The 65,448-nt window shown below is 40.4% G+C and overlaps 3 protein-coding genes and 1 non-coding gene across 4 annotated transcripts in view; 2 read left to right on the forward strand and 2 right to left on the reverse strand.

Moving 5' to 3' along the window:
* The window catches only part of snrnp48 (small nuclear ribonucleoprotein 48 (U11/U12)), an 11,771-nt gene extending 7,010 nt beyond the window's left edge, over nucleotides 1–4,761 (reverse strand). The window contains exons 1-5 of the mRNA XM_034148142.1: nucleotides 4,519–4,761; nucleotides 3,749–3,862; nucleotides 2,804–2,864; nucleotides 1,800–1,880; nucleotides 939–1,112 (exon numbers count right to left, since the gene is read on the reverse strand). Of these exons, the coding sequence (XP_034004033.1) occupies nucleotides 939–1,112; nucleotides 1,800–1,880; nucleotides 2,804–2,864; nucleotides 3,749–3,862; nucleotides 4,519–4,656 (568 nt within the window). The 5' untranslated portion in view covers nucleotides 4,657–4,761. The remainder of the gene's footprint in view (nucleotides 1–938; nucleotides 1,113–1,799; nucleotides 1,881–2,803; nucleotides 2,865–3,748; nucleotides 3,863–4,518) is intronic.
* An 11,948-nt stretch (nucleotides 4,762–16,709) lies between these two features.
* On the reverse strand, nucleotides 16,710–16,781 carry trnap-cgg. Its single transcript has one exon. It is a non-coding gene; the product is annotated as a tRNA-Pro (tRNA).
* Nucleotides 16,782–25,113: 8,332 nt separating this feature from the next.
* Nucleotides 25,114–38,544, forward strand: sri (sorcin). The gene is made up of 8 exons (XM_034148138.1): nucleotides 25,114–25,426; nucleotides 28,458–28,499; nucleotides 28,617–28,686; nucleotides 30,536–30,579; nucleotides 32,244–32,391; nucleotides 35,276–35,389; nucleotides 36,351–36,409; nucleotides 38,110–38,544. The coding sequence occupies exons 1-8, from the start codon at nucleotides 25,385–25,387 to the stop codon at nucleotides 38,134–38,136; spliced, it is 546 nt and encodes a 181-aa protein (XP_034004029.1). The 5' UTR covers nucleotides 25,114–25,384; the 3' UTR covers nucleotides 38,137–38,544.
* A 19,625-nt stretch (nucleotides 38,545–58,169) lies between these two features.
* LOC117496465 (NLR family CARD domain-containing protein 3-like) lies at nucleotides 58,170–60,007 on the forward strand. Its single transcript, XM_034148141.1, has 2 exons — nucleotides 58,170–58,250; nucleotides 58,955–60,007. Exons 1-2 carry the CDS (start codon nucleotides 58,214–58,216, stop codon nucleotides 59,881–59,883), a joined length of 966 nt encoding a protein of 321 aa, XP_034004032.1. The 5' UTR covers nucleotides 58,170–58,213; the 3' UTR covers nucleotides 59,884–60,007.
* The last annotated feature ends 5,441 nt before the right edge of the window (nucleotides 60,008–65,448 follow it).

Below are 65,448 nucleotides of genomic sequence, written 5' to 3' on the forward strand. Positions count from 1 at the left end.
CCACATGTTGACTGTAGAAGAGACATGAAGAAGAGGGGGACACGATGTTTGATGAGAGAGACATGAAGAAGAGGGGGACACATGTTGATTGTGAAGAGACATGAAGAAGAGGGGACACATGTTGATGAAGAAGAGACATGAAGAAGAGGGGACACATGTTGATGTAGAAGAGACATGAAGAAGAGAGGGACACATGTTGATGTAGAAGAGACATGAAGAAGAAGGGGACACATGTTGATGGAAGAAGAGACATGAAGAAGAGGGGACACATGTTGATGTAGAAGAGACATGAAGAAGAGGGGGAGACATGAAGAAGAGGGGACACATGTTGATGAAGAAGAGACATGAAGAAGAGAGAGGACACATGTTGATGTAGAAGAGACATGAAGAAGAGGGGACACATGTTGATGAAGAAGAGACATGAAGAAGAGGGGACACATGTTGATGTAGAAGAGACATGAAGAAGAGGGGACACATGTTGATGTAGAAGAGGACATGAAGAAGAGGGGACACATGTTGATGTAGAAGAGGACATGAAGAAGAGGGGACACATGTTGATGTAGAAGAGACATGAAGAAGAGGGACACATGTTGATGTAGAAGAGACATGAAGAAGAGGGGACACATGTTGATGTAGAAGAGACATGAAGAAGAGGGGACACATGTTGATGTAGAAGAGACATGAAGAAGAGGGGACACATGTTGATGTAGAAGAGACATGAAGAAGAGGGGACACATGTTGATGTAGAAGAGACATGAAGAAGAGGGGACACATGTTGATGTAGAAGAGACATGAAGAAGAGGGGACACATGTTGATGTAGAAGAGACATGGAGAAGTGGATTTTGCATAATAGGTGACCTTTAAGATCAGCTGGAAGCAGATCCCCAATATGAATTGACCCAGTATTTTGTCCTTCTCTCCACGATATGAGTCTTACCCTTCTGGAGTTTGGACACCAGGTCTACGTAGAGGTCCTCGTTGTTCGAGGCTTCTTCCTTCCGCTGGCTGAGGACCACGTGATCGTACAGAGCCAGTCTGTCGGCCACCGTGAGGTCGCACACCGCACGCTTGTGATTCTGAGGAACGTCCACAGGCTGCCCGGAGTACTGACCTGAGGGGGGGGGGGGGGGGGGGGGGGGGAGTACTCAGATCTTATTCTCAAGTAGGAGTACTCAGATATTGTATTGTACTTGAGTAGAAGTAGAAGTACTCAGATCTTGTACTTGAGTAAAAGTAGAAGTACTCAGATCTTGTACTTGAGTAAAAGTACTCAAATCTTATACTTAAGTAGAAGTAGAAGTACCAGAGTGTAGGAATACTCTGTTACAAGTACATATTTTGTACACAAAACTTAAGTACAATAATGCTTATTGGCAAATCTAAATGTAAGAAGACTTTCCCCAACACAGGAAAGGAAAGGAAAAGTGTGTGTGTGTGTGTGTGTGTGTGTGTGTGTGTGTGTGTGTGTGTGTGTGTGTGTGTGTGTGTGTGTGTGTGTGTGAGTGTGTGTGTGAGCAGATGAAAGGACATGTTAAAGTGTACTACGTTAAATCAGGAGCTTCCTATTAAATATGAATACTATTTGGGGATGGAGGAAATTGGACATTAGGTTGTATATAATGTTTGTCTTATTTTTATAAAGGTGGTTAAAGGAACCGAACAGCTGAGCGATGAGTAACTAGTTATCAGATAATCCTCTGGCGACATCTTGTGGTTCGTCGAGTGTGTAACTACATAAAGCTTCCTGGTATTATTACTCGATGTTATCTTTGCTGACGGTTTGAAATAACTCTCACACCTTGCCAGAAGACTCCTTCCATCCTCATGAGCGGAGCAGCAGACCTGGCCTGCAGGATCACCTGCTGCTGGGACGATTTGTCTGCATGGAGGAAATGACATCATGAGAAGTGAAAAGTCTGTTTGTTGTGTTGTAGAAACCAGGAAATATTCAACCTCCATCTTTAAACACACATGATTTAACATCACATTGCTCCTTTACCCTGAACTAGATACATGTTTCTTAAAAGAGCATGGTGGAGGTAAGTGGTTCATTAAGAAATGACAATTTAAACTACAAATATCTTTACAAATCATGAAATATCGTAACGTTCAAAGGTTCTAATGTCACACACAGATACAGGGAAGTTGTGTAATGAAAAAGTGGGATCAAAGGTCCCTCAAACAATGCAATATAAAACACGTAAAACAAATAAATAAAGAGTGCAAGCTCAGGAGTTTAGCAGTCTTAAGGCCTCAGATTGCAGACTTGTTTTATTCGTAAAACACTCTTATTATTAGCAATTAAAATAATGAAAAAAAATCACATAAAATCTTAAAATAAAAGCCTAAAATATTTCAAAATAAAAGCATCAAATCTTCACCTCACACACACACACACACACACACACACACACACACACACACACACACACACACACACACACACACACACACACACACACACACACACACACACACACACACACACACACACAACACACACACACACACACACACACACACACACCACACACACACACACACACACACACACACACACACACACACACACACACACACACACACACACACACACACACACACACACACACACACACACACACACACACACACACACACACACACCACACACACACACACACACACACACACACACACACACACACACACACACACACACACACACACACACACACACACACACACACACACACAGACACAGACACAGACACAGACACAGACACACACACACACAGACACAGACACAGATAAAGGACTCACCCATCATGAAGCTTCTGACCGTAGAGTTCTCATAACACACAGAAGGGTCCAACATCTCCGCCTGCAAGAGAGAACCTGTTATTGCTCTCTTTCAGATGAACAGCTTAACGTGTGACGTCCTGTTCTTGTTTATCTCATTCTATTGACGTGTGTATCGACTCCTGCTTTCACTCGGCCACTTTCAACATTCTCTGCTACATTTAGCTTATTGTATTTATTTAGTGTATACTCATCTGCATTACTTGCACATTGGTCACGCAACATAATCTGCACCATTTGATTCTACTCTATTCTACTCGGCTTCTTCTTGCACTAGTTTTATTGGTTTATCAAAAGTCAAAGTCAACTTTATTGTCAATCTTTGAGGTTGTGTGTACGGACAGAGATCAAAATACCGTTTCCCACAATCCAAAATACAAAAACAAATATATCTAAAAATATGTATGCAAATATGTATATACCTATATATACACAATCAAAGACGCATGTATACGTATGCTCACACTAAGACCTAAATAAAAGCACAACAATCAATATATACAAAATAACAGTTACTTCAATATACTTCATGTCTTTTTATTTAACATTGTATTGCCATAATATCTTGAATACAGGTCTCTGGGACATTGCTAAGCTAGTTTCCATTTGTGTGTGTGTGTGTGTGTGTGTGTGTGTGTGTGTGTGTGTGTGTGTGTGTGTGTGTGTGTGTGTGTGTGTGTGTGTGTGTATGTGTGTATGTGTGTGTGTGTGTGTGTGTGTGTGTGTGTGTGTGTGTGTGAAGCAGATAAAGAATATGATGTTAAAGGATACTACAGGTAATCAGCCAACAGAACTTTCTAGAGCCCAGCTCGTCTCTAACACTCACTCCCAGAACACACACACACTGAACACACACACACCATTGCTATGTTAGTTTCCATTTGACTGGAGCCATGTGTGTGTTACCTCTTCCTCGGCGGAGTAGCCCATCTTCCGGAGGCTGCAGGAGGCTTTGTGTTTCTCCAGGCTCCTCGCTGGGACTCTGTGGTGGGAGTCGTACGGGCACTGCTCCATTAGCTCCTGAGAGGAAACGAAAATAAAGAAACTAAATTCAACTTAAATTTACTTTCAGAATACACACACCTCTTGCTCTGTGTTTCAGACGTTTGACCAGAGGTGGGAAAAGTACTCAGATCTTGTACTTGAGTAAAAGTAGAAGTACCAGAGTGTAGGAATACTCTGTTTCAGTAAAAGTCCTGCATTCAAAATGTTCCTCAAGTGAAAGTAGAAAAGTATTATCATCTAAATATAGTGAAAGTAGCGACAGTAAAAGTAGTCATTGTGCAGATTGGTCCATTTCAGAATAATATATATGATATGTTTTATAATGATTGATCATGAAAGTGTTCTCAAAGCTGGTAAAGGTGCAGCTAGTTTGAATGACTTTGTATACTGCAGGGTAGCTTGTGGATTTACTACAGGTGGAACTAAAGTCTGATTTAACACTTGATTATATTTCACATCATTCATCCACATCTGTGAAGTTACTAAATGTATTAAATACATGTAGTGGAGTAAAAGTACACCATGTACCTCTGAACTGTAGTGGAGTAGAAGTACAACGTAGCATCAAATGGAAATACAAGTGACTCAAAATGGTACTTAAGTACAGTTCTTGGGTAAATGTACTTAGTTACTTCCCGCATCTTCGTTACACTAGCTTTGGCATATTGTACCTGTTTGTAGTCCAGCGACCATCCCAGCCTCTCTAATATATGCTTCAGTTTCTCTTTACAGTTCTCTGTGAACTCCGTCAGCTCCCGCAGTCGCTCCTGTCGCTCCTCCATAGTTGTAGTTTCTAAAGACTCCGACATGTTGAGGTTTTTAGTCCAAATTAGATGAGAATTAGCCCCAAAATCATCGATGTTTTGTTTTTGCCTCACTCGCGGCAGCCATGTTCTGCGTGACTATATGACGAGTTCCGGCGCGTTGGCGGGAGACTAGAAGCGATGCATGCTGGTAGTTGAAGTCCTTTTCTTGTTAGTTCACGTTTCAAAGGTTCAAAGGTTTTAATGTCACATACGCAGCTACAATGTAGTTGTGCAATGAAGAACGTTGGTAACAGGTTCATCAAACAATGCAATAAAAATAAGTATAAGACGTAAAAAAAAAGAGTGCAAGCTCAGGAGTTTAGCGTTATTATGACCTTTGGGATATATATAATCATATATTTACTATATTTAAAAAAATTATATAATGATATTATGTTGTATTATATTTTTATAGCACTATTTATTTTATTACCAATCGGGTTTACACAAATGAAGAATTAGCTTTTTATGTAAATGGTGCATACAAAGACACAGAAAGAAGAATACACTTTTTCTTTTAAGAAAGGAGCAAATAATTTAACTTTTATAAACTATTTGTCAAGACTAATACCATAATATTCACACAAAACTATCAATATGTAAGAAACAGGGTACAGGAAAACAAAATAAAATATGACAAATACTATATTAAAAGTGTTTTTTGTATATATATAAAAATATATAATTTCAATTTATTATATTATTATATTATATTGTGTTATATTTTATTATTTTGATTATGATTTTATATATTATATCACATTATGTTTCATCTCATATTTTCATTTCAACAAGAAAACGGTCATACGTTTTTTTTGGCTTTTTGTTTTAACTTGAATTAATGAAAGTTCACTCAATGTTTGATCATTTTATTACATCATATTATATTACATTATATTTTTCTATATTAAAAATGAAATCATACATAAGATAACCTAATATTGACTGTTGTAAAAAAGTAAGAAAACAGTCAACAAATTTGACACATTGGGGAGAGTAAGATGAGCCAATGTCTATTTATGATGTCCTCTTTTTACTTATTGAGTTCTCTTATTATTAATAAAGTGTGCATACTGAGACATTTTTTCACATGTAAGTCTATACTCTATATACTATCTGCCAGAGGTGGGACCAAGTCATTGTTTTGCAAGTCCGAGTCAAGTCTCAAGTCTTTGCGCTCAAGTCCGAGTCAAGTCTCAAGTCTTTGCGCTCAAGTCCAAGTCAAGTCTCAAGTCAGGATGGGCAAGTTCAAGTCAAGTCCAAGTCCTAAACTTTGACAAAACGAGTCTTAAACAAGTCATTATGTGCTTTTCAACAAATGTAATGACATCGATCAGAATAATACTTAATAATCAAACTGCTCTTTATTAGTCACATTAATCATTTAATAATCTTTTTTCTCTCTGCTGGTAAAGTAACGTGTTTTCTTCTATTGTAAGAGGGATCAGTAAGGTAAGGCTACCGTGACGGTTTGATTCAGAAGGAGTTTAATGTATAAGATCCCTGATGTTAAGGTATCCAGAATGTTTATTTCCACTGTACAACATGTTATAAGGGACCCACGATCTATCTTTATGCAAGGGATAATGTGCAGCGAGGCGGTCTTTATGCGGAAAAAAACCTGAATCTACATCCCTCTGCAGGTGGTACTTTAAGTATATTTTGATGATAATACTTTTCTACTTTTACTTGAGTAACATTTTGAATGCAGGACTTTTTATTGCAACCGAGTATTCCTACACACAGGTACTTTTACTCAAGTACAAGATCTGAACTTCTCCCACCTCTGGCAATAAATCCTGAGTGGTTACCAAAACATTCATTTTACAAATCCTGCACTCAGCTTTGCTTTCTCCAATATCATTGAAATGCAGCCAGAAGCTGCTTCTTTTTTCGGTTTTCGCAAATTTCTTGACTTTTTCCGACGCGCTTGCATTTAAATCCGGCTCCCCGTCTCCCCGTGGCTCTGTAGCTGGCCTGTACCACTACACCTGCTGTCTTTGGAGCGTCTGCCCCCCACCCTTCTTTCACATAATGGTATGATCCTAGTGTGTCCTCGCATATGATTGGCCGCATGGTGGCTCAGCAAAATAAAGTCCCGCCCCTGCCTGCATGGATTCACAGCAAGAGTTGCAGCGGCTGAAGATTCTGCTCTCCCCGACGGGAGTCTGCTCTTCTAAAGGCCCCTACACACCAGGCCGATATCGGCCGTCTTGCGTTGTCTGGCGAAAACGGGTTCCTTGTCGCCCAAAGTCAATTTGGTGTGTCCCGAACCCTCGGCCGTGACACGCCTTATTTGGCCTTTCACGGTCGACACCCGGCCGATTCAACATGTTGAATCGGCCGGGTGTCGGACACAAGCTATCGGGCCAAGAAACCACTCTGATCAGCTGTTCAGCTAGCAAATGAGAAGCGAAACGGAAGTGAGGGACGTAAACAAACGATTTAAGGCACAGGACAGCAGCTAAACACCAGCAGGTGATACTTAAAGACATCAAACATAGCCCTTAAATGTCCTCTCTTACCTCCCACACATAGCAGGGACATCTCTGATATCGGCGGGAGCGTCCCCGGCTGTCCTCTGCTGAGAGCTCCGTGATTTGTTTGGTCAAGTCCGGTTTTTCATCTCATCGTAAAAGTGGCCATTATTACATTGCTGACTCAATAAACGACACACCCGCCAGAACACTGCGATCATCAGATGCAGGTCTATTAACTGTGATTTTATAGTATGTCTGCACTTTATGTGCTCATTTCATCATTCATGTATTTTTATATTCTAAAACATGTTTTCGATGGACGAGAGTGAAAATGGAACGGCACACGCTATTTGTTTGTTTATATCAGTCTGTTCTTCTTCTCTGTCTTCCGGTTGTTGCCTATTTTGAATGACGAATACACACTACCGCCGCCTGCTGGTAAGGAGAGTTATTGCCACTCACGCATGCGCAGTTCGTACGTGCTCGGCTGAAGTCTTTGCGGTGATTTCCAGTGCGACACACGGCCAAGACGCAAGAGAACCCGTCGATGGAACTGTCGGTGTCGGGTGTCGGCGAGTTCTCCGGTGACTGCCTGGTGTGTCAGGGCCTTAACGGCAGCTCGCGATCGGCGTGTTGGAGACCCCTGAATTAAATTATCAAGTCACCTCAAGTCAGAAGGCTCAAGTCCAAGTCAAGTCCCGAGTCATTGGTGTTCAAGTTCAAGTCGAGTCGCAAGTGTTTTGTGATTTTGTCAAGTCGAGTCCAAAGTCATCAAATTGGTGACTCGAGTCTGACTTGAGTCCAAGTCATGTGACTCGAGTCCACACCTCTGCTACATACTGATATACAGTACACCTGAACATCAGCAGGAGAGGACTCTTTAAAGTAGAGACACTACATACTGAAATACACCTGAACATCAGCAGGAGAGGACTCTTTAAAGTAGAGACACTACATATTGATATACACCTGAACATCAGCAGGAGAGGACTCTTTAAAGTAGAGACACTACATACTGAAATACACCTAAACATCAGCAGGAGAGGACTCTTTAAAGTAGAGACACGACATACTGATATACACCTGAACATCAGCAGGAGAGGACTCTTTAAAGTAGAGACACTACATACTGATATACACCTGAACATCAGCAGGAGAGGACTCTTTAAAGTAGAGACACTACATACTGATATACACCTGAACATCAGCAGGAGAGGACTCTTTAAAGTAGAGACACTACATACTGATATACACCTGAACATCAGCAGGAGAGGACTCTTTAAAGTAGAGACACTACATACTGATATACTATACACCTGGACATCAGCAGAAATGTAAAAAAAAAACTTTTGCTGGTGCTGTTGCATTTAAAATCAAATAGTTGACTAAAACAAACTTGAAAGAAATCAAATACATAGTGTTGTTTTTTCATTTGTTTATATTTATTATGATAATTGTTGAATGCAAACTTTGTAAACAAGGTAATAAAGTAAGTACTGAAGTAGCTTTAAGTCAGTGTATTGATCAGGGCAGAGCCAGGTGAGCTAAAGTCACTCAATACAAAGGTAACTAGACAAAAACAGGAGGAACAAACGAGAAAGAATTCTAGTGTTATTTTGAATTTGAATGTCTTTGTATTGATTGTTATTATTAGTTGAATTCTCAGACTAAATCTCTGGTGACTTGAAATTAAAAGCAAGAAGCTAAACTTAGACAGGAGAAACAAACGTGAAATAAATCAAACGTGTCAGTATTGTTATCATTATCATTATTATTTTTTTATTGATTGACAAGACTTTAACTTAACAAGAAAACAATGGACTAAACATAAATATAGAAATGTACTATTAAGTAAATATGAAAAATATAAGATACATATAAATATTGACTATTAACTAAACATGATAAATATAACATAAATATAAAAATGAACTATTAAGTAAATATGAAAAATATAACTTAAATATGAAAATGAACACTATAAACCAAACATGACGATATAACATAAACCTGATAACTTGTAATGACTAAATGTTCCTCTTATTTAGGGGTGCTAGAAGCAAAGGAATAGTTTATTTATTTTAAAATTAAGGTTGTTTTTTTGCCCCTAGTGGCTAAAACTGCACATCACTGTGAGTCTCTTCTGGAACCTTTGTTGATGTCTAACCAGATCTAATAACTGTGAAGTGTTTAAATATATATCCTGACTGGCTGTGAGTATATGTTGTTGCTCACTCACTTTGAGCTTTAGACTGTACTTGAAATGTTTTAATGTCTTACTAATTTTTGATGTTGTGAGTTTGTTTTTTAAAGTTTTTAAAGCCGATGTCAGGGCTGCCTTTGAGTCTTATGTTTTCCTTTTTAGTCATCGTTGATGTTTGGGCGGATAAAAGAAAAGGAATTGATGAATCTTCTCCACCGTGGTGTTGTCCTCCTCTGCGTTGTTGGGATCGGCTCATTGGTTTGCTCAGGTGGATCGACCCTCACTTCCTGTTCCACCTCCAACTCCACCTTTACCTCCACAAGCTCCTCCTTCACCATGCAGAGTGCCTGTGGTGGTTTTTTTCAGCTGTTTCTTCAGCAAGGCGGCTATCTCTGCATCCTTCTCCTCCACACAACGTTCCTTCTGTTGTTCCAGTTCCTGGTTTCTCTCATGCAAAGCAACTATCTCTGCATCCTTCTCCTCCACACAACGTTCCTTCTGTTGTTCCAGTTCCTGATTTCTCTCATGCAAAGCAACTATCTCTGCATCCTTTTCCTCCACACAACGTTCCTTCTGTTGTTCCAGTTCCTGATTTCTCTCATGCAAAGCAACTATCTCTGCATCCTTCTCCTCCACACAACGTTCCTTCTGTTGTTCCAGTTCCTGGTTTCTCTCATGCAAAGCAACTATCTCTGTATCCTTCTCCTCCACACAACGTTCCTTCTGTTGTTCCAGTTCCTGGTTTCTCTCATGCAAAACGACTATCTCAAAATGTTTCACCTCAAGACAACGCAACTTCTCTTGTTTGAGTTCCCGGTTTGTCTTTTGCAAGGCAGCCATCTCTGCATCCTTTTCCTCAACACAGGGTTCTTTCAGTTGTTTGAGATCCTGGTTTGCCTTTCTCAAGGTGGCCATCACTGCTTTGTCCTTCTCGTGCATCTTGAGGAGCTTTCCATATTTCATGTTCAGTTCCTCATTGTTTCCGCGCAAGACTTTCTGCTCAATTTTCAGGGCATTCATTTTCACATTGTGCCTCACTTCTGGTTCCACTTTCACCTCCACAACCTCTTTCTTGTCCACCTTCGCCTCCTCCACCACACGACGTTCCTTCTCGTGTTTCAGTGTTTGGTTTTCCTTCAGCAAAGCAGCTATCTCTGCATCCTTTTCCTCAACACAACGTTCCTTCTGTTTTTCAAGTTCCTGGTTTCTCTCATGCAAAGCAACTATCTCTGCATCCTTCTCCTCCACACAACGTTCCTTCTCTTGTTTCAGTGTTTGGTTTTCCTTCAGCAAAGCAGCTATCTCTGCATCTTTCTCCTCAACGCAACGCAACTTTTGTTGTTTGAGTTCCTGGTTTGTTGTTTGCAAGGCGGCCATCTTTGCCTCCTCCTTAACACAACGCTCCTTCAGTTTTGTGAGTTCCTGGTTTCTCTCAGGCAAATCAGCTATCTTTGCATCTTTCTCCTCAACACAACGCTCCTTCTCTTGTTTCAGTATTTTGTTTTCCTTCAGCAAGGCAGCTATCTCTTTATCCTTCTCCTCCACACAACGCTGCTTCTGTTGTTGGAGTTCCTGGTTTCTCTCACGCAAAGCAGCCATCTCTGCACCTTGCTCCCCAACACAGGGTTCTTTCAGTTGTTTGAGTTCCTGGTTCCAGGCAGCCATCTCTGCTTCGACCTTCTTGTGTGACCTCTGGAGGTTTCTGTATTTCATGTTCAGGGCCTCATTGTTGACGCGCAAGACGTTCTGCTCAATTTCCAGGGCGTTCACTTTCACATTGTGCTTAAACTGCAAAGCTGATTTCTCTGTATATGCTTTGAGCATCGCTTCCTTATTTTTAGCGCCTTCAATCTCAAGCTTATCCCTTAAAGTCCTCTCCTGCTCCAGCAACAACTTCATTTCCTGATTTTCTTTTTGCAGAATCTCGAGCTTGACTGCCAGCTCATCTCTATTGTTCATCTCCATCTCTACTGCTGTGACGAAATGACCTGTTGTTTAGCAAACTAAATGTAATTGTTCGACTGAATTAACGTCACAAAAATCCCACAAAAGTTGAGTTCACTTGTGAAGATTATCTCGCTAAAAAACACTGCAAGTATCCCTAATGTTTGCTTGCAACAAAACCTATTTCTGCAATGATCTGACACTAGCTGGACAAATTGCTTCTGCCTGCTGCTCTGCTGCTCTGGTGCTCTGGTGCTCTGATGAATTCTAGAAGATCAATGCAGAATCAGAATTCTACATGAAGGCAAAAGATGATGTCATAATTCTGAAGGTTCCATTCCAAATAAAGAGTGAAGGACATCAGCTGACAGGAAGTAAGAATGGAACCATGCTGTTGCCTAGAAACGCAATTGTGTTTAGATAATATAAAGAAATGTAAACAATCTAAATGCTTTATTAATTCCAATGGGAAGTAAGCAACATGTTCTATTATGTTTCATCTTCACGTCAAATGCATATTTTCTACTTTTTAATTTCTATTTTGATATCTTTCAAATTTTTGAAATGTTTATTTCTACTCTTTTAATTTCTAATTATGTACAATGCCTTGTTTTTTATGCTGCTGCAACGCAAACATTTCCCAATTTGGGATTAATAAAGTACATCTTATCTAATAGGAACCAAAAATACAGTTACGTTGAAGTTGCACTCAATTGCATTTTGATAAAGTGCCATTTTGAATAAAACTTTTTTTTACAGGATTCCCTTCAACACATTAACTTCAATGAAAACATTTCTCTACTAAAATAATTTGTTATGGTGATTAATTGTCTCTTTGTTGTAATTTTCTGTCTCTTTGCAGCTGTTTTCCATCTAATTGTAGGACTCTTTAAAGTAAAGACACTACATACCGATATACACCTGAACATCAGCAGGAGAGGACTCTTTAAAGTAGAGACACTACATACTGATATACACCTGAACATCAGCAGGAGAGGACTCTTTAAAGTAGAGACACTACATACTGATATACACCTGAACATCAGCAGGAGAGGACTCTTTAAAGTAGAGACACTACATACTGATATACACCTGAACATCAGCAGGAGAGGACTCTTTAAAGTAGAGACACTACATACTGATATACACCTGAACATCAGCAGGAGAGGACTCTTTAAAGTAGAGACACTACATACTGATATACACCTGAACATCAGCAGGAGAGGACTCTTTAAAGTAGAGACACTCCATACTGATATACACCTGAACATCAGCAGGAGAGGACTCTTTAAAGTAGAGACACTACATAGTATGTAGTGTCTCTACTTTAAAGAGTCCTCTCCTGCTGATGTTCAGGTGTATATCAGTATGTAGTACATACTGATATACACCTGAACATCAGCAGGAGAGGACTCTTTAAAGTAGAGACACTACATACTGATATACAGTACACCCTGAACATCAGCAGGAGATAGCTCTTTAAAGTAGAGGGACTACGTACACCTGAACATCAGCAGGAGAGAACTCTTTAAAGTAGAGACACTACATACTGATATACACCTGAACATCAACAGGAGAGGACTCTTTAAAGTAGAGACACTACATACTGATATACACCTGAACATCAACAGGAGAGGACTCTTTAAAGTAGAGACACTACATACTGATATACACCTGAACATCAACAGGAGAGGACTCTTTAAAGTAGAGACACTACATACTGATATACACCTGAACATCAACAGGAGAGGACTCTTTAAAGTAGAGACACTACATACTGATATACACCTGAACATCAGCAGGAGAGGACTCTTGAAAGTAGAGACACTACATACTGATATACACCTGAACATCAGCAGGAGAGGACTCTTTAAAGTAGAGACACTACATACTGATATACACCTGAACATCAGCAGGAGAGGACTCTTTAAAGTAGAGACACTACATAGATATACACCTGAACATCAGCAGGAGAGGACTCTTTAAAGTAGAGACACTACACAGATGACATTTTTTTATGTATTTGTTGTCAAAGCACTTCAGATATTCATTGCTATCTGGATGTTAAGAGCAGTCCATGGAATATAACAAAAAGTGTATCTCGAGCCGGTTTCTCAAACTTACCTACCCCACCTTTAAGGGTGTTGATAGGATATCTAAGGGCCCAATGATTTCCCAATAGGATGTTGGTAATTAAGATAAGATAAGATAAGATAAGATGGTACTTTATTGATCCCAATTTGGGAAATTGTTTTTGTTGCAGCAGCATAAAAGACAAGGCATTTTACAATAAAACAAAACTACAAATAAACAAGAATAGAAAGAAAAGAAAAGAAAATAGAAAATATACATGTTGAAATAGAAAACATACATGTAGATATTATGTATACAAATATATTCAAAAATATATGACATATGGAATATTAAATATTAAATATAAAATATTGAACAGATTATATATGTGTAAAATGTACAACGTGGTTTTACAATGAAGAAGGCAGGGTATAGTGTTTAATTTTTAATTAGGTTTAATATTTTGTTTTATTGAGGGTCACCAGGCTTATTCCAAGTTAAAAGCCACTCATGGCTGCAGGGGTTCAGGTAGAGGACCTCCAAAGTTACCTTCAGATACAATAAGAAGGTAAGTCTTATCAAAAGTAGAACACTGCTGACCTCTGTTGGCTAAAATTGGAACTGCAGATGAATGGAGGTGTCTGATCTGAAGGAGGCACTAAATAGACAGTGTAAAACAAGCCTGCTGACTTTCATTGCTTTCTCTTTGCCTTCTATAGATTAGCACAGTGGTGTAAAAGTACAAGACATAACTTAATTAAAGATAGCCTTCAAAATATACTCAGAGTCCAAAAATTAAAAGTAGCCTATTTCTGAATAATATTTATATAATATTACTGCACTATGATTATTGATGCATTCATGAGTCTATAGCAGCTGGCATTTTGTATTAGCTAATAATCTGAATATGTAGAACAACTAGTTGCTAAAGCTCTCAGATAAATAATAATAATAATAAATAATATTTATATATAGTGCTTCTCTAGAACTCAAAGACGCTTGTAGCAGAGTTAAGAGTACAACATGTACATCCAAAATGTAGTGGAGTAGTATCTGCTGTTGTATTAATGTAAATGTCCCGTTGCAGGACAAATAAAGGGATTCTGATCCTGCTTCATTTGGGGTTCATGTGGGGTAGAGCTGGGCGTCCTGCAGCAGCTCGGGGTCCAGCAGATCATCCGTGTAAATGTCCTCCGTTCTGAGGGGAGAAAAGACTGCAGTGAACATATTTTTCAACCAAACATGCATCAAACCCCTACCAAGAATATGTTAGAATATATTCAGTTACTGTAATGGCGCTGCCTGCTAGAGTTGCTCTTTACAATTGTGTCTGTTTTTATTAGTTCCCTTTCTCTGGAACCAGCTTCCTGTTTTGATCAGAGAGGGAAACAGTGCTGAAAAACGTTAAAGAGTGTGCTGAAGACTTTCCTTTTTAAGAGAAGTGACTGTGGCTGCGTTCGTGGGCAAGATACTGAACCCTGAGTTGCTTCCGATGGCCAACGGTGTGTGAGTGTGAGAGTGTGTGTGAGTGTTAGCTTCCCTAGAGCAAGTGGTGCTGCTCTGCATGAATGAGGTGTGAATGGTTGAATGACTCGTAGTATGTGAAGAGCTTTGAGGGGTCGAAGAGACCTGATAGAGAGATCTATAAGTACAGTCCATTTACAAAAGCCTATAATTAAATCTGGTTTTAGATGACCTTATGTTTGCCCTCCTGATTTCTACATTTTACGGTATTTTATTAATGTTTTCATTGTATTTTTATTGTCTTTCTGTTGCATTTTACCTCATTAATTGTCTGTAATTGTATTTATCTTTTTTTTCATCTCTGTTTGTTAATCTGTAAAGCCCACTGAGACAAACGTGTTTTGTGATATTGGGCTAAATCAACTTTGATTGAATTGATGGTACATATGTTATAAAAACAACTGCCTTCGTGGTCCGATCAGCATAACTTAAAATAAATATATGAATAATACTTACATCACTTCGATTGTGTCTTCAACAGCGACCTCCTCCACCACCTGCACTCCAACCACCATCCTCCTGACTGCAGGAAGCACAACACAGTACTGCTGTCAATTAGTGGTAACATTTAACTAAGTACACTAATTAAAGCACCATTCTTAAGTACAATTTTGGTGTACTTGTAATTTACTTATGTCTATTTCATACTCTCTTCCACTACGTTTCAGAGGGACACATTGTACTTTTGACTCCACTATACCAGAGATGGGGTCGTTACTCAAAAAAGTAACATATTACATATTACTTTAAAAAAAGCAATATATTACTTTACTTAGTTACTCTCTACATAAAGTAACGCGTTACTTTGCTCGTTACTTTACTCGTTACTTTACTCGCAGGGCCGCCCCTCCCTACAGGCAGATCACGCAGAGGGTGCTTCATTTTGCGGAGGGAGCCTCATCTGAAGCGCAAAATGCGGCTTACTTTACTTGACATCCTCACTCTGGATTCGGAGGTATATCCTTAGCTATTAGCTTCACGTTAGCATGTTGTCTTTGCAGGTGCTTGTTGAGGTTTGACGTTGTGTTTGCAGCAGTGGATAAAAGCTTCTGGCCTGGACACAGTTTGCACCTCACCGTCACATTCCTGTCCTTTCTTCGGACGAACTCAAAATAATGGGCATACCTCCTCCTCCACTCGAAAGTTATCGCTGTTGACTCAGCCATGTTTATGCACTGCATGTGGACGCGCAAGTCGCGCAAATGTTACGTAAATATAAACCTGCGGCGGAAATCCCTCTTGTCTGTCAAAGGGAGAATCTAGTAATTATTTATGTTGGTAGGCTAACTGTAGTGTGATTACTGATTTTATAAAAGTAACGAAGTAACGCGTGTCGGGCAATGTTAGTAACTGTAGTGTGATTACTGAATTATAAAAGTACGTTACACCCAACTCTGTCCACTACATAAGTTAAATAACTTAGGTTGCTTTGTGGCACTTGTGCAGAAAATGTATTTTTACTTCTGGTACTTTGGTATATTTTAAGGCTTATACTTTTGTCTCTTCACTTAAATAAATAGTGAGATTCCTGAGAAAAAATACATATTTCTGTATTCTGTAATGACTCTTTTAAAAGAGTTGGTTTATAATTTAGAATACTATAATAATCTGTTCATAAGTTCCTTTGATATCATAATGAATCAATATGGAACAAAGTAGCCAACTCTATGTACAACTGAGTGGATGAGTAGACTGGTATCGACACATCAGTCCCCCTCAGTTGGGTGTTGCATGACTTTTCATAAGGTTTCTGCAGTCTAGCTTCTTTTTTTTCATTCATGCAAACATTCACAGATATTTGTGTTTTAGTTATGTTGAGATTCTCAAAGTAAGGGCTCGTCCGGGATTTGAACCCGGGACCTCCCGCACCCGAAGCGAGAATCATACCCCTAGACCAACGAGCCACTTGAGAAGCATCAGAAAGGGGCAGCTAATGTAAATACCCAAGTAGAGTTCAAGTACCTTGTGATTAAACTAAAATGGAGTACTTGAGTAAATGTATTTGGTGACTTGAGAACAGTGTATATTAAGAGGCATTACACATGAAACATAGAATACAAATAGAAATAGAAAAAATAAACAAACGGTTAATATGTCAACAGTAAACAACAGTGAAGAGTAAACAATATAAAATATGCAGAATGAGAATATAGACCAATCTACTGCAAAACACATAAAGATAGGATTACAAAAGCGTGCAAAGTAGCTGCACTTTCTTTTATTCAAATGTTAATTTAATTCCCTTTCCATCATTATTATTTTTGTTTATTTACTATTATTTGTTTCTTATTTTCTAAGGTAGGCCATCTTTATTTATTTGTTTAGCCCTGGAGTGGTACTCTGTTACTGGTTGTCTAATAATTGAAACCTATTCAGGATTGTATTGCTACAGCTGGACAAACTGAAAATATGAATGTGACTGAAAGTCCCTCACCTCCGTAGTAGACGTGTGAAGATCCAGGCCAGTGTAGACTTTCTGGTTCCCTCTGCCCATACACACACACACACCCCTGGGTCTCCATCCCCGGACCCCCCCTCTGCTGACCCCCAGAGAGAAGCTGCTGGTCCCCCCCCCCCCACCAGGGAGAAGCTGCTGGTCCCCCCCCCCCACCAGAGAGGCTCCACGACTGCAGGGAGGAAGGAGGAGCTTCAGAGCAACGAGCTTCACCTCTCTGACGGAGGATCCCATCACATCCTGCAGAGGGGACGAGTAAAGGGGGAAATAACTAGGTTCAAAAGGCTTTACTGTCATATTCAAAGTAGTGTAGATAGATATGCAATTTCATGGGAAAGATGGTATTTTATGATTTCACTCGAACTATTTTACAGGTTTAGTTATTAAGTGAACATGTGAAAGTAAAGTAGCTATTCTCCTCTTTGGAGTGTGGAGTCATTTTAAGGCTGGACCCACTGTGTATCAACATGCATTAGTTTTATATCTTCAAAATGTAGGAAGGCATCATTTACTATAAAAAGCATTTCCTTCCCACATCAAACATGCATGGCTGGCTAAAGCAGGGCTGCAGGTGGAGGTGCACTCAGATGTCTGAGCGTCTGTTTCCTGCTCCTGCTGGGTCTGGACCAGAACCATCTGAATAAACTGGCACTGATGCACACAGAGCGGGGAGGGGATCATGCACAACATGTACTCAGCAGCAGGATCAACAAGGTTTTAATAACCAATCTTTATAACCACCACGGCGCCTGAACCCACACACACAACAACAAAGACTATAACACCCCTTGTTGTTAAATACCAACGATGTGCAATATGTGCAATATATATATATATGTCGTTAATAACTGTGTAATATATACCTGGCTGCTATATCTTCAGATCTGTTAAGCAGGGGTGTCAAACTCAATTTCATCGCGGGCTACATTAACATTATGGTTGCACTCAAAGGGCCGGTTGTAACTTTAAGACTATATAAAAATACATATATAAATATTTTATATATATATAAAATAATGTACTATATTACATTATTGCCTCTGCATTGGATTATTATGGGATAGGGTAATAACTTCATAATTAACTACGTCTGAAAGCAGAAGTCTAGGGCTAAGTCAAATTCTGAGAAATAAAAGTCAAATTTCAGATGCATTGTGGGACATGTAGTTTATGGGCAACGTGCTTCTGTAAATCGGCCTGTACCCGTATAATAAACATATTATATTCTTTGCAAGCTCTTGTGGGGGGCCAAATCTATGGAGCTATTTCAGGGTCATAAGTTTTGATCATTAAAAAAAATACAATTTATTTGAAAGTTCAAGTTTTTATCCTGAACTTTGAAAAATACAATGATGTATTCAAACCAAAAATAAGTATTTGAAATCATTTTTCAGGTTGAATATTATTTTGATTTATTTTTTTAAATAAAATATTTATTTTCATATTTCACTTGTAGGCCTATACATATTTTCATATTTGAATCCTTCTTTTTGTCAGTTGCAGATTTTACGTTTTCAGATTCAAAACAATAATTTTTTCAGTTTCAAATCTTGTTTTTCCCGGTTTCACATTGCTTTTCACCTTCAGATCGTTTTTCACTTTCAGATCTATTTTTTTCGCTTTCAAACTTTTGGCCCTGATGTTGCTTGGCATCCTGAGTGACAGGCCTCCCTCTGTCATGTTGCCTTCATGGATGTTAGGTAGCGCGAGAAATATAACTCAACACTTTCTATACACAATACTCCCGTGATTGGTGATAAACAAAACTGATACCAGCGTCAAAGTTCCGTTAAGCGAGCTGTTGAGCATCGTAGTTGGCAACAATCAAGGTATAAGAGCAATAAACTGTGCTAGAATGTGACATTACGTATCCGCAATCAAGCGTTGTCCTTCCCCACTTCCACGTAGCTCCATGAACGCAGCATAGTATTGGCTTGGTTTTTGCGATCAGAATCAGAATCAGAATACCTTTATTAGTTCCCCAGGGGATACATTTACATTGTTACAGCAGACAAGAGCCAAAGACAGCTTAATGTTACCTAAAGCATGCATAAAAAAGTAAAGATTAAAAAAAGAAATTATATCTTTTTTTAAAGTTACACATTTTACATAATACACACCCTGTAACAGTTCTGCGGATTTAGCAGCCAGGTATATATTGCACAGTTTTTAACGGCATATATTGCACATATTGCACATAGTTGGTATTTATCAACAAGAGGTGTTATGTTATAGTCTGTGTTGTTTTGTGCGGGGAGGTGCTGTGCTGGTTGTGTGTGACCGCTGCAGGAAGGAGCTGTCAAAAACAACCTGCTGGCTCGTTGCGGATACGTAATTTCACATTCTAGCACAGTTTATTGCGCTTATACCTTGATTGTTGCCAACTACGATGCTCAACAGCTCGCTTAACGGAAATTTGACGCTGGTATCAGTTTTGTTTAACACCAATCACGGGAGTATTGTGTATAGAAAGGGTTGAGTTATATTTCTCGCGCTACCTAACATCCATGAAGGCAACATGACAGAGGGAGGGCTGTCACTCAGGAGGCCAAACTACTCTTTGCTAAGCCCCGCCCCCCAAGCAACATCAGGGCCAAAAGTTTGAAAGTGAAAAAAAAAAATCTGAAAGCGAAAAAAAAAGATCTGAAGTGAAAAACGATCTGAAGGTGAAAAGCAATGTGAAACCTGAAAAAACAAGATTTGAAACTGAAAAAATAATTTTTTTTAATCTGAAAACGAAAAATCTGCAACTGAAAAAAAGAAGGATTCAAATATCAAAATATGTATAAAAGTGAAATCTGAAAATAAATATTTTATTCAAAAAAATTGCTGAACTGAATAAAAATAATATTCAACCTGAAAAATGATTTCAAATACTTGTTTTTATTTTGAATACATCATTGTATTTTTCAAAGTTCAGGATAAAAACTTGAACTTTCAAATAAATTGTATTTTTTTTAATGATCAAAACTTATGACCCTGAAATAGCTCCATACAAATCAGGATATCTCTTTTTTTTAATGATGAATGATGAACTCAGTCATCACACACACTAACAGGATCAGAAACAACCACACACATCTCTCAGAAGGATTCAAATTAAAAGGTTAATTTCGTCATGAGATGAGATTATTCCAGTCATTTGTAGTCAACTCAATGATGAGGGTCTAAGGCAGTCTTAATAGGACTTTGACTTGTATTAAACACTGAATAAATTATACAAATCTGTAAGTATCACCAAGGCACCTGTTTGTCTGTCAATTGACCGAAAATCCGTCCTAATTGGAAAATAATAATAATTCTTCATGTTAAAATCATTCCTGTCTTAGTAAAGATGTCAAGGGTCTGGACTCAGCAAACATTGTAACTGCAAAAAGTGAATATTTTAATGTTTGTTTTACCTACCTTATATCTTTGCTTTGAAATGAGTGTTTTCAAATGCCATTTCATAATATGTTTCTTAATGCTCTTAATGTCTTGAAGCACTTTGAATGGCCCTGTGTTGAAAGGTGCAGTATAAATAAACTTGCCTTGCCTTACCTGTAGTGTAGCAGCAAACAGCAGGATGATCTTCCTCCTCTTCCTCCTCTTCCTCCTCTTCGTGGTGGTTCATCATGGTTGAGTGTGGAGGAAGGACACAGAGAGGAGGTCGAGGCAACAACACCCAGAAGTCAGGATTCAGCCCGGACATCTTCAAGAGGAGTTCAAATGAGTCTGCAGTAGATTTCCTCTGACACCAAACTCAGAGCCACAGATGGTGTTTACTCTCTGGACGCAGCGGGAGCTTCCGTACGAGTCACAGGGAGAACAACAAGCTGATTGGACACATTCTCTCTGCTTATGATGTAATGTGTGTTTTTATTTATTTATTTATATGAACATGGCAGAATTTACCAAAAAGGAAAGCCCTCCGAGTCCGGCCTCATATGGCTATGGTGATCATACCAAATGCCTGCCTGGCTTTGGTGCCCAATCCCCGGGTCAATCTGTCCCCGGAAATGTCCCCGTTTTTAAATATGCTTTTAAAGGTCCCATGTCATGCTTTTCTGGTTATTACCCGTCCCCTTGTGTGTTATGAAGGTTGTTCTGCATGTAAACGGTCTGCAGAGTCACAAACCCTCAAAGTACACCCTGTAGCGAGTAAAACTCTAACACAGAGAAGACCTGTCTATGCTGCCCCAGAACGCCCAGTTCGAGATTTCTCATTTTCCATTGTTTACTTCAAATCAAATCAAATGAAGTTTTATTTATATAGCACATTTATAAACGATTTTTGGTCGAGCCAAAGTGCTGTACAAATAATAAAAATACCCTACAGTAAAGACATTTTACAGCTAATACAACAGCACAGTTTGTGCAGAATATCAGTATGAGAAAACGACACCCTCTGTCCTTAGACCCTCTGTCCTTAGACCCTCTGTCCTTAGACCCTCACATCGTACAAGGAAAAACTTCCAGAGAAAACCCACAGATTAAAGGAACATGGGAGAAACCTCGGGGAGAGCAACAGAGGAGGGATCCCTCTCCCAGGACGGACAGACGTGCAATAGATGCCGTGTGTAAATCGAAGAGATAATACATTTTACAGCGTTGGTAGGTAGACCAAATGTTTGGAAATGCATGTGTCTATAATAAGAAGATGAATCCACGAGGATGTCAACAACAATCCTGTGGGAGCCTTCAGGGAAGCAGCATGATGAGAGCCAGAACTTCCTGGGTTCTGTGACGTGTGAACACCCAAATCAACAACAAATGACCGGATTGACCCAAATGGACCAATCCACGGAGCACCTCACACACCAGGATCCCTTGGCTAACTAACAGGGAGTCCCCATTGACTTGCATAGAGCTCCCTGAACGCTGGTAATAGACGAGTTGGGATGGCGGAGAAATGCTCTCCGCAGACCCATTCTCACAGCGTTATAAACCTTTTTCGTACTCAGTATCAAGCAACACTTATTGTTTTTACTTCGGCTGTGAGTGTTTGTGTGTGCTCAGGATGAGTTTAGCTTGTTCTCGCTGTATCGCCGACCCGGAAACCTGTCCGCTCCTCGCAGCAGCTCGCAACGGTGAGCCTCGCAACGTCCCGACCAATCAGAGCACACTGGGCTCATGAGGGGGGGGGGGCAGGAGCTCCAACAAGCCGTTTAGGACAGAGAGTGAATACACATACTATACAGAGATGCTGTATGAGAAACCAATGTGATTTTGGAACATTGAACAATTTAAATCTATTCTAGTAGACCTCAACAATGGAATTATGATCAGTAGAAATGGTCATGACATGGGACCTTTAAGAGCAGGATTTTGTAAAACATTATTATTTTTGTTTTCTCATTGCAGTTAGAGTAGGGGACACACCAGGGGACTTTACTTCCTCTTGACACCGTCGCTATTTACAACACCTAAATATACTTGTTATTGTGCTTCTGTCTTTCTGTGTCTTTTCATCTGCTCCGTAAGCTCCCTCACCCTCTCTCTCTTTTCTTGATCGCCCTCTCTCAGGAGAACATTTCACTTCCCGCTTCATTGTAGGATTTCTGCCATGTCTCCACTTCAGTTTGACCATCTCTGTTATTAAGTTATGAAATACTAGATAAATAAGTAATTACTAGATACCTTCCCGTCACTGCGCTCATAAAGAATGATAAGAATAAGAATAATGCATATTAAACTGGTTTCATTCATTAGTGAGTTTATTTAAGGTAATTTGTTAGAGGCCCTATTTTATCAGTATGTCTGCACAGCAGTGACAAAGGTCAAACTACATTAAAACAGAATTGTCCCCATTCTTTCTTTAATAGTTACTAACATATTTTTCTGAGATATGGACTGCAAAACAAAAGATGTCCCTGGTTTTCATTTGAAAAATCAAGTCACCTTCGACCAAGTAGTCGCCTTATTTTGTTATGAGATGATGATGTGAATTACTGTTCAAATTAGTTAATGTAATAATCGTTTTTTTTTGTTGCATAGCCTACTGTTACATTTCTGTGCTTAAGAATGCCTTCAAGACAGAGGAGACTGAAGCAGAGAGAGAGAGGCAGCTAAAAGGACTGCAACTTTGCAGAGCTGGATAAAAGGAGCCAGCAGGGCAGCTGCAGGTGAAGCGCTGTGATTATGTCAAGCAACTACATACATTGGAGTAAACTAATAACTTATTAATACAAACATTTAAATCAGTGATAAATGCAAAGCCTGTATCTGTGCTGAGTGAAGTTCATATTTTCTGTTGGGGGCTAACCCCAAGCCTCCAGTTCAGAGCGCATTTGAGAGGCTGAACTGAACACAGACTGAATAACACATTTAGCAGTTGGACATAAAAGTCAACTGAGTGTCACTTGCAATGACAGTGTTGTGTTTTTATTTCATGAAACTTTTACATTAAAAACAAGTTAGAATTTTCAAAAGGTCTTATGTTTTTTTTCGGGGGGGGGGGGGCTTTTCCAGTTTAGAGCAATAGCCCCTCCAAATGTCTGTGCACGTCCCTGTACATAACAATCAACAAACACTAAAAACATTGCATAATCTCTATCACACAAACAAGTTAAAATTGAAAAACTCAGATTACAGCGTAATAAATGACTGGTTGCTTAATATTTCAAACAATATACATTTGTTTGCACCGGAAGAGTATTCCAGTGTTTGATTACATTACATTTAAAGGTAAGGAGGGAATATAATCATCAGTTAAAGGGGTCTTAATCTGCCTTTTGGGGTATTCCCTTCCCTGTAGGATGTTAGATGAACATTAAAGCGTGGAAACATGTCACAGTAGAGAGGAGCAAAATACACATATGAGCTCTGAAAGTGAGTAGAATAGTGCCCCTTTAAAAGTTCAAAATGTGCTTTCAACTTTTATATATACAGTCTATGATTACAACACTAAAATCCTGCTTTTACATTATTACACAAGTTAAATTAAACTAATAAATAATCATTTTAACACTCACAGTAAAACATTTTCCTGATAACTTACTGTGATACTGTAGTGCATGTCTGATCAGTGTTTATTACACATTGTTGTAGCCAACGCTGTGATCTTATTGGTCGGTCAGAGGTCACATGGTCATCCACAGCCAATCAGCTTCCAGCAATGAGGAAACAGGACATTTAATAAGAACTTTCTACTAAAATCCTGCTTTTACATTATTACATGAGTTAAATTGAACAAATAATAATTTTAACAGTCACAGCCTGGGACATTGTTATAGTTTTATTATTTTACAACATTTTCCTGATTACATACTTTACAGATCTAACATTGTTAATATAAGACATCTCCTTTAATCAAAGTCCAATGTGGTAATAGTACTTGTACTGAAGTAAAGTATCTGAATACTGTCTGTGCATGTCTGATCAGTGTTTATTACATTGTTTTTACATTATTGTAAAACGCTTTTGTAGCCAGCGCTGTGCTCTGATTGGTCGGTCAGCTTCCAGTATTGAGGAAACAGGACCTTTAATAAGAACTGTCTTCTAAAATCCTGCTTTTACATTATTAAATTAGTTACATTTAACAAATAATAAACAGTCACAGCCTGGGATAGTTTAAATACTTTACAACCTTTTCCTGACTACATACTTTACAGATCTAACATTTTTAATATAAGACATCTCCTTTAATCAAAGTCCAATGTGGCAATAGTGTTTGTATTGAAGTAAAGTATCTGAATAGCCTACTGTGTCTGCATACTGCTGATCAGTGTTTTCATTGTTGTAAAACGCTTTTGTAGCCAGTGCTGTGCTCTGATTGGTCGTCCAGTCACATGGTCATCCACAGCCAATCGGCTTCCAGCAGTGAGGAAACAGGACATTTAATCACCAAACATCTTCACATTCTTTTGGTCGCACCTCGCCCGGTTGGATTACTTATCGGATTACCCATATATTTGCTTAAAACCACGCTTTTAATGCTCCAGGCTCTTCTGAAATACTCTCAGTTTTTGGTGTGTGTGTTTCTGCAGACACACCCTCTGAAGTGAAGGAGGGGAAACCGAGCATTTTCTCACTGTTTATTCCTGTTATCTGTTTTTCACTCTATATTTAACTATGGCTTTCCCAGGATACGGAGCACCCCCCGGTGGCATGGCGGTAAGAAAGCGTTACAATGTGATGTGTTATCTGGATTAAAGCCACGCTTAAAGCAGAATATGTGCCCGCTGTCCCGAGACAGCCCGGAAGTGGCTCGAGTTGACTGAAAATACCTGTTTATTTGACATTAATTATTATTTAATTAATTAAAGCTGCTGATGCTGCTCAACCTGTTTAAAGGTTATACCTACCTGCTTTTCATCAGTTAACGGTGGGGGGAAAGTGCATATATATATATATATATATATATGATAGAGAATTTGCTGTTGAGTACACTTGAAGTAAAAGGCGTGTTTTAATTGTTTCCACATGTTAGCAATGGTGGAAGAAATATCACTAAAAGTCATGCAATCAAATATTTGTATACATTTATATTATTATTATTAATATTATTATATTTGTCCTTCTTCTTAGAATGAACTATATTTATTTATTCTTCATAAAATGTGAATATGTGTTATATTTTATTTGTATATATACTACAACGATATTAAAATAATAATAATAATAACATTTTTTTAAATTGTTATTATTATTACTAATATTATTCTTATTTTTTGTATTGATTTTTGTTCTTATTATTATTATTATTATTATTATTATTATTATTTATTGTTTTTATTTTACTTTTACTCAAGTACAAGACCTGAGTACTTCTACTTTTACTCAAGTACAAGACCTGAGTACTTCTACTTTTACTCAAGTACAAGACCTGAGTACTTCTACTTTTACTCAAGTACAAGATCTGAGTACTTCTACTTTTACTCAAGTCTAAGTTTTACTAAGTCTAAACCTCGACATTATTCAAAGGAAAAGCAGTAAATATGAAATCATTGAATATGTTTAAAAAAAGGTAAAGGACTCAAAGGCTGCACAAACTGACGAATTAGTCAACAGGAAATTACACGATTACAGAAGAGCGATGAACTTCCTGCATGTTGTTTCCTCATTTAAAGTTGCTTTATTTAACAGTCAGATGTTCAAACACTTTGGCATTGTGAGTCTCGAAAAGTTTCTCGTTAACCACCAGTGGAACAAGATCCCTTTCTTCAGTAAAAGTACTAATACCAAACTGTACAAATATAAACATTCCTTTTTGGACATTATTAACATATGATATTCCCCATTATGCTGTTCACGTAAATCCAGAAACAATTCATGTCATTTTCAGATATTTCTTTGACATTTTCAGACTTTTTTTATAGACTGCCCCGTTTATTCCTCTGTGTGACGATGCTTGTTCCAGCTGATTCAAGAAGCTTTTTAAAGAGTTATTCAGCTTAAAAAGAGAGAAACATGGAGGTCTGTATGCTATAGTGTGCCTTCAGGGGTGTGCACTTCAGAGCTAATGAGACAGGGTTCCCGCGGGGTCTTAAAAAGTCTTAAAAAGTCTTAAATTTGATAATCTGAATTAAGGCCTTAAAAAGGTCTTAAATATGACCAAAAAAATAAGAAAGGTCTTAAATATGATTTAGAAGGTCTTAAAAATGATGGGATTTGAAAGGTACTTCTGTGTTGCGATCGCGTCTAAAATGTGTTTTGGGGGAAATGTCCGGGCTGCAAAGTAACGGTAATAGCCTTTCAGTTCCCCCCAACAATTTGTATTGAAATAAATCAACATGGAACCAGTAATCACTAACTCTGTTTCCCCCGGCCCCTTAACGGAGAACACCCAGCTAGTAACCTAGCAACCAAGCTTCAGCAAGCGGCAGTCAGAAACTCATGTCTCTTCGAATCTACTTACAAATAAATATGGGGAAGTGTAAGTTCAACCGTATTTGGTTGGAAAACATCGAATTTAGTGCTTGGTTGAAACCAGTGGAGGGGAACGTGTTTGAAGCCTGCTGCACCTTTTGCAAAATAAATTAGCGTTTGTTTGGCTAATGTAGCGTTAGCTAGTGCAGCGTTAGCTAGTGCAGCAGCTCCCGCAACAACACCGTTGGACCTCCGGGCGACGTTTGGGTCTTCGACGTCAACCCTAAAAGCGGAGGTGCTGTAGTGTATACGCTAAATACCGTAGTTAAACACCAATCATACAACAGCAACGATGAAAGATTGTAGCCAAGGCAGCAGAGCTCTGAATATAGCTCTTGTTACTCTCTCTCTCTCACACACACACACACACACACGCACACACACACACACACACACACACACACACACACACACACACACACACACACACACACACACACACACACACACACACTAGGGCTGCTCGATTATGGCAAAAATCATAATCACGATTATTTAGGTCAATAATTGATATCACGATTATTAAATAAGATTATTCATTGACTTTGAAAACATCCATTTATTGAACTTTAAAACAAATAATAATTTGAACAGTATCTTTTTAACTGTTGATTACCCTGAACGTATAATTCAACTGAAAAACCAATACAAAAATAAATTAAATAAATGATATATTTAAATAAATAATATCAAAATAATAAATACCAATAAACAAGATCAACAAATATTTTGGAGCGCACTTCCACAAGCTACTAAACATATATAAATATGATAAATAAAAATAAATTAGACTAAAATTAATTAGATCAAATATGTCGTAGTGCACTGTCACAACCTAGCAAAGCTAAATAATAGGTTTTTTCGATTATGTTTTTGTAATTGTGGCAGGCCAAAATCGTAATTGCGATTAAAATACGATTAATTGCACAGCCCTAACACACACACAAGCACACACAGAGACACATACACACTTTTTGGCTAACACAGTTCTGTACTGTTATGCTGTTATGTTCAGACATTGTTCTTATGTTGAACATGAATACATTTGATTTGTAAGTAATTATGGGACGTATTTCTTCTTTCATAGCAATTTTCCTTCATACTTTCTTGCCGTGAAATAGGTCTTAAATTCTATTCGAAGTGGTCTTAAAAAGGTCTTAAAAAGTCTTAAATTTGAGTTGGCGAAACCTGCAGGAACCCTGTGAGATAATAAGAAACCAATGAAGTGCTTCCTGATCCCCAACACTTTCTTCTCTCTGTGTCTTCCTCTCTGCAGCAGGATCCAATCTACGGATATTTCACAGCTGTAGCTGGACAGGTAACCCCCCCACAGTGCCTCTGAACATCAGTAGTTTCATAGCAATCATTGAAGTTTCTCTTATCTCTGTCGATTGTTATTCATTGTGTATTTATTTTCCTTATGAATCTGCGACAGGATGGACAGATCTCAGCAGACGAGCTGCAGCGCTGCCTCACACAGTCCGGCATCGCTGGGTCCTACAAACGTAAGAACATCTATTCTTTAATAATTATTATATCCATGCGGGACATTTCATTGTAATGCTATTGTATACAGTGTTTGGTACCACTTTACAATAACACTACCCTTATAAAGGATTAATAAAGGGTTTATAATTAGGTTATGAATTAGTGAGCTACGAGTTGAGTTGATGCTACTTAGCGAGCATCAAGTCAGTGAGCAACAGATACCAAGGATGCTGGCTGATGAAGGAGACGAAGTAAGCTAGGAAGCCAATATAAGACTTAGCAGTACAGATACATGTGGGCTCACTATTTTGCAAGCAACCGGTCACAGTCGCCCTGTTTATCTCATGTGTTATAAAAGCTTATTAATGATTTATAAAGTGTTCACAACCTAATCAATAAATTAATTACAAACTATTCGGAAACCCTTGATAAGGGTAGTCTTATTGTAAAGTGCTACCCAGTTGCCCACGCGTGGCATTGAAGGCATCAAACAGAGTCAGAATCAGGTTTATTACCAGGTGGGTTGACACGTACGAGGTGTCGTGGTGCATACATGAAAGTAAAACAAAGATTAAAAACACAGATAGAAAACTATTTTAAGAAAACTATGTTACGGTGTGGCTCTGAACAAAAGCCAGCAGCAGGTTCCCCGAGGCTGGCACGGAGAGAGTGCCCAGAGGAATGAGAGCGAGCCAACAAATCCGGTTGGCTCTCCTCTTGTAGGCTTCCCGACCCAGGTGCAGCTCATCAGGCCACAGGCCACAGCACTGGCACCTGTAAACGGAGAGAGAGAGACCACGGAACGCCTAGTGGTGTGGAGGGGTCGTCACAACTATAATAACATTACAAAAATAAGTTAAAATATAGCAGTATTTACATTGAAGTAGAAAAAAAGTCAAATACTTAAAAAATTCATATTCTGAGTAATAAGCGAAATTTCGAGTACATTTTTAAAATTCTGACAATAAAGTCAAATATCAAGGAAAAAAGTCAAATTTCGAATAAAATAATCTAATTCTGACAAAAAAAGTAGACTAGTAATTCCCTCTAAATTCACCAAAAGTAAGCATCCCATAACGCCTCCTTTCAGAATCAGGTTTATCAGCAGGTAGGTTGACACGTACGAGGAATTTGACTAGATGTCATGGTGCATACATAAAAGTAAATCATGAATTAAAAACACAGATAGAAAACTATTTTAAGAAAACTATAATAACATAAAAAAATAATATAGTAAAATAAACGGTGGACGAATCCACCTTATAAACATTAGGGCACTTCTTCGTGACTGAAAATCTTATATCATGGTTTATATAATTGTACATCGTGGCTATGGTTTTTATAACAATGCAGTATTTGATCTGTACATTCAATTAATCAAATGTTTAAAGACATGAGGGAACATTTATAATACATTCAGTTTGGAACAATCACGCTCCTATTGGCTGGCGCTTCAACACATTGTACCTGATAGGCTAAGGGGCGGGACATCTCTAAGCGGTTGACCAATCACAACAGAGCTGACATCTGTCACTGACATTAATATATGTATCTGTTGTCAGACAATTGCACTGTAATGACATCGTTTTTTTCAATTAAGACTTTAATATTTAAAAGGCTGAGTGTTAAATTAATGAATGCATGTGTTTCTATTTATTTTATACCTAAATAAACCACCTTTTTACTTTATCTTTGAAAGGATCCTTACTCATGAAGAGATGTAATGTTTAAAAAGTGATCTTATCAAAGTTGTCACTGCCTACTAAGCTAACCCTTTTACATGGTCTCAGTGTTGGCATCGATGCACTTTCCCACTGCATTTTGGATAATATTTTACATTCTGAGTTTTGACTTTTCCTTCTGCAGCGTTCTGCCTGGAGACGTGCAGACTGATGATCACCATGCTGGATGTATCCTTCCTCAGGCCTTTCTCACACCACACATTTTGACTTCTCTCAATAGGAAAAAGCCCATCATGCAATTCATTTGGTTTACTTTCATTGAGCTGCTTTGATTGATCTGGTATTGTGCTTGCATGCTCACTCTGTAACATTTGAACAACAGTCTCTCGGTGATGAGGCCCGAAATAGTGCAATAAGAGTCTATATACAAGTGATTGGAATATGATATATTAGATAAATAATTTTCTAAGTAGCAGCCAGATTAATGTTGTGGATGTTCTTTCAAAAGTGCAGGTGTTTAACAGTCTCATGGCCTGTGGGATGAAACTGTCCCTGAGTCTGGTGGTTCAATTACTTAACTGAAGATTTGGAGGTTTAAAATGAGCTTGTTTTTGTTCATAATTGCCATGTTCAGATTGTTTAACAGTGGCTTAATGCCTGCAGCTTTCAGGGCCTGTGGGAAATAAACAGGAAGTAGAGAAATGTGGAGTATTTACTGAAGGTTTTCCCCATGGATGTTTAATAAGAACTGGATACAGCGTGCGAGGCGGGGTCTCGTTCTTTCCTATGAGAGCTGCTCATTGGCTCATGAGGACAAAATGGCCCAACTTTTGAGAGAGCGAAACGTCACAGATTACCCAGCATGCCTGGCTGCCAGAGCAGAAGAACCCGTATGTGCGCTCACAGAGCATGCGCCCCTTAAGCCCCGCCCCCGAGCTCCCACTCTCGGGTCTGTAGAATGAATGGAGAGAGAAAATAAATCTGGATTCGGCTTTTAGTGCATTTTACAACTTTAAGGACCGAATGATTCTAATAAGGGCTATACAATAGTTCATACTGGGAAGTTTATTTAGTTAAAAAAAAAATATATCCTCTGATTTACAGACGTCTCTTTCCCAATGTTAGTCAATGGGAAAAGTCTCTCAGGGCCCAGTGACGTTACGGACTGATACGGAAGTTGTAGTACCGCCGTTTGGACACAATGAATATTTTCCTCAGAGTCCGGCGCACTTCCCGGGGGCTTGGTGTTCCCACACCGAACTGGGAAAACTGGCTTGGTCTTTTTGCATTGTTATGTTAGAAAACAGCAAAGAGCCAAACACAAAATGCTGCAGGCTGGACGCTTTTGTCTAAAATATTTGATCTGTAGCATGAAGACTTATAGAGCTATTGCTGCTAGCTACTTTCATGGAAAAGAGTTGCACAATTTAAATAAACTTAGCTCACTGTTGATTCTTCAGTGTTTCATATGCAAGCTTTAATACCTCTCACGTGTGTAAATATGCATATCAAATGGACATTATATCCCACAATGCAGTGCATGCATAATGGGAATAAATCAACTTCTAAGTTTAACTGACTATAAACCTCCCCATTACTTCGTTCTTTATCCAGTATTTGGTGCACGTCTTGCATATTTCCCCACCTGAAAAAACAGAAATACTAGACGAGCTGTAATAGTATACTAGGGAGTTGAGTGTATATATTGTGCATTATATGTTATTGAGTCATACTGTAGCTACACAGTGTTTAATCTGGTCGTTATTCCCCTTTCCCTCTGGTATGAGCAGTTTCAGACATTTGTCCTGATGATAAAATGATCTTTTTGAGTAAAGTGCATGGTAAAAACCCGCCAGTAAGAGTACGTGATGTGTCCTTGACGGTCTCCTCAGAGGGACATGTCCAACAGTATGGGCTTTGCTGAGTTCAAGGAGCTGTGGCAGTCGGTGAACGGCTGGAAGAACACGTTCGCCTCGTACGACCGCGACCGCAGTGGAACGGTGGAGGGACACGAGCTGCAGCAGGCCTTCAGCGCCATGGGTACACACACACACACACAACCCCCCCCTACACACATCCTTTACTCAAGTAGAAGTACAGATACTCGTGTTTAAAAAGACTGGTAAAAGTAGAAGTACTGACTAAACTTCTTTACTCAAGTCAAAGTAAAGAGGGCTTTGAAATGTACTTCAGTAAAAAGTACCCATAACTAGCAGCTGTTTTAAAGAGTACCTGACCTCCCTTTATATTAATAAAACAATAATGTCATTGTTAGCTAATGAATGTTTCCATGCTGAACAACGGCAACATGACAACGTTTTCATTGGTCCCTCTTCTTTAGAGAAGACCAGGAAATGATGGATACACGGATCGTGTTCAAATCAATAGGCACGCAATGACTCTAAATAATAATGATCACGCCACCAAACACACATTCAAACTAAAGGAACCAGCCTGTTTGGGAAATGTGAGAAGTAGAAAGTACAGGTATTTGTGTTCAACATGTGAGAAGTAGAAAGTACAGGTATTTGTGTTCAACATGTAAGAAGTAGAAAGTACAGGTATTTGTGTTCAACATGTAAGAAGTAGAAAGTACAGGTATTTGGGTTCAACATGTAAGAAGTAGAAAGTACAGGTATTTGGGTTCAACATGTAAGAAGTAGAAAGTACAGGTATTTGGGTTCAACATGTAAGAAGTAGAAAGTACAGGTATTTGGGTTCAACATGTAAGAAGTAGAAAGTACAGGTATTTGGGTTCAAAATGTGAGAAGTAGAAAGTACAGGTATTTGGGTTCAAAATGTGAGAAGTAGAAAGTACAGGTATTTGTGTTCAAAATGTAAGAAGTCAAAGTAAAAAGTCGTCAGAAAAATAAGTAGTGGAGTAAAGTACTGATACCAGAAGAATAATAACAACAAGGTGTTTCCACTTGTAATGAGATAAAAAAAATCTGCCGATAGAACAAGTGAACTTTTGATATTTAGATATGTCAGATCTTTTAATTAGCTTGCAAAACTTTTTTAAACTACCAGGATCAGGAAATGTTGTGTAACTAAATAAGCCAGAAATGCTTGAAACGTAGCTGTCCTTATTGTATGCATGTTGATTTGCACATTTACAGCTTAACACAGGCGCTAACCAAAGTCCGGCCAGGCAGACTGAGTTTTCTTAGTTTCCCCAAAGAACCTCTGATCCGAATAACTTCACGTTTGGCATTAACCTGCCCTTTGTCCTTAGCAACACCCACACTAAACAGGAAGCAGATCGGTGCAAGGGTTGGTGAGATAATCAAGATTCAGAAACCCACCCGTACAAACAGAGACGTCTGGGCTTACAGTATCTCAGATCAGAATCTGAATTATTGACAAGTACGTTAAAGGAATTTGCTCTGGTGTATAATGCTGCATACCTGAACACAGTATTAAGTAAATATCAAACTATTCAAAAAGGTCACCTATTATGCAAAATCCACTTCTTCATGTCTCTTCTACATCAACATGTGTCCCCTCTTCTTCATGTCTCTTCTACATCACCATGTGTCCCCTCTTCTTCATGTCTCTTCTACATCAACATGTGTCCCCTCTTCTTCATGTCTCTTCTACATCAACATGTGTCCCCTCTTCTTCATGTCTCTTCTACATCAACATGTGTCCCCTCTTCTTCATGTCTCTTCTTCATCAACACGTGTCCCCTCTTCTTCATGTCTCTTCTACATCAACATGTGTCCCCTCTTCTTCATGTCTCTTCTTCATCAACATGTGTCCTCTCTTCTTCATGTCTCTTCTTCATCAGCATGTGTCCCCTCTTCTTCATGTCTCTTCTACATCAACATGTGTCCCCTCTTCTTCATGTCTCTTCTTCATCAGCATGTGTCCCCTCTTCTTCATGTCTCTTCTACATCAACATGTGTCCCCTCTTCTTCATGTCTCTTCTACATCAACATGTGTCCCCTCTTCTTCATGTCTCTTCTACATCAACATGTGTCCCCTCTTCTTCATGTCTCTTCATCAACATGTGTCCCCTCTTCTTCACGTCTCTTCTACATCAACATGTGTCCCCTCTTCTTCACGTCTCTTCTACATCAACATGTGTCCCCTCTTCTTCATGTCTCTTCTTCATCAACATGTGTCCTCTCTTCTTCATGTCTCTTCTACATCAACATGTGTCCCCTCTTCTTCATGTCTCTTCTTCATCAACATGTGTCCCCTCTTCTTCATGTCTCCTCTACATCAACATGTGTCCCCTCTTCTTCATGTCTCTTCTACATCAACATGTGTCCCCTCTTCTTCATGTCTCTTCATCAACATGTGTCCCCTCTTCTTCATGTCTCTTCATCAACATGTGTCCCCTCTTCTTCACGTCTCTTCTTCATCAACATGTGTCCCCTCTGTGGAAAGAGACTCTGAAAGTTTCAGGAACAAAGATTCTCTCTCTTTCTCCTGATCCATTTCTATAAAAACCTGTCTGAAAATGAGCTGATCAGATTGTGGCCACTTTATGATGTCATAATGATGTTTTGTCTTGTGTAACCATTAGCCAATCAGCAACCAAGGTAACCCCCCCCCTTATCACCTGAATCTCCTCCTAGAGCACCATTGAGTTCTTTTTAACCAAATCTCTCTCAGAGGGGCGTGGGGAGGGGCTCCTTATTTTCATCTAAAGTAACAGACAGAGAATCAGCACTTTGGAAACAGGGCTGAAACAGAGGGGATTATGGGACGCTGCAATGATCTGTTTGGTGTTTCAGCCAATCAGAGACAGGCTCTGTATATATCTGAGACCTGTGATATACTGATGAAAAAAGGTATAATAGTGGACCTTTAATTAGTTGGTTTTTTGCATTGTGCGGAAATGTGCAAACATCTTTTTTTCTTTTTGGTTGAAGTGAATATGATGATGAATGTCCTCTATGATGTTCCCATGCAGGTTATAATCTGAGCCCTCAGGCAATGAGCATCATCATGAACCGCTACAGCGTGCAGGGCAGAATCGGGTTCGACGACTTCATGAGCTGCTGCATCAAACTCCGCGCGCTGACCGGTGAGTCTGAGGCAGATGGCTTTTAAATAAAATACCAAACATTACTGATCCCCAGCAGGCAGTGTGAGCGTCCACCAATCAGAGGGTCTGCGGTTCTGGAGCCTAAATAATACATTAATTGTATGTAGTGTCTCTACTTTAAAGAGTCCTCTCCTGCTGATGTTCAGGTGTATATCAGTATGTAGTGTCTCTACTTTAAAGAGTCCTCTCCTGCTGATGTTCAGGTGTATATCAGTATGTAGTGTCTCTACTTTAAAGAGTCCTCTCCTGCTGATGTTCAGGTGTATATCAGTATGTAGTGTCTTTAAAGAGTCCTCTCCTGCTGATGTTCAGGTGTATATCAGTATGTAGTGTCTCTACTTTAAAGAGTCCTCTCCTGCTGATGTTCAGGTGTATATCAGTATGTAGTGTCTCTACTTTAAAGAGTCCTCTCCTGCTGATGTTCAGGTGTATATCAGTATGTAGTGTCTCTACTTTAAAGAGTCCTCTCCTGCTGATGTTCAGGTGTATATCAGCATGTAGTGTCTCTACTTTAAAGAGTCCTCTCCTGCTGATGTTCAGGTGTATATCAGTATGTAGTGTCTCTACTTTAAAGAGTCCTCTCCTGCTGATGTTCAGGTGTATATCAGTATGTAGTGTCTCTACTTTAAAGAGTCCTCTCCTGCTGATGTTCAGGTGTATATCAGTATGTAGTGTCTCTACTTTAAAGAGTCCTCTCCTGCTGAGGTTCAGGTGTATATCAGTATGTAGTGTCTCTACTTTAAAGAGTCCTCTCCTGCTGATGTTCTGGAGCCTAAATAATACATTAATTGTATAAGCGTATTGATCTCCCCCTCGATTCTATTGGCTCTAACGGTTAAAAAGAGGTGTCTTATCTTGGGTGTTGTGAAGATGAAATGCTCATCGTCAACAGAGAGAGTAATGATGAAGTTAATTAAATGTGCTTTCATGTGTTTTTCAGATCAGTTCCAGAGGAGAGACACAACCCGGACGGGCAGAGCCGAGTTTCATTTTGACGAGGTATGTCAACCATTTCATTTGTTATTATTTTATGTATCTTATTAAATCTTTTCTTTGTCCTTTTTACTTTAACTTTTCTATGTTTATATATATTATTTTGTTTTATTATTATTATTTATTTTATTTATTTGTTTTTATTTATTTATTATTTATTTTATTTATTTTATTTATTTGTTTTTATTTATTTATTGGATTTGTTACGTTCCCTCCTGGACTAGGGGTACAAAGGGAAGTAACAAAATATGAAATAACAGGGAGAGAGAAAAAAGAGAGGAAACTGATTTGTGAAGCCACAAGATTTTAATTTTTTAATCGTAAAACTTACGACAAAACCAAAACAACTTTCTCATAACAGAAAGCGACCACAGTAAACCATAACACCACTCAGAACTTCTGTAAGTTGCACGTTCCACGTAGACAACAACAAAACACTACACTGCTGCACAGATCACCCACTGCCAAGGGGTTATGATAGTGATTCTGTAACACACACACACACACACACACACACACACACACACACACACACACACACACACACACACACACACACACACCACACACACACACACACACACACACACACACACACACACACACACACACACACACACACACACACACACACACACACACACACACACACACACACACACACACACACACACACACACACACACACACACACACACACACACACACACACACACACACACACACACTATTTTCCTTGTCTTTTGAATTTGAACTTGTCAATGTTTATATTCATTATTTATTTTATTTTTTTATTTTACTATATATTTTATAGATGAGAGTAACACCTGCGTCACTTCCGGGCAAAAAGTTTTGGGGGAAAACAACGCTGTCATTTGAATGGCGGTCAATACAAATTCTGAAGTTTTTGCCAATCCGATCAGAAATGTTTGAAAACCGTGGATTTTCTGATCTTCAAAGCGCCCGGTTACGATGGCCAGTCAGGCAAACAATTACATTCAATCATTTGAAATCGACGATCGGGCTCGATATATGGTTAAATTAAAATCAGTACGCGAGGCCGTCATTTCGCCAGCTGTTACTCTCATGAGCGAGGCAGAAAATAATAGTTGTATCATGCCAACAAGCTGCTGTGCCGTTTATTGCACCTCAAACATTAAAACTAATCCAGAGTTCAGTGTTTCTGAACTTCCTCTAAGAAGAAAGGAGCTCTGTGGCTTCAGGCTCGATCACCGTTCAAATGACAGCGTTGTTTCCCCAAAAGTGGGCGGGGCCGTAAAGTGACGTAGATGTTACTCTCATCTATGGACATCGATCGCCTACTGCTATATTTAACCACCCGATTGATTGAGATTGATCGTCGATTTCCAATGATTTAATGTAATTGTTTGCCTGACTGGCCATCGTAACCGGGCTCTTTGAAGATCAGAAAATCCACGGTTTTCTTAAATTTCTGATTGGATTGGCAAAAACTTCAGAATTTGAATTGACCGCCATTTAAATGACAGCGTTGTTTTCCCCCAAAAGTGGGCGGAGCCGTACTTTTTGCCCGGAAGTGACGCATGTGTTACTCTCATCTATTCTATACTATTCCAAAATGAAACCACTGATACAAAATCTAGTTTCTCCCGAGGGATGAATGAAGTATTTCTCCTCCTGTTTCCTGTGAATGTTGTATTAGATATTAAAGATGTCTCTCTCTGCAGTTCATCCAGGTCACCATGAACATATGAAGCGGGGAAACCTCTCATCATGTTTCTCTGCAGTTCATCCAGGTCACCATGAACATATGAAGCGGGGAAACCTCTCATCATGTCTCTCTGCAGTTCATCCAGGTCACCATGAACATATGAAGCGGGGAAACCTCTCATCATGTCTCTCTGCAGTTCATCCAGGTCACCATGAACATATGAAGCGGGGAAACCTCACATTAACAGCATGGACTCTTTTTGTTGTAATAGTTTTAATCATTGTAGAAACACGGTTAAAATGTCACTTTTTCACATTCATAACTAACGCATATTTTTATTTGAACTACTAGCAACAATAAAGTAACCTCAGTCTGTACCAATGATGATAACCCTCTGTGCCTATGTGTGTGAACATGTAAGACATTCATAAAAACTCTCATAGAAATCTGATTTCTGGCTCTTATTGAATCCTTACATTACATTTCATAAACTCAGCTGATGCTTTCATACAAAGCCACAACACGTGCATTTGTTTTATCATTTTTTTTAATCCTACACAATAGAGTGGACAGAAAAACAGGGGAAATAAGAGATTAACCATAAATTAAGGTTTAAAATAAAACCGATTTATTTGATCAGTGTTTAAAACTTTATTTATTTAAGGAAAATGTTGATGTTCATATCAGGGTTTCTTAGTGGCGCTTTTACACTTCTATAACTGCAGGAAGGGAGAAGTACTCAGATCTTGTACTTCAGTAAAAGTAGAAGTACTCAGATCCTGTACTTGAGTAAAAGTAGAAGTACTCAGAACTTGTACTTCAGTAAAAGTAGAAGTACTAAGAACTTGTACTTCAGTAAAAGTAGAAGTACTCAGATCTTGTACTTCAGTAAAAGTAGAAGTACTCAGATCTTGTACTTCAGTAAAAGTAGAAGTACTCAGAACTTGTACTTCAGTAAAAGTAGAAGTACTCGGATCTTGTACTTCAGTAAAAGTAGAAGTACTCAGACCTTGTACTTCAGTAAAAGTAGAAGTACTCAGATCTTGTACTTCAGTAAAAGTAGAAGTACTCAGACCTTGTACTTCAGTAAAAGTAGAAGTACTCAGAACTTGTACTTCAGTAAAAGTAGAAGTACTCAGATCTTGTACTTCAGTAAAAGTAGAAGTACTCAGATCTTGTACTTCAGTAAAAGTAGAAGTACTCAGATCTTGTACTTCAGTAAAAGTAGAAGTACTCAGATCCTGTACTTGAGTAAAAGTAGAAGTACTCAGATCTTGTACTTCAGTAAAAGTAGAAGTACTCAGATCTTGTACTTCAGTAAAAGTAGAAGTACTCAGATCCTGTACTTGAGTAAAAGTAGAAGTACTCAGATCTTGTACTTCAGTAAAAGTAGAAGTACTCAGAACTTGTACTTCAGTAAAAGTAGAAGTACTCAGATCTTGCACTTCAGTAAAAGTAGAAGTACTCAGATGTTGTACTTTAGTAAAAGTAGAAGTACTCCGATCTTGTACTTCAGTAAAAGTAGAAGAACTCAGATCTTGTACTTCAGTAAAAGTAGAAGTACTCAGATCTTGTACTTGAGTAAAAGTAGAAGTACCAGAGTGTAGGAATACTCTGTTACAGTAAAAGTCCTGCATTCAAAATTTTCTTTAAGTAAAAGTACAATGTTGTTTATATTTCGCATCATTAATCCAAATCTGTAAAGTAACTAAAGGTATTAAATACATGTAGTGGAGTAAAAGTACAAAGTATCAAAACATGGAAATGCTGAAGTAAAGTACAAGTATCTCAAAATTGTACTGAAGTACAGTACTTGAGTAAATCTGTAGTTACTTTACACCTGGATGGATGGATGATGGATGATGCTTGAAAACAGGAAGCTTTTCATATATATGTTACATTGTTACAGTTCAATGGTAGTGAGTGTGAGCATATATGAAATCAAATGAATAAATGATGATATGAACTGATGTTACTGAAGGCTCTTTTATTTTGAAAAGAAAACTGTCTCGTCTATCATCTGAATTCCTAAGCACACAGCTTCATCTGGCTTCACACATCATGGAAAAGTACTAGAATATTTTACACAGGCACAAGTAAAAGTGAAACTGTGAAATTACACCTGTAGATAAAAGAAAGTAGGTCAGTTATACACTCTAAATACACATTACTGGACATAACAAGGGCGGATAATGATCATGTTTAATAATATAACTATTCAACTTTTAGATAAAATCCCTTACCAACAACAACAACAACAACAACACACAACCACATTCTCTATAGGCAGATATTTGGAGCCTGCGCTACAAGGGATTATTACTTAGACATATAATCATCTTTTTCAGTAGAGACTTATAGAAAGACAAGAAAACTCATAAAAGCTATAATAGTGTATTTATCTGGTATCTCTTACATTTAGTAAAAACAACTGTATACACTTTTATATACTTCATTTACGATTGTAGATTGTAAAGACTGTGTTGTTTGCTTATAATACTCTGTTATTTTACTCAAGTAAAGCATCTGTGTACTTGTCCAGCACTGTTCTTTCACATACCTGGCTGTCACATAGAGAGCAAGGCATGGTGTCAAAGTCCTTATATGTGCACGGAAAGCTGGTAAGAAGCATCCAATCAAATCAGCGCATAGACGCAACGAGCCAATCACAGCAGAGTACTGTGCGGGACCAGGCGGAAGAGTTTTGGGCTCTCCCGTTTCAAATAACCCCTCTATTTGTTACTTTATACCCGCCTGAAAATCAATTCTATCTGCCTGAATGGTCCATAAGAAGACTGATATTCTTACAGTGAGGTTTTAATTTAAAAATGGTTTCAGAAACGCATTTTATTAATGTCTGACTCCCTGTAATCCGTGTGTTTTCTATACAACCAACCTCCAACTGACGTGTCACACCTTATGTTTTGAGTCATGTTGATTTTCACTTTCACTTTGGCAAATAACTGCGCGCACTAAAGGTAAGATGAACTGCGGATTTAACCCTCGACATATAAACATATATTATTGAACACTTTGATTCAGTCTCACTACATATTAAATATGTATATATGTAATACTACTCGTGCTGTAACGTTACCTCGAATGCTATCTAGTTTATAAATGTCTTTAACTGTGTATGCTAGCTATACTAGGCCTTGGTTAGCTTAGCACAAACTTCCTCATTGTTCTAGACAACTTAAAGTTTTTTTAACGGCTTTATAAACCGTTAATGTGACGGTTGGTCGCGATGTTTTTGTGTTGTACATTGTTACCACAACCGAAGCTGAATTAAAGTTAGTGATATTATAAAAGTTGTTTATCTTTGTCGGACATTTTGTTTTATAAGGAGATCTTACGTAATTACGTTAACACACAAGTTGCTGCTACATGCATGCAACACACACACACACGCACACACGCAAATAATGAAATGGTACAATTTATATTTTAGGCAGGATTTTTAATCTGTATTTTTTGGTACCCTTAAGGCTTAAAGGCTTATTGAGGTATTCAGAAAGCGACCTGAATAGTTTTATAAATACAATTTAAATGCGAAGGCAAGGTTTTTATTTTTTATTTAAATCTGTTGTTTTTCTATTGTAGAAACTGATCTGAATACTTCTTTGTATTTAATATGTTTTATACACGTCTTTATTTTCTCAAGGGAATTGATGGTCCTGATTGATTCCAACCTAAATCATAACTTTGTAATGACTCCTGCTAACACAACATGTTTGATGTGTTTTCAGGTCCTGTTTGCACCATGAGTGAATCTGAGGAAGAAGAGGGGGGGGTCCCGCCCTCCAGCAGCACTCTGTCTGAGGAACATGAGAGGTGAGAGGAAGATCTCTGAGATGTGACTGATTCAGAAAAGTGACTGTTGCATACATTTAGCAGAATATGGTGTCAGTTTCTCTTCCCGCCACATGATTACAATAATCAAGATCACTTTACTGGAATGGTTTTTTTCTTGTTTGCTTATGAAATATAAAATGTGGCATTGTACATTGTATTAAACCTATAGTGTAGTATTCTTCTAATCTAAGAAGAACCTAACTAGAGAATGGTTTAGACCAGGATTGTGTGAACGTGTGACTGCATTCAAGCAACAACAAAAAACCCAGCCGTCATTGTGAATGTGAAAGTGTTTGAAACAGATCTTTTTCCAGTCATTGAGCTTCATATTCTTCCACCTCTCTCTCAACGCTCCATTGCTCTCAGAACTGAGCAGGAAAGAGCAGATTCTCCTGAACCATCCTGTGTTTCCATGAGGAGTGACCGCTCCACAGGGGACCCCACAGTCCCCCACAGCTATCAAGCACTCAGATTTAGGCCTAGGCTCCACGGGAACGAAAACGGGTTGTATCCGCACATTTCTCTTGCGTATAGCCCTTTAAGCTAGACGACGCCGTAACGGAACGGTAGAAACGGACCCTGCAAACGACAACGGGTCCAAAGGTGGATAGATCGGGGAACGGAGCACTCTGGGGGGTCCAACGGGGCCGTGTGACGACGCAATAGCCCCGCCTCTCCCCACCTCTGCTGCTCAGCCCCGCAAAGTACACTGCACACTGAATTCAGATTATTTATCTTTATCTCGATATGGACATAAACGCGAGTGAAGTCTAATCTGACAGGACGGAGACACGCAGCTCCTCCCGCTGTGATGCAGCGGGAGCAAAACACACACTTCAAGTCAGATCATCACCCTTAGCTATTTTAATTACCTCTCAAACTACCTAAACTAGTTATAAATATGTTTATTTTTACTGTCGGGTCATCATTACAGGATCAGCTGCTGCATGAGACAGACACTGACGCTGTGAGAAGAGAGGGAGGAAAAAGAGACAGCCTCCGTGTATTTTATGATTATATATCATTATATCGTCGTTATTCATTTGTTTTAAAGCTCAATAAATAACAAAGAAGACCTTTGACCGGCACTTTTATAATTTTGTCCGGAAGATTTAAACTTTAACACACGCTGACCGGCGAAAAACTCTGCCCGGTTCCGTCGGCCCCCACCACGGAGAATAAACAGAAGTGCAGCCATGACAACCATTCTTCTTCGCTGCTTTTGTGGAGGAAGTTGCTGCTTTTGTGGAGGAAGTTACAGCGCCACGTACAGGCTCGGCATATGTAGTGCAGCTTTTCCAGCGGTTGGATGTAAACGGAGCCGTCTCGTGGAGCTTGACACAATCCGGTGTATATTGCGTGTGGGCGGAAGGTTTTTGCGTTTGCGTTTGCGTTACTCCGATGTGTTTTGCCGTATGCGTTCCCGTGGAGCCGGGGCCTTAATTCCTAGGAATGTTAACAGAACCTTCTGAGCTCAAATTGTCCTATAAGGAATTTCAAATGTAAGACATTTGTTGTTGACATTGTTTTTTTTTACCATTTCAAACCAACCTGAATAATCTTGCTGCACTTTGCATGAAAGTGCTTCACTGCTCAGTCTGACAGCTGCAGAGCAAGGAGGAAGTACACTAGCTGCCCACTTCTCCTAGTACTAGACTCCTGGTACTAAGATGGGTTAAATGCAGAGGCCACATTTCACTGTGTGTGCTGTGTGCTCTGCATGTGTGACCATTAAAAGAGGGTTTCATCCCTCCCAATTCTAATTCTAAGTACGGAGATAAAAGTCACTAACTCACCGGCGCTCAGAAAAATATGCGATGTGGACACGGGCCCTTACTATATAACTATTTTATATATGCTGTCTTGCAATCTGGCACCAGGGGCCTCATTTATAAAGCCTTGCGTAGGATTCACGTGGGAAGGTGGCGTACGTAGGACAAAGCAAGTAAATACGCACACAAATATTCCGATTTATAAAACACTGCGCACGCACGTCCTACGGCGGTTTCCCTTTATAAATCACAACTCGAAATGCGGCGCAGCTTTTGCAGGCTTCACGTAACGCCTATATTTGCCTATAAATAGTCAAAGAAACGCCCATTCATTCATTCATTTTGACTGACTGCATGAAGAAGATCACAGGAAATGACGACAGAACAGCTAAAAAAGACATCTCACACCGAGTCAGATTTTGGTTATTTTGGGGAGGTGGAGATAAATCACATTGTTTGGTGGATGCAGTTTGAACCAGAGTAGCAGCATGGAGGTCGGATCGTCACCAAAATAAATAAATAAGTGGTCCGAAAAAAGTGAATGACAAAATACACATAACCTTCCTCAGGCAGTGTGTCAGTGTGTTTGTGCCGGGGACAGGAGACCCCCCCCCCATGATGAGAAACTGTAAGAAAGTATCGGGGGATCCCTCCGGAGTGGAGTCATGGCGACTGGATCTGAAAAAATGTATTTCATTTCGTGGTTTGTGTTCCAGCCAGAGGTTGCGCTAGACTTTTTTGCTGCCCGTCATTTTGACGGACAGGATCGTAAAATTTCCGTCAAAATCCATTATAACCCGTCGGCCTGTACACAACTCTGCCGGGGGGGGGGCGCACACTCGCTCGTGAACTGTTAGCGGCGTGTTATGCATGCCCACTGCACCTCGCGGGAGCGCGCGCAGCGTAAAGCAAGTACTCACAGACATTTCACTGATCTGTTCGGCAAAGTTAGGTTTGGAAACGATATCATTTCCTTTTGGGAGGGCATACATAATAACACGGCATAACACCGGAGCCCCGCTGCGCGGAAACTTTGGCGCTGTTCTGAGTTTGTTCTAATCTGTCAAAATGACCGACGGCTTTCAGATTTTTCTGTCATTGTTAAAAAAAAAAACGTCATCTCAACACCCCGGCAACTCTATCCACCAGTTAAATGAAATAAAACAAATGTGTTGTGTTATATGGTGTTCTTAGTTTCCATACCTCCTGTGTTTTATGAGCGACTTATCAAGTATTGGCGAACGACATAAAACATGATTAAACATGATGGTATATAAAACCAAGCTCGTATCTACAACCTATAGAAATGAAAAACGGCGTCAGTTTAGACGTAATTCTGTCCTCCTGCATACCGCATCATTTATGAGAAAACATTTCTTAACAAGAGAACATAATCGAGGGTGATCAATAACATTTCCGTATTTATTTATTTCTCCAAGTTATGTTTTTGTGTGCACTGAGGAGTCTCAAACAGGCGTTTGTTTAATCATTTTAAGATTGGCTTTAATCAATGTTTGAAAATGAATTCTTCATATTTGATAAATGAGAGGTAACATTTTATTTATGGTATTATTTCCACATATTTCTCTCCATTCTTCCTTCTGCCAACGGTGTCGCAGTTTCTCGTCTCTCCCGTTGTTGTGCTTAGTGCGTACAGATGGGTCAGAGTGTCCGTGGAGGACCGCACATTTTCCTGTCAAGTTAGTTTTTTATAAATCGCAAACATTGCTTAGAAACTGGCGTACGCCATCTTTTGAGCGTACGCACCGTTTATAAATGAGGCCCCTGGAGAGGATTCAGTTTTTATTTAACGCAATGTAATGTATTTGATTCAGTTCAGAGCAAGTCCAAACATCTTTAAATGGGCAGAAATCAAATGCTGCTCTTTACAAGAACTAATGATGTGTGTAAAACATTTGTTGTTTCCACAGACAGAGAGCAGGGTCTCCAGCCCCCAGCTGTCTGTCTCTGAAGAGTGACCGGTCCATAGGGGAACCTCCAGTCTTCAGTAAAGAACCCGGACCCTCAGACACAAAGTAAGAGTCTGTTTCTACTGTAACCTGACCTGAAGAGGATTCAGTTGTTATATCATCTGATAATATAAACTGCTTTATTTATAATAAATACATAAGGGCAGTATATTACAGAAACACAGTTAGTTTAGTTCAGTAGTAAAATAGCAGTACAGTGTAAAAGGGCTATTTCAATTTAAAACAATATATACATTTTTTGTAATTGTTATCGGGCTTTCATCTTTTCTTTTTCAGAACAAGGGTTTCTGCCTGAGTGTAACCCTCAGCATCTTCTTTAATGTGTTGTTCAGATGGTTAATAATAAGAGTAATAACTTGGTGAGGAGGAGGTTACGTTTAACATTAGCAAGTGCAGTTGAGAGAGAGAGACACACATTGACAAAGAGAGAGAGACAGAGATACCACACACACACACACACACACACACACACACACACACACACACACACACACACCACACACACACACACACACACACACACACACACACACACACACACACACACACACACACACACACACACACACACACACACACACACACACACACAGGTTTCTTGTACACCCGGCTCTGGGCTGCCACCCAAACTCTTTCCTCACAGCTCCATGCTCCTCACTGATGTCTCCCTGCCGGTACCTGCTCCCAGGGTTTAGACCGGACACAAAGCTAATTTTCAGAACCTTTTGAGCTCATGTTGTCTTTGAAAATAAACAACAATACTATATGTGCTTGTCTACAATCTGACACCTGAGGCCTGTACTACGAAGCTGGTTCAACCTAACCTGGATATGTTGGAGTTAGCCGGTTGGCCCAATCCAAAACATACGCGCTCTGGCTAAACTGTACTACGACGCTGGTTATCAAGTGGATCGCTCAAGCCAGCCGTGTCCTATCTAGTTAGGTGCGCGTTCACATAAAAGGGGTGGTATTTGGAGCATTCGACCAATCACAAACATGGACAAGCCGTGTACTGACAGCGCAGCGTCATACTTCCTGAATGAAAAGTGAACTAATATTAGTCAAATATGAAGAAGTTAAACTTTAAAACATCCATGACTTAAACACTTTATCCAGGATCAAAGCCACATAGCTGCACCTGCAAGGTGAATACAGCTGGTAAAAGAAAAAGTGTTTGAATGCGTACATTAACAGGTTTATGATATCACTGCCCCGTCCAAGACACGATCTGACTTTAATTACATTTGACTCGAGTGTTTCGTCAACTTAATGTGTTGCTTAAAATAATACTTCTGCATACAGTATGTGACACTGTGAGTGTTGCACGGCCAGATACGGCTCAAGAAGCTGACTCGGATAAGGAAATATATGATACATTATGATGTGAGATGATATGAATGATAATGGGACACATCGACGTCTGCACTCACAGTGCCGCGGACTGTACTTAATGTTACTCTGATCCGGTTACTTATGTTGTGGCAGATATTTAAGTAAGCTTTCTTAACGCTAATGTTATAATAGTCAGATTGCTCTGAAGATGGGAGGGGATATTCTATTAATTTTCACGTTCACACAGTCAGTTGATTTTTGCCGGCCGTCTTTCCTGCAACGGCAGTTTTTCTGTATTTCCTCTATCCTGTAATATGACTTGATCGCTTTAAACTCCGCACACGGAGCTCTGATTGGTCAGCAGGCGGTGCTTTCACTGAGTTGATCTCTTAGCCTGCAACCTAACCTCCTCCCGAGGAGGTTAGCCGCTCAGCATAAGTTACCATGGAGATCTAGCCCGCTAAAAAGAGAACCAGCGTCGTAGGACCGGAAAGCCCGAGTTTTCCCTGAAGTCAGCCGGCTAAGAGAAAATCCGGCTTCGTAGTACAGGCCTCAGGAAGAAGATCACCGGAAATGACGACCGAACAGCTAAAAAAGACATCTCACACCGTGTCAGATTTTGGTTCTTTTGGGGAGGTGGAGATAAATCACATTGTTTGGTGGATGCAGTTTGAACCAGAGTAGCAGCATGGAGGTCGGATCGTCACCAAAATAAATAAATAAGTGGTCCGAAAAAAGTGAATGACAAAAAAAATACACATAACCTTCCTCAGGCAGTGTGTCAGTGTGTTTGTGCCGGGGACAGGAGACCCCCCCCCCATGATGAGAAACTGTAAGAAAGTATCGGGGGATCCCTCCGGAGTGGAGTCATGGCGACTGGATCTGAAAAAATGTATTTAATTTCGTGGTTTGTGTTCCAGCCAGAGGTTGTGCTAGACTTTTTGCTGCCCGTCATTTGACGGACAGGATCGTAACATTTCCATCAAAATCCATTATAACCCGTCGGCCTGTACACAACTCTGCCAGGGGGGGCGCACACTCGCTCGTGAACGCCGTGTTATGCATGCCCACTGCACCTCGCGGGAGCGCGCGCAGCGTAAAGCAAGTCCTCACAGACATTTCAATGATCTGTTCGGCAAAGTTAGGTTTGGAAACTATATCATTTCCTTTTGGGAGGGCATACATAATAACACGGCATAACACCGGAGCCCCGCTGCACGGAAACTTTGGCGCTGTTCTGAGTTTGTTGTAATCTGTCAAAATGACCGACGGCTTTCAGATTTTTCTGTCATTGTTAAAAAAAAAAAAACGTCATAGACGGAAAATATTCGGTTAACACGACCTCTGGTTCCAGCTGTCAATCAGCTGTGCGCAGCGTCTCCAATGCAGCCTGTGCATCTCAACACCCCCCCCCGCAGGAACTCTATCCACCAGTTAAATGAAATAAAACAAATGTGTTGTGTTATATGGTGTTCTTAGTTTCCATACCTCCTGTGTTTTATGAGCGACTTATCAAGTATTGGCGAACGGCATAAAACATGATTAAAGATGATAGTATATAAAACCATGCTCGTATCTACAACCTATAGAAATGAAAAACGGCGTCAGTTTAGACGTTATTCTGTCCTCCTGCTTACCGCATCATTTATGAGAACACATGTCATAACATTAACTCAACATATTCTAGGTGGTTTTAAATAACATTTATAGAGATGTCCCGATCCGATCACGTGATCGGGGATCGGAGCCAATCACGTGATTTTCAAAAGATCGGAATCGGGAGAAAAAAATCGGGGATCGGGAATTTTTAATTTTTAATTTTTAAAAAATTTTTTTTTATATAAAATATTTTTATTATTTTATTTAATGTTACAAAACAAAAATGACCATGTTCACGTCTTAAAGTCATCCTGAGGCCTTAGTTTTGGTTTAAAATTACACAACATCATGTATGTGTTGCTTCTTTTGGGCTTGTTTTCATAGACCTGGTTGCTTATTTCTCTCAAATCTGGCAACAGAGTGGGCGCAGTGTCTAATAGTAGCAGTAAGCTAACGAGAGGCTACGTTCAGCTGGTGACTCGGGAGTCGGGACAGAGAAAATGTCAGGAGTTTGGAAGTATTATAAAATTGAAAGCGAAGGCAGTGTAACAGCCAGATGCAATGTTTGCAAGGCGGAGGTTCCGCGTGGTGGAAAGAACAGAGCTACGTTCAACACGACCAATCTAATACAAACACCACCAACAACAACACGACGAGTACACAGCGGCCACTCAGGTAACGGCACTGAAACAACCGACACTTTCAGAGACTTTTAAAAGGAAAGAGAAACTGCCCCAGAACAGTGAAAAAGCCAAAAACATAACAGCCAAGATAGCTGAATTCATCGCGTTGGATGACCAGCCGTTATCTGTTACCTTTTTTTTTTTTTAATGCATTGCATAAAGATCGGATCGGGAAAAATCGGTATCGGCAGATTGTCAAAATCAAATGATCGGAATCGGATCGGGAGCAAAAAAAGGTGATCGGGACATCCCTAAACATTTCCGTATTTATTTATTTCTCCAAGTTATGTTTTTGTGTGCACTGAGGAGTCTCAAACAGGCGTTTGTTTAATCATTTTAAGATTGGCTTTAATCAATGTTTGCAAATGAATTCTTCATATTTGATAAATGAGAGGTAACATTTTATTTATGGTATTATTTCCACATATTTCTCTCCATTCTTCCTTCTGCCAGCGGGGTCGCAGTTTCTCGTCTCTCCCGTTGTTGTGCTTAGTGCGTACAGATGGGTCAGAGTGTCCGTGGAGGACCGCACATTTTCCTGTCAAGTTAGTTTTTTATAAATTGCAAACATTGCTTAGAAACTGGCGTACGCCATCTTTTGAGCGTACGCACCGTTTATAAATGAGGCCCCTGGAGAGGATTCAGTTTTTATTTAACGCAATGTAATGTATTTGATTCAGTTCAGAGCAAGTCCAAACATCTTTAAATGGGCAGAAATCAAATGATGCTCTTTACAAGAACTAACGATGTGTGTAAAACATGTGTTGTTTCCACAGACAGAGAGCAGGGTCTCCAGCCCCCAGCTGTCTGTCTCTGAAGAGTGACCGGTCCATAGGGGAACCTCCAGTCTTCAGTAAAGAACCCGGACCCTCAGACACAAAGTAAGAGTCTGTTTCTACTGTAACCTGAAGAGGATTCAGTTGTTATATCATCTGATAATATAAACTGCTTTATTTATCATAAATACACAAGGGCAGTATATTACAGAAACACAGTTAGTTTAGTTCAGTAGTAAAATAGCAGTACAGTGTAAAAGGGCTATTTCAATTTAAAACAATATATACATTTTTTTTAATTGTTATCGGACTTTCATCTTTTCTTTTTCAGAACAAGGGTTTCTGTCTGAGTGTAACCCTCAGCATCTTTTTGAATGTATTGTTCAGATGGTTAATAATAAGAGTAATAACTTGGTGAGGAGGAGGTTACGTTTAACATTAGCAAGTGCAGTTGAGAGAGAGAGACACACATTGACAAAGAGAGAGAGACAGAGATACACACACACACACACACACCACACACACACACACACACACACACACACACCCCCAAACTCTTTCCTCACAGCTCCATGCTCCTCACTGATGTCTCCCTGCCGGTACCTGCTCCCAGGGTTTAGACCGGACACAAAGCTAATTTTCAGAACCTTTTGAGCTCATGTTGTCTTTGAAAATAAACAACAATACTATATGTGCTTGTCTACAATCTGACACCAGGAAGAAGATCACCGGAAATGACGACAGAACAGCTAAAAAAGACATCTCACACCGAGTCAGATTTAGGTTCTTTTGGGGAGGTGGAGATAAATCACATTGTTTGGTGGATGCAGTTTGAACCAGAGTAGCAGCATGGAGGTCGGATCGTCACCAAAATAAATAAATAAGTGGTCTGAAAAAAGTGAATGACAAAATACACATAACCTTCCTCAGGCAGTGTGTCAGTGTGTTTGTGCCGGGGACAGGAGACCCCCCCCCATGATGAGCAACTGTAAGAAAGTATCGGGGGATCCCTCCGGAGTGGAGTCATGGCGACTGGATCTGAAAAAAATGTATTTCATTTCGTGGTTTGTGTTCCAGCCAGAGGTTGTGCTAGACTTTTTTGCTGCCCGTCATTTTGACGGACAGGATCGTAACATTTCCGTCAAAATCCATTATAACCCGTCGGCCTGTACACAACTCTGCCGGGGGGGGGGGGCGGGGCGCACACTCGCTCGTGAACTGTTAGCGGCGTGTTATTCATGCCCACTGCACCTCGCGGGAGCGCGCGCAGCGTAAAGCAAGTACTCACAGACATTTCACTGATCTGTTCGGCAAAGTTAGGTTTGGAGACGATATCATTTCCTTTTGGGAGGGCATACATAATAACACGGCATAACACCGGAGCCCCGCTGCGCGGAAACTTTGGCGCTGTTCTGAGTTTGCTCTAATCTGTCAAAATGACGGACGGCTTTCAGATTTTTCTGTCATTGTTAAAAAAAAAAACGTCATCTCAACACCCCGGCAACTCTATCCACCAGTTAAATGAAATAAAACAAATGTGTTGTGTTATATGGTGTTCTTAGTTTCCATACCTCCTGTGTTTTATGAGCGACTTATCAAGTATTGGCGAACGACATTAAACACGATTAAACATGATGGTATATAAAACCAAGCTCGTATCTACAACCTATAGAAATGAAAAACGGCGTCAGTTTAGACGTAATTCTGTCCTCCTGCATACCGCATCATTTATGAGAAAACATTTCTTAACAAGAGAACATAATCGAGGGGTGATCAATAACATTTCCGTATTTATTTATTTCTCCAAGTTATGTTTTTGTGTGCACTGAGGAGTCTCAAACAGGCGTTTGTTTAATCATTTTAAGATTGGCTTTAATCAATGTTTGAAAATGAATTCTTCATATTTGATAAATGAGAGGTAACATTTTATTTATGGTATTATTTCCACATATTTCTCTCCATTCTTCCTTCTGCCAACGGCGTCGCAGTTTCTCGTCTCTCCCGTTGTTGTGCTTAGTGGGTACAGATGGGTCAGAGTGTCCGTGGAGGACAGCACATTTTCCTGTCAAGTTAGTTTTTTATAAATCGCAAACATTGCTTAGAAACTGGCGTACGCCATCTTTTGAGCGTACGCACCGTTTATAAATGAGGCCCCTGGAGAGGATTCAGTTTTTATTTAACGCAATGTAATGTATTTGATTCAGTTCAGAGCAAGTCCAAACATCTTTAAATGGGCAGAAATCAAATGCTGCTTTTTACAAGAACTAATGATGTGTGTAAAACATGTGTTGTTTCCACAGACAGAGAGCAGGGTCTCCAGCCCCCAGCTGTCTGTCTCTGAAGAGTGACCGGTCCATAGGGGAACCTCCAGTCTTCAGTAAAGAACCCGGACCCTCAGACACAAAGTAAGAGTCTGTTTCTACTGTAACCTGAAGAGGATTCAGTTTTTACATCATCTGATAATATAAACTGCTTTATTTATAATAAATACACAAGGGCAGTATATTACAGAAACACAGTAAGTTTAGTTAAGTAGTAAAATAGCAGTACAGTGTAAAAGGGATATTTCAATTTAAAACAATATATACATTTTTTTAAATTGTTATCGGGCTTTCATCTTTTCTTTTTCAGAACAAGGGTTTCTGCCTGAGTGTAACCCTCAGCATCTTTTTGAATGTATTGTTCAGATGGTTAATAATAAGAGTAATAACTTGGTGAGGAGGAGGTTACATTTAACATTAGCAAGTGCAGTTGAGAGAGAGAGACACACATTGACAAAGAGAGAGAGACAGAGATACACACACACTATCACACACTCACACACACACACACACACACACACACACACACACACACACACACACACACACACACACACACAGAGGTTTCTTGTACACCCGGCTCTGGGCTGCCACCCAAACTCTTTCCTCACAGCTCCATGCTCCTCACTGATGTCTCCCTGCCGGTACCTGCTCCCAGGGTTTGGACCGGACACAAAGCTAATTTTCAGAACCTTTTGAGCTCATGTTGTCCTTTGAAAATAAACAACATACTATATGTGCTTGTCTACAATCTGACACCTGAGGCCTGTACTACGAAGCCGAATTTTTGCTTATCGAGGTAACTTCAGGGTTAACTCTGGGTTCCCGGTCCTACGACGCTGGTTCTGTTCTTAGCGGGCTAGATCTCCATGGTAACTTATGCTGAACGACTTTTTTTTTTTACCAGCTGTATTCACCTTGCAGGTGCAACTATGTGGCTTTGATCCTGGATAAAGTGTTTAAGTCATGGATGTTTAAAGTTTAACTTCTTCATAGTTGTCTAATATTAAAGTTCACTTTTCATTCAGGAAGTATGACGCTGCGCTGTCAGTACGCTTGTCATGTGAACGCGCTCTCAGCCGGACGGAGAAACCCTGGCTTGAGTTAACGAGTTGATAACCAGCGTCGTAGGACAGTTTAGCGAGAGTGCGTTTGTTTTGGGTTAGTTAAGCCAGATAACGATTAATCAATGTTCTAACTTGAAACACCTTTTTTTCATGTACCATTAGCTAGCTTTAATCCTTTTGACTTTGTTTATCGATTCACCTTTTTTTTTAGGACTGAGGAGAAAAGAGCAGATTTTCCAACACAAAGCTGTGTGTCCATGAGTAGTGACCGCTCCATGGATTACCCTAGCAAGTGAGTTTGGCCTCGGGCCCAATTCACTGACAATTCACTAGCTGGCCCGCCATCTAGTGAATTGTCAACGGGGGGGAGCCTCGCTGCGGTGCCGGCCGTCAGCGAACCGAGCCGGCCCTTGACGACCGGCCGTTCTGTGATTCTCCAGATTCTACAGATGGCCAGTCCGCCCCTGCTCACAAACTTATTAAGGTCCAAAGCTTTAGTGTGTTTTGAATCAATGCTGACCGTCTCTTCTCGGTCATTGTAGACCGAATGCTTCTCGTTTTGCGCCGTCTGGTTCAAATGACCATCACATTTGCATGCTCGTGCCAGGGCCGGGGGAGGGGTTACAAGGCTCGCGTCTTGTGCTGCATTCACTTGCACTCGGACATTAGGGATGTTCTCTCATAAATGTCCGATGAGCCAAAACTTTTCTTTCAAAACAAAGCACATTTTCCGGGCCAAATATTATTGCTGGCGGGCCAACAATGGCCTGTTGCCGACCCATGCCCTACAGCTTTCAAACGGCAAGATGCAATTCCTAAGTAAGTTAACCGGACCTTTTGAGCTCATATTGTCTTAGAAAGGATACAACAACACTGTATGTGCTTGCCTACGGTCTGACACCTGGTGGCTACGATTAGTTAATGTTCTAACTTGAAACACCTGCTTTCTTCAGGCAACGAGCTTCTAACATCTTAGCCTGTCTTTTGTCAATTCTCCATGTATTGCAACACTTACATTCTTCAGTGTTTGTTTGACTTAAATCAAACACTAATGAACGTTTTTTTCTCCCCAGGGATCAACAGGAAACTTCAGAGGTTCACACAGAGTTGGACTCCATATTCAGGGTGTGTAAACATGCTCACCTTTAATGTGATATTTCGGATTGTTGGAAGCAGAGGTGGGGACTCGAGTCACATGACTTGACTCGAGTCAGACTCAAGTCGCATATTTTTGTAGTGAGATATTACATTTAGTTTTTTCTAAAAACGTGATTGGGTGATTATAGCGCCGTGCGCGCAAACCTGGCAACCCACTAGACGGCAGGAGCGTCAGTTAACATGGCAGCGGCTAGCGTTACTCCACAAATAGTGAAGTTTGGATTCAAGGATTATGTTGTCGATGACGCTAATAAGAAGAGAACAGCGGTATGCAGGGTCTGCAGCATAAAGATCAGTGACAGCGACCACCAACACAACATCCAACTTCATTCGTCACTACAAAAAAAACCCACAGAGAAAGGTGCGTGAATGGTTGTGATGTGTAGCTAGAAAGCTAACGTTAAGTTTAAGCTACGTTAGACTTGGTTTCAAATCGATTAGCAAGAGACTGGACAAAACGGTAAATGAACACTAGAACCTCCAAGGGATTCATTTTGACTAACCCTGATACTGACGGTCTGAGAGATGAGAGATCATACTAGCTAGCATAGAGAGATGATAGAGAGAGAGAGAGAGATATCTGCGATAAGAGAGAGCGCGAGAGATATATACTCGAGATCATCTCATCTCTCTCTCTCTCTCTCTTCTTCGCTCTCTTCTCTCTCTCTCTCATGCTATCTCTTTCTCTCTCTCGCGCTCTCTACTCCTCTCTCTCTCGTCTCTCTCATCTCTCTCTCTGTCTCTCTTCTGCTCGCTCTCGCTCTCTCTCTCTCTCTCTCTCTCTCTCTCTCTCTCTCTCCTCTCTCTCTCTCTTCTCTCTCTCTCTCCTCTCTCTCTCTTCTCTCTCTCTCCTCTCTCTCCTCTCTTCTCTCTCTCTCTCTTCTCTCTCTCTCTCTCTCTCTCTCTCCTTCCTCTCTCCCTCTTCTCTCTCTCTCTTCTCTCTCTCTCTCTCTTCTCTCTCGAGAGAGAGAGAGAGAGAGAGAGAGAGGTTTATTTCCCCTGTGTTATCAGAAGTTTCTGTAAACTGTTGAATAATGTAGTTCATCTACTTTTAGTAGTTTGTTTAAATGTTTTAATTATGTTGTTTTTGTTTGTAGAAGTGCATCATTCCTTGATTTATTGTGAAATGAATCTGAACTTTTTGATCTGTTATGATGATAAACTGAAGCCATTTCTAAATTAACCCAATTAAGTGAGTTTTAAATCGTCCTACTTAATTTATAAGGAAATTATGAAGAGGAACAAATTAAATGATTTGAAAATGATATCTCTGTAGGTGCTGACGCTGTTGGCGGTTCTAGTGTTAACAGACATTTAAATTAAATATGTGTAATGGCAAATGCCATAATACGATTTTCTTACCTGGAATTCTGCCTTTTTGAACAGACTTTGATTGAGACCTAGCTATATTGTCTGCAGTTCTAGGGTTAATATGAATCTAATATGATTGTCATCGGTCTAAATTAGATTTCAAATGATTAACTGTGTATGTAATGAAGATCATAGTGTGGGTTCAATCCATTTCATAACCACTGATTTAAATGCGGAAACTGGCTTATTCATCAGAATTTGTATGACTTGACTTGACTCTCACCACAGTGACTTGGGGACTTGCTTGATACTTGTAGGGTCAAGACTTGAGACTTGCTCATGACGTGCACATGTAGGACTTACTCCCACCTCTGGTTTGAAGTAGTGTTCTTATCCATGCAGTAGATCATGCAGTTTGGAGAAACTACAAAAGTTATTTTGATGATAATTCTGATTTGTAATAGGGAGAAAGGTGCCTCTCTCAGTCCCACTCTGCAGCCCAAACGCATGTTCCTGCACGTTGCATGTAATCCTTGAAGTGCGAGTCGTGACGTCTCCTGTGCAAGATTGTAAGATTATCGGCATTAGAGTTCACTTTAGTAAAATTGCATCATATTTAATGAATTAAATGTTTCCTGGGGTTTCCTCTGATGTCCCTCGAGAAACTCCGCTTCAACTATCGGTTATTTACTGGTAATGTTAACTGCTTGCCAACGCAAGTTAGCAAAGATCTGAATATGAGCACACAGGCTAGCAGCAGGGGGTTTGGGACCGCTGGGAGGAGAAGGTTTTCTGGGTGTGGGGGCAGGGTGGGATCGGGATTGCCGGGCGTCAACGTGTTGTGCAAGAATCAGAGCAGACACTGGAGGAGTGATCAGAACCTCTACGTACGTTTTATTGACCTTGCTTGTTTTTCTTTGTGTTAGCAAGTGAAATTGCAAACAGAAGTGACACAAAAAACTGCAAAATGAATGATCACGTGCCCATATCAGAAGATTTAGGGGTAAGCTATATTTAGAATATGGTATTGCTTTACCAATAAATATTGCTGTCCTATAAACCTTTCAGTTGGGGAACTGAAGCGGTTATTCATGCTCTCATTAAAGCCACCAGACTCCTTTGGCATAACACGTACGTTGCCATGCCTTGATTGCGTTAGATGGTTTGTGTTAACGGAACGTCCACACAGCAGCGTTAAAAAAAATCTTGAACGCTTCTGCCCATTCACTTTGAATGGGGTGACGTCACTTCTTCTCCCTCACTTTTCGGCCGAAATGGATTGTGGGCAGGCGAGCGGGAGATTTTGAGGATTCAAAGTTGAACATGTTCAACTTTTGAAGCTGAGGAGGGAAGCGTCAGCCAATCAAATCCTTGTACGCAAATCTGACAGTTCAAGCTCTAGCCAATCAAAACGGCGTGTATGCTGGGAGAGACTACCGCAGGTCAGTTCCCCTCATATTCCAAAAAATGGAGGGAGAATTAGCGGTAGCGAATCAATCACCCGGTGCTTTATGACCAGACCTACCGGGATATAAACCGAGGAGGAGCCAGGCATGGAGGAGGTGGCAGAGACAGTGGTAGGTTTTTCGCCTGTTTTGGGGAGTTTATATCCAGTTTACTACTTCAGGGCTTTTTGTCTTCGTATGTCGCGGGGGCGGGAGATTCATGTGATTGGTTTGCTCGCAAAAAAATCCTCAAGCTTCAGATACACCTCCAAGATTTTTTTAACGCTGCTGTGTAGACGTACCGTTATTGTGTGATTGTTGTCAATCCGAGCTAACCCAAACACCAAAGTCAAACAATCCAACTAACCAATCAAAGCAGCAGTAGACGCAGTCACAGGTATCGTCCAACAGTTGAACGGGCAAACGGCTAAATGATTAGTGTAGTGGCAGGAATAAGCCTTGATTGCAACACTGTGACAGCAGCTGAATCACTAGCAAGGATTCTGCTTTCGGGTAGAAACAGATATAGGATGGATTTTTTCTGACTCAAGGGGAAGACTTGGTAAGACAGAATACAAGCACATTTTTAACAAAAATTCAATTTTATTGAATTGCAGCTTCTTGAGGAGAACATGTTTGCCTATCTGAAGAAAGAGCTTAAGAAGTTCCAGAAGGTTTTGAGAACTAATAACCCAGAATGCTTCGAGAGCCAAGGTAAGTCTGAAGAAGTGGTTGATGGGGAAGAGGAAGAGCAGAGGAGGGAGCAGAAGAGAGGCATTTCTGAAGATCACACTGGACTTCCTGAGAACAATGAAGCAGGAGGAACTGGCAGACTCACTGAGAAACAGTAAGGACGTTTAAAAATAAATGTTAAAATCATAGATTCACACGTCTACAGTTTACTGTCAATATTAAAATCTGCATTAAATCTATTCATACTGGTTAACACACCATCAAAAGCTGTTTGTCTAGGCATGTGGAGCCTACTGTTGCGTCGACTTTACAAGGGCGCTGAGGCAGCTTTCGCCTTTAGGTTGCTCAGGGGGACCATAACCAGCTAACAGTTCTCTCCGATCTTCCAGGTGTTGTTTTTTAAAGTTCTATTAAAATATTGTCCATGGGACAGCAGTGTTTTCCCTAGAAAACGCAGTTCGCTTCGCTCTTGGTGTGTGTGGGTATGTGCATGACACGAGCACTTGAGAGACACAAGAGCAGAGATTATTAATGTTCGTGTCACATTTTATCAGTGGTTCTTATAAAATGAAGAAAGGTGAAACACTGGACAGATCTTCAAGTCAGTGTAATGTCACTAAAATAAACAATTTCTGCATATTTGCTGCATACCAATATTTACGAAAGTCAAGGTATCTCTCGGCTGTGATTGGTTGTTCCTTTTCACATTACAAGCAGTGTAAGCTGCTGCCTTCCCAACGTTTCACTTTCAACTCGGGCGTGGCTTTCTCGTTTCCAGCCGTGTCTTTGTTGACAATAATGAAAATATGCAAGCCTAAACACGGCCATAAGCCCCTAATCATTTTTTTTTTCTTGTAGAATTTCTTGCTGCAATGGGCCAACATAAACTCAAATCTAATCTGAAGAAGAAGTTTGAATTTGTGTTTGAGGGGATTGCTAAAGCAGGAAATCCATCCGTTCTGAACCAGATCTACACAGAGCTGTACATCACAGAGGGAGGGACTGCAGAGACCAATAAAGACCACGAGGTCATACAGATTGAGAAAGCATCCTGGAAACCAGACACACCAGAAACAACAATCAGATGTGAAGACATCTTTAAGGCCTCACCTGGAAGAGATAAACCAATCAGAACAGTGATAACAAAGGGTGGGGCTGGCATTGGGAAAACAGTCTTAACACAGAAGTTCACTCTGGACTGGGCTGAAGGCAAAGCCAACCAGGACATACAGTTCATATTTCCTTTCTCTTTCAAAGAGCTGAATGTGCTGAAAGAAAGAAAGTACAGTTTAGTGGATCTTGTTCATTACTTCTTTCCTGAATTTGAAAAAGCAGGAGTCTGGAGGTTTGAAGAGTCCCAAGTCCTGTTGATCTTTGACGGTCTGGATGAGTGTCGACTTCCTCTGGACTTCCACAACACTGAGATCCTGACTGATGTCACAGAGTCCACCTCAGTGGATGTGCTGCTGACAAACCTCATCAGGGGGAAGCTGCTTCCCTCAACTCGCCTCTGGATAACCACAAGACCTGCAGCAGCCAATCAGATCCCTCCTCAGTGTGTGGACATGGTGACAGAGGTCCGAGGGTTCACGACCCACAGAAGGAGGTTTACTTCAGGAAGAGATTCAGAGATCAGGAGCCGGCCGGCACCATCATCTCCCACATCAAGACCTCACGAAGCCTCCACATCATGTGCCACATCCCATCTTCTGCTGGATCTCTGCTACAGTTCTGGACCACATGTTGAAAACCAGAGAGGGAGGAGAGCTGCCCAAGACCCTGACTGAGATGTACATCCACTTCCTGGTGGTTCAGTCCAAAGTGAAGAAAGTCAAGTATGATGGAGGAGCTGAGACAGATCCACACTGGAATCCAGAGAGCAGGAAGATGGTCCTGGGTTTCTGGGGAAACTGGCTTTCCAGGAGCTGAAGAGAAGGCAACATCATCTTCTATGAGTCCGACCTGACCCCCGGAGTGTGGCACAAATTGCACACTAATCAGAGCAGCCTCAGTTACTTCAGGAGTGTTCACTGAGGTCTTTAAAGAGGAGACAGGAATGCACCAGGACAAGATGTTCTGCTTCGTCCATCTGAGCGTTCAGGAGTTCCTGGCTGCTCTTTATGTCCATCTGACATTCTTTAACTCTGGAGTCAATCTGTTGTCAGAAGAACAACATCCTCCACTGTGGTCTAATTGGTTCGGAGTCAGACCTGAACACTTCTATCAGAGTGCAGTGGACAAGGCCTTACAGAGGTCCAAAACGGACACCTGGACTTGTTCCTACCGCTTCCTCATGGGTCTCTCATTGAGACAATCAGACACTCCTACAGCCTGGTGACACAGACAAAAGCAGCGCACTGACCAACCAGGAACAGTTAAATACATCAGGAAGAAGATCGAAAATAATTTCTCTGGGCAGAGAAAAGCATCAATCTCTTCCAACTGTCTGAATGAACTGAACGACAGTTCACTAATTCATGAGATCCAGAAAGGCCTGAATTCAACTTCTCTCTCCACTGATAAGTGGTCACCTGTTCAGTGGGTCAGCTTTGGTCTTCATCTTACTGTCTTCACAAAGCGATCTGGAGGTGTTTGACCTGAAGACATACTCAGATTCAGGAGGAGGATCTTCTGAGGCTGATGCCAGTGGTGAAAGCCTCCACCAAAGCTCTGTAGGTTGAAATGAGGGTGCTCCAAGGGGGTGTTATTACTTACTATTTTAAGGTCTTTTAATTATTGTGAAGCATTATTTATTATCTAAACTAATTCTACAACAATGAATATTAAATATTAAAGAACATCTTACGTTACGTTTTTGTTGCCAATCCTTCTTCAGGCTGAATTGCTGTAATCTGTCAGAGGAAAGCTGCAGAAGCTCTGTCTTCAGTGCTGAGCTCTGATTCCTCCAGTCTGAGAGAGCTGGACCTGAGCAACAACGACCTGCAGGATTCAGGAGTGAAGCTGCTCTGTGAAGGACTGCAGAATCCACACTGTAAACTGAAATCTCTCAGGTCAGTATTCAATCATTTGTTTAACAGATATTGTGCACAACGAACATTGGGTGGAAATATTTGTTTTGTATATCCAGACGATAACTTTCTATTCCAGTTATTTGGAACTCTCTGGACGTTCATTTTAAATGATTCAACCTTACAAGACTCCAGTCCACCTACAAGTAGCGTTGGAGGTATTGGGGGGAACAGGGAGAAGCTGGCCATATGCACCAGTGTTGTAATCAAGTCACCAAATCTCGAGTCCGAGTCAATCTCAAGTCCCCACTCTTCGAGCCAGAGTCCAAGTCCGAGTCAGCCAAGAAGAGTCCGAGTCACGCAAGACTGAATCCGAGTCAACATGTATTCATCTGAGTGGATATATTTGATTTAAATGTAGCTGTTGGTTTGGTTCTTATCAATCAATATTTGTTATTGTCTACATTGGTTTTATCCTTTTATTTTATGCATTGTTTTTATTCTGTCTATATAACTGCTGTGAAGCACTTTGGGCTGCAAGTTTTGTATGAAAGGTGCTATACAAATAGATAGACAAAGTATTTAGAAAGAGAAGTGTCCAGTTTAGTTTGATGTATTACGTTGTCTGTTTATTGTTAACTGTGGAGAACCAGCAATAAACAGATGTTTCCATCGGCACCCAAAAGACCGTTCATCTTTTTCTCCGTGATAAATAAAAGCCCGGACAGCTGGTTATCAGCTGACAACGAGCTGCGTCAGAACTTGCCGGTGAGCATCCAAACTACGGTTTAGGAGCCTAGATACCGATAGTAAACAATGTAAAATAACTTTTGCTCATGAAATTTGACGTTGTCCCAGTCTTTTCATCAATCATCCTTTTACAGAAGGGCTTTTTGCCTGCTCTTATTGTAAAAGCACACAGCACGATGCGGGGTAGTGTGTCTCTGCACATATTTAGACTCAGAATAGCGGGTGTGTGCGGTACGGGAACTCGCCTCGCAGCTACACAAGTCTGAGTACATCTGGACTTAAAGGGGACCTATCATGCAAAATGCACTTTTTGATGTATTTTATACATAAAGATGTGTCCCCGGTGTGTCAGGGAACTCATGCAGCGTCAGAAAATAAAACCCTCTCTCTTTTCCTCCGTACCCAAATCTCTAAAAACGGGGGAACAACGGAGCTGATCCAGATTTGCGTCCGATTCTGACGTGATTCAAGATGGCGCCTGTGTCGGCTCGCCGCTCCCTCAGCTCTCTACCTTTAGCTATCCTGTTTTTGTTTTATGTTTGTCAGAATGTCTCTGCTCTGCTCGTTTACGATCGCCAAGCTCTCCTCCACCTCAGACCCTCACTGGAGTGTATACTGCTGCCCAAACCTACATCTGGCAACCATAAATCGTCCCCCCCCCCCTCTACTGTCGAATATTCCCACCTACCTGCGCCGGTTGCCCTGCATCCTGCCTCGCCGAAAGCACTTTAGACGACGGGGAAAGCGTGGTGGTGCACTGGTCCATCTTAAAGCATACCTGACGGCTTCTCCTGGGACTTATCCACGCCTCGGATGTCATGGCCCTCCCGCTGCTAGCCCACACTAGTGCTACCCCAGATCCTGCTCCTTTTCTGTGCTCTGCTGTCCTCGACCACTTTGAGCCTGTATCCCTCTCTTCTCTCTCGGATGTAGTCAAGCACCTGCGGCCGACAAACTGCACCTCAGACAGCATTCCCTCTCGCCTTCTCAGAGATGTTTTTGATTCAGTTGGAGCAAGTATTATATTACTTTTAAATACCTCTCTTAGCTCAGGATGTGTCCCAGCTGCCTTCAAACATGCCGTGGTTAAGCCACTACTTAAAAAGAAAAATCTCGATCCCTCCATTCTCGCAAATTTTAGGCCCATCTCCCAGCTACCTTTTTTATCAAAAGCCCTGGAGCGAGTAGTCTATGCCCAGCTGCAGTCTTTTAACCACGCATGGAATCCATGAAAAGTTTCAGTCTGGCTTCAAACCCATGCACAGCACTGAAACAGCCCTTTTAAGAGTTTTTAATGATCTGCTCCTAGCCGCCGACTCAGGTAGCTCCGCTGTCATGGTGCTGTTAGACCTGACAGCTGTCTTTGACACTGTGGACCATAGCATCCTGTTGTCACGGCTTGAACAGTCCGCTGGCATCACAGGCTCTGCCCTTGCATGGTTCAGGTCCTACCTGACAGACCGTAGCTTCTCGGTACAGCTAGGTGCCTTCTCCTCTGCCAAAGCCCCTCTTACCTGTGGGGTTCCCCAAGGCTCGATTCTGGGCCCCATCCTTTTTCTACTGTACATACTGCCCCTAGGTTCAATTCTCACAAAACATAATATTCCCTTCCACTGCTACGCCGACGATGTACAGATATATCTTCCTCTAAAAGCAAATGTCAAACACTCACTACAGCAGCTGATGGACTGCTTAGCAGAGATTAAATCCTGGCTGAGCAAAAACTTTCTCAACCTCAACGAGAGCAAGACTGAGGTCATCTTTTTTGGACCCCAACCTCCAGCCACCCCGGTTGATATTCTGGGCTCTCTCAAAAAAAACATCCTCCCCTCGGTCATGAACCTTGGAGTGACCTTCACTAGCACTTTTAAATTCGACAAGCAGGTCAGCACTGTAGTCAAATCCTGCTTTTTTTAAATAAGACTATTGGCCAAAACCAAGTCGTATTTATCTTTTAATGACTTAGAAAGGGTTATTAACGCCTTTGTAACCTCAAGACTGGACTATTGCAACGCTCTGTATGTGGGTATGGACCAGGCCTCAATTAAACGCCTGCAGCTAGTCCAAAACGCAGCTGCACATTTGCTGACTGGCCACAAAAAGCGTGACCACATCACCCCAATTCTGGCCTCACTACACTGGCTTCCAGTTCGGTTCAGAATTGAATATAGCTGAACTCCTCCATCGCTACACCCCAGCCAGAGCTTTAAGGTCTGCTGACCAGCTGTTGCTGGTAGTGCCCAAGACCAGGCTTAAAACCCGAGGGTACCGAGCCTTCGCAGCAGCTGGCCCTAGGTTCTGGAACACTCTGCCCCTCCATGTGAGGTCGGCCCAGACCCTAGGGGTTTTTAAATCTACACTAAAAACACACTTCTTCTCTCTGGCCTTCTAGTTAGAGCGGAGCACGACTCCTGACTTTTCCTTGTATTTTATTTTTATTTTTTATATATATCTGTTGTAATTTATTGTCTTTTATTGTGATTGTAGTCATGTGTTTTTATTACATGTACAGCACTTTGGCTCGACCAAAAATCGCTTTTAAATGTGCTTTATAAATAAAACTTGATTTGATTTGATGACGTAATATTTGAAATGTGGACCCACGGCCCTATCAGAAACGTTGCTATCAGAAACAATGCCCGACTGTTTTGGACGTAACATGGTCGGTGTTTACATTAGCATCGCTAACACTCAGAGCTAACCTGTACTGGAGAGCATGTGTGTGAAGAAGCAGGAAATAAAAAGGAACTCACCTTGTGGTATAACCGGCAAGAGAGAAAGCCTTTGAGCTCCATACTGTTTCAGAGAGAATCCTTGATAATCCATGATATGGCGTTTCATCACGGCAGTATTTAGTTTAGACAGTAGCTGCCGGGTCCCGCATGAGCTCAGACCCCTCCTTTTTTATTTTTTATCCATTTTTTTTTTTTAAAGCTTTATACCCCAAATCAGCACCTTTAAGACAAAACTTGTTTGAGTCCAAGTCCGATCGTCAATGTGCGAGTCCGAGTTAGAGTCCGCGTCCATCAGTACACGAGTCTGAGTCCTCATGCGCAAAAATTCAAGGGTTCAAATCCATTACAGTCCTGCGAATCGGCCAAGTCCAGGACTCGAGTACTCCAAGTCTGATATGCACTACAGTGCACAACAATCTGTGTACAAATAATGCACCAGAGTAAGTGGGAAAGGGGTCATTGGCATGGCCTTGGATTTAAGGCCTTGTTCTTTATAAATCTCCTGTTAACAAAAAGCAGGACCACGTTTTATATTCTTGTAATAAAACCCTTAATCGTGTGTGCAGGTTATCAGGCTGTCTGATCACAAAGAAAGGCTTTTCTTCTCTGGCCTCTGCTCTGACATCCAACTCCGTCCTGAGAGAGCTGGACGTCAGCTACAATAATCCAGGAAACACAGGAGTGAATCTTCTTTCTGCTGGAAGATTTGAATCTCTCAGGTATGGACAGACAGGTTGAGTTTGTTTATTCAGTAGCTCAACAAGTAGTTTAGATTAAGGCCCCGGCTCCACGAGGACGAAAACGGGTTGAATCCGCATATTTCTCATGCGTATAGCCCTCTAAGCTCGACGACGCCGTAAGGGAAACGTAGAAACAGACCCCGCAAACGACAACGGGT

The sequence above is a fragment of the Trematomus bernacchii genome, unplaced genomic scaffold (assembly GCF_902827165.1).
Source record: "Trematomus bernacchii unplaced genomic scaffold, fTreBer1.1, whole genome shotgun sequence".
Taxonomy (NCBI): Eukaryota; Metazoa; Chordata; class Actinopteri; order Perciformes; family Nototheniidae; genus Trematomus; species Trematomus bernacchii.

Coding starts and splice junctions, on each gene's coding strand:
- sri (XM_034148138.1), top strand. CDS start 25,385: ATGGCTTTCCCAGGATACGGAGCACCCCCCGGTGGCATGGCG. Junction 32,392..35,275: donor GCAGGCCTTCAGCGCCATGG/GTACACACACAC, acceptor GTTCCCATGCAG/GTTATAATCTGAGCCCTCAG. Junction 35,390..36,350: donor CAAACTCCGCGCGCTGACCG/GTGAGTCTGAGG, acceptor TGTGTTTTTCAG/ATCAGTTCCAGAGGAGAGAC.
- LOC117496465 (XM_034148141.1), top strand. CDS start 58,214: ATGAAGCAGGAGGAACTGGCAGACTCACTGAGAAACA. Junction 58,251..58,954: donor GGCAGACTCACTGAGAAACA/GTAAGGACGTTT, acceptor TTTTTCTTGTAG/AATTTCTTGCTGCAATGGGC.